At 39.1% G+C, this 72,089-nt stretch overlaps 1 protein-coding gene across 1 annotated transcript; it reads left to right on the top strand.

Annotated features, from left to right (window-relative positions):
* Positions 1 to 27,138: 27,138 nt before the first annotated feature.
* LOC128141068 (sciellin-like) lies at positions 27,139 to 70,914 on the top strand. The gene is made up of 9 exons (XM_052785627.1): positions 27,139 to 27,339; positions 50,350 to 50,664; positions 58,269 to 58,342; positions 61,033 to 61,150; positions 61,795 to 61,857; positions 62,167 to 62,238; positions 67,699 to 67,767; positions 69,590 to 69,655; positions 70,854 to 70,914. The coding sequence occupies exons 3-9, from the start codon at positions 58,300 to 58,302 to the stop codon at positions 70,912 to 70,914; spliced, it is 492 nt and encodes a 163-aa protein (XP_052641587.1). The 5' UTR covers positions 27,139 to 27,339; positions 50,350 to 50,664; positions 58,269 to 58,299.
* Positions 70,915 to 72,089: the final 1,175 nt, after the last annotated feature.

The following is a 72,089-nucleotide window of genomic DNA, read 5'->3' as shown; positions in this document are numbered from 1 at the left end:
ACGCATTCATTAAAGTGAGGGGCAGAGAGCACTAAAGCAGTCAAACAACAGACTTGCCTTCAAGTCCTTTGTGTCTGCCGGAGAGGAAGAGGGACACTCAGAACTGCTGTTTTTCCTTTCAAAAGACAGATTGTGCACGCTGTTCTTTTTGCATTTCAGTCTTTCATTAGGGAACAATAAAAGATACAGCACTTCCTTCTATAAGGCTTGTTTGCACAGGAAAATTCACTAGTGCATTTATAGTAGCATATAATCAGACCAGTGTAACAACCCATTGCTAATACTGTTATGCCGGAATAGTTACACCATACATTTCTCCATTTTAGACAGCACCTTTGTTCTGAAAGTAAGATCACATGACAGGTGCCTACACTGCTATGCCTACAGAAGTCCTCACTGCCCAGGATTATCTCCTGTGATGTAGTTTAAGTGTCCTCCTGTATACTGCTTGGTGCTTTCATGAAGAAATACTCAATTTTATATTTACGCAAAGAGCTCCAACAATCTGTGAGATCTCCTGTAGATGGGCTTATCACAGGCACCCACAATGCCTCCTGTCAATATGATTCAGGGATTAATCCCCATCCAACAGGGAATTTGGAGTTGCATGTGCCCACCACATAATGTGGGTAATTATATGGTCAGCCTTGACCTCTCTCCACTGTGATGCTTGTTAGCCCTTTGCTCTCTTATCTTCAAAGCCACCGCTTCCCTTCTGGCTAAGGACCAGAACTAACTCAAACCTTTTTGGCAGTGCAGACAATTTTTGTGGAGAAGCAGGTTTCTAGGAAGCTGGTAGGATCCCACAAGGGTAAGATAGGGTGGGGAAGATCTGTAGGGCTCTAAGGCCAATAGATACCAAGAAAAAAGGGATCTGCTGTGAAAAGGCAGGACTCCCTCATTCCTCTCCAAGGCCACTGCTCCCTTTTAGACCTTTCTCATTCCTGTGGTGATCTGGACAACCATTTTGCTTACTGCTTTTCACCCTCCAGAGTTTCTCAAATTGTAGAAAAGAGCAAAAGAGGCAAGGCTACCCCACTGAAGAAGGAAAGGAGGTAAAGCACAGCAAAGCCAGAGCTACACCATGTAGCTGTAAATGGTCCTCTATACATTTCCTCCTCAGGAGGAAGAGAAGGCTGTATGGGCAGAGACATGCTTTTTCAGGCTAAACCACCCCATCACCAACTCAGAAACAGGCAAAACAGTCCATCTTGCCTTAAAACAGCTGCAGGATAATATATAGGAGAGCCAGTCCCAGAAACTACTTCAAACCAGAGGGCAAGAACTCCAAATGAAATGGTAAAAAAAAGAAAAAGGAAAAAAAGAAGAACAGCACCTTATCTGACCCTTATTTATCTTCCCTGCTCAGTCATTTTCTCTGTATAATTTTTTTCCTCCTAATCTGCAAAGCCAACAAAATCTCTCCAAAGCAAGCTTCACACCTGCCATCCCCAGGACTCTCCCCTCTACCAGCTGCTTTTAATTGTCAGGTTGCGCACAGGTGGAAGAGGAAATTAGAACCATCATTAACCATTTCTGGGCTGTTTCCCTATCGGACATGTATACCTCATCATATAAGCCTACATGTAAAATTTTTTATTATTTTCAACGTTACAGTAACTAGGTTAAAAACAATAAGCTGGCACACCCAATGCTGCTTTCCAACATGATGTCCCAGCCCTGTAATTCTGACAAAAGGCAGGGTGAGGGGTATAATGAAACAGTTTAAATTCTCCTTAAATAGGAGAGGAAATAAAACTAGCCATTTTTTGTCTTGCCTTTTCTGTAGTAAACAACAGAGCAAATGTTCTTATAACCTAAATGGGAATATAAGATGAGTGCAGTATCATAGCAACAGAGGTTTGTATCAATATTTGAATGATTATGAACATCCTTGTTAAGTGCATAGTATATTGATATTTAATAAAGAAAACCTAGTAAATTAATGCTATAAAAGTAAGCTGTCAAAACTGTGGATCTTAGATTCCTTACTATCGGTATTTATTTAACACTGCAAGAGTGAATTCTGATTCCCAGGCATCTTTTTTAATGGCAGAAGACAGATCATGAGAAAAGGAATAGTAAGTCCTGCCACACTGGGAACAAAAACCCTCAGATGTTTTTGGAAAGGACTTTGTGCTTCACAATTTTCAAATCAATGTGCAAATTAACCTTTTTCAGAAATTAGTTTTCATGTTTACTGTTCAAACAGAGTGAATTGTCAACAAGAGTGTCACATGAAAAGCTTGTTTTATTGACGTTAAAGGCAAGAATACCATCTTCTATAGAATTTGGTCTGTATTGGTCCAGAACAGGGGTTCTGTGGTAGGCTGGACTGGATTTTCTTTTTTAGATGATTTCTTGCACCAAGTTACTTAGGTCTATTGTGTCCAAGTTCTTAAATATTGTGTGTTGTAACCAAGCAACATGACTAACATTTTGAAAAGCACCTAGCTAGCTTCCTACACCAGGGCTAGATTCACATAAAAATGTGCTGTTACAGTATGTGCCTTGCAAGGACATTGCTGCCTAGTGAAATCCCTCTGGAGCAGCATGGGATGAGAGTACCATGCACACCAGGAGAGGTATTTATGTGTATATGTGTTTGTGTGTGCATGTACATGTGCATGCGTGTGTAGAATAAGGGCTTATGAATGGGGAGCATAAAACCCCGGCAAGTCAAATAAAGAGCTACTACAGCTGGTCAGTAAGAAATATGGGGGGGAAAGGCATCTTAAAAAAGACGGTAATTTAACCCTGGGTTACGTGAAGTACTTGCATTAAACTAGGATCCAGAATGATGAATGTAATTTGACACCAGGCTTCATTCGTGTGCTGTCTGCCACTCCCTGTCACATTTTAATTGCTTTATTCAAGATAGAAAATATTCAGCAGGAAGGATTGAGGGTATTCCCTCTTCCCAGGACAACCTTCTTCCTGTCTAAAAAATGGAAATGGTTTTGAGGAATGTGAAGAATGCAACCGAAATCACCTAACATGGCTTCATTACCCTCCAGCTATATTTTAAGAAACAGGAATGACTTTTGAGACATGCTTTTAATTTGTAGGAATCAGTAAACACTTCCCGGTGATGAATTCTGACTGGAGAGAGGCACTTGCTTCAGCTGTGACCAAGCCTCTCCTTGTCTGGCTGGAAGAACAGCCAAACAAGGGTATTGTTCTCCTTCAACGGGTAGTTTGGAGGAAGAAAAAGCATCCCCATTCTTTTGCCGCAGTAACTGCATCAGTTTTTCCTAAAACTCCATGAAAACTGGTACTCTGACAACATCACACTAGGTAGGGCTTGACAGCATGCCCATGGTTAGCTCGTGAGCACTTATGTAGGAAGGGAATCACACCACTTGATCCCATTTCGGGGCTGAGTGCCAGTCTCTAAGTTCTAGTCTCTCTGAATATGTCCGTTTTGTGAAGTACCAGTTGCTGGTTTTGGGGATTTATTGCTGACCTTGGGGTCAAATGGCATGGACTGACTGAAATCCATGCTGCTTAGGGTTAGCTCTCTCTATGGCAAAATGGTTTTCGCTAAATCCATCCAAAATAGAGACAGGGAGTAGCCACTGCTTAGGCAATGTGGACAGCTAGGGTCTAGTGGTTAGAAGGATTTAACAGGATTTTAGTTCTTCAGTCTTTTTAAAATATAGCACTGAGGCTTCTAAAGTGCTTTGAAAATTGTATAGCTTCCCCTAACAGAGGAAAGGCTTTAAATAAGGCTTTACAGTTCTGAATTTTTTTTTGAGCTACAGTGTTTTGATCTGATTCTAAACTAAAACATATTGATTTTTCTAACGATGTGGGACAAAGTCATCTAATATGCTCCTTTATAAAAGCTCTGACAAATATAGAGAAAACCTAGAGAAAGATAATAGAAAGGTTAAATAGGATATGCATGGAATGTCTTAATTTCGCTACAAGCTGGGCTAATTAGCTCTAATTCCTTTTAACAAAAGGGATGATACATAAAGCAATATTCAAGCTCTTGTCTCTTATCCTCTCCTTGCTTTAACGCTGGTATTACTCTATTGCCTTTCTCCCCTGATTTCGATAGGTATAAGAGAAGGAACAGGCTGTTTCATTTTAAGGAGGGAATCATTGAAATCAGAACTCTCCTCTGGCACTGTAAATCAGTGCAGCCCAGGAAAGACAACTGCTTCCCTGAACTGGTTTCTGGAGGTACCTGAGGATGTTATGCCACTCGGAAACAGCTTGTCTGCACCACAACGTTACTTCTTTTGGAGAAATGGACATGTTCATTTTCACTGAACATGAAAACTTGACATGTTGCAGTCAAGTTTTTTTTTCCTGTAACAACCCCCTCCCTCCAAATGCTATTGCAGAGGCAGCTTTTTCTTTAAATTAAAGTCAGAGTTTCAGAGCGCCCTTCTATTTTGTAATAGCAATGGAATATGGCCTGTAGTCCTCTGTGATTGAAAAATATATGCTTTCAGTTGAAAAGATGCATTTTTTTTATCCTTGGTCTCTCTTCCCAGACACTTTGAAGTCTGAGAAATGATGCAGCAGATGCTCAGCTGAAAACTAGAAGATATATAATGATTTAAGTGTCAGCTGCCTAGTATTTACTGTTCTTTTAGTTCACTATGATAGAAGACTGCAGCTGTGCAAATTAAAAAAGAAATCTTAAAAAGGTCATATTTTTCATTACGTCTTTTTTCCTGATAGGTTTGTTTATTTTCAAAATGATATATTCTTTGTCAATTAATTTCAATATATATTCTATTAAATTCTTTTTACATGTTAATTTTGTTGTTGCCAGTAGCAACTACAAAAGGAGTAAACAAACAGCCAGTGTATTCCATGCTTGTTTTCCAGTTGTTACTGTGTCATGGGCAAAGCACTTGGGAGGATTAATTTATTGTCATAATTTTCCTCTGTTAAATTAAGGGATCATTGGTTCTGTTCCTGGGGTCTACTGAGGCTGTCATGAAGACATAAGGGCTGATGGGCTATATTCTAGCTTGTCTCCGCATGGGAATTTTGGAATGAGGTGGGTTTTTGTAGTTGACTACATCACCTATGTACCTGCTCAGCAATCACCTGTATTGTTAACCATTGGCCATTAGCTATTGCTTAGGAATGTTTTAAAAATAAAAATCCTGGACATCATTAGTATGTGGGTTTTCTTGAAACTTGCCCTTTCTTATAAGGAGTCATATATAAAAGAGTAAAAAATAAATATTTTGGCTGGACTACAGCTAATGGTCTGTATGCTGTATAAGGGAAGCTTCCTATATTGTTATGCACTTTGATGTTTGCATTTTCTTTTAATTTGTTCTCTGAAAACTGCTATAATCTATACACCAATTTAGCTTCAGTGTCACAACTCAGTCCTATAGCTCAAAAGAGAAAGTCCGAGGAATGATGATTTATAAAGCTGAAAATTCATGAATGTTCACCAAAAAAAATTCTTCCTAGCTGTTGCACTTGCTGCTTTCCTGTTTTAGATTCTGTTTTAGGGTACAATCTAACCTCTATGCAATAAAGAGACTATTTTTCCTTCTCAATCCACCTTTTCAAATTTTAGGCACAAACTCCACTCCAGAAATGAGCAGCCCAACAATATTTTTTGCTAGTATCAGAAAAGACAATGCCTGAAGTGATTACAAAGATAAACAAGGGAGCTTTGGAGAGATGGCTAACATAAAAATTACACTCTATGAAAATGACTGAAGATATTGAAGGGGGGAATACTTAAGACTAAGAAACCAGTGACCTCTAAAACAAAAGTTTCAGCTCCAATTCTATTGAAAACACATGCAAGTCATCATGATTTTTCTGTAGGCTACAAAGAAGGCTTAGGTTTCAGTTTGTTACTTTGTGGATAAAAGTCACCCCTCCATGTATAAATAATCAAATGTTTTAAGAAAGGTGAAATGTTTCATAATATTTTGGTCCTCTCTTGAGGCACTCTCATATCCTCCAAGTGCAGACTGATTTTTCCCTCCTTTTTTCTGCCCAATACTATGATGTTTTATCCATTGGATGGATAAGAGATTATGTTGCTGTGATGGCTAATTGCTTGTAGTCAAGGATACAAATATCACAGTGGAGCTGGATGAGTTAAATTTAACAGGTGTGTAACTGACTGGCATGTACAGGATAAGCACTTTTTATTAGGTACTTCTCAGTGCCACTCAGTTCACAGTGTGCTCCACAAATATTGGCAAGGAAATATGTCATGTGCCAGGGAATGAGTAATAGAGATTTGTGTGAATTATGGATGCCAGAGAATGTCTAATTATAGCTCATGAAAGACCAAACAATAGGGTTAAAAAACAATAGAAACATCCTCTCAAAGCAAAGGTGGATTAATGAGTCTTGGAGACAATTGACGATACAGATAGTCACTGAAATTCCTATGTGGCCAAGAACCCATGGGTAAGGAACTGGCCTAGATCTGTGGAAAAGAGGGTCTGGTCATGACAGAGTGCAGGATGAAATGAACTTCACTTGTGCAAAAGGCATTGCAGCATCTTAAATATAAAACTCTGTGTTAAGCTAGGTTGGAAGCAGGGAAGGAGCAGCTTTTCCCTAACTAAAAATAATAAATCTGACTTGTACTTCCAACATACAAAATAAGGCAGCAGATGGAGTTGCTAGGAGACAGAAGGCAAAGAACAAGAGCATGAATGTGCTCTAGTGTCTCTACACAATAGCAAAGAGTATACGAAACAAGCCAGAGCTACAGATCTCACCATCAGCTATTACTATTACGAGTGATGAAATTTAGTCTTTGTGCTAACCAGGTAAATGGTAAATCTGAACAATTTTAATAAGAGGATCTATGAGAATGATATTATGTGATATTTAATGCCATGCTGTGGGTGATCTTTGTAATCACAGAATTACAGTATAGTTCAGATGGGAAGGACCTCGGGAGGTCTCTAGTCCAACCTCCTGCTCAAAGCATGACCAGCTCTGAGGTCAGACCAGGATGCTCAGGGCTTTATCCAGTCATCTCCCTTGTGAATGGAGATGGCATAACCTCTCTGGACAACCTGCTCCACTGCCTGACTACCCTCATGGGGAGGAAGGGTTTTCCTCATATCCTGCCTGAACCACTCTTGTATCAATTTATGCCTGCTGCCCCTCATCCTCCCACCACGCACCACTGTGAAACTCCTGGCTCCATCTCCTTGCTGACATCCCTGTAGGTACTGGGGACTGCTGTCAGGTTCCCCCAGAGCCATCTCTTCTCCAGGCTGAACAAGCCCCAGTCCCTCAGCCTATCTTCATGGGGCAAGTGGTCCAGCCCCAACCATCACGGTGGCCCTTGCTAAACTTGTCCCTATTTATTGATGCCTCTTGTACTGAGGGCCAAAAACTGGACACAGTATTATTCAGGTGGTGTAACAAATGCTGGCTGTTCTCCTGTGAATACAGCTCCAGATGCTGTTGGCCATCTTTGGCATCTTTTGCCAAGGTGCACTGCTGGCTCGTGTGTAGCTCACAACTGTAACACTAATGACTAGTTTTGAACCCTCCAATACAGAAGGTCATCAATAGCTTGCTGTCACTCCAGGGCTTTTACATTTTATTACAGTTGGCTAAACGATGTAAGAGAAAGGAGATGGTGAAAGGTGGAAAGAATAGTAGGGTCATGTGCAGTACTGATTAAATGTGAAGTGAAAGTAAAGCCTGGCTGGGAAGTTGTCTTGGAAAAGATAAAATGAATGAGAAATGAGAGAAGTTTCAGTAGACTTTGACTATAGCACACTAGGAGTAAGAAAGATTTAGTAACAACATAATTTTCTTGTGGGAGAATCTCAGGTAATTTGACCACCACTGGATAACAAACCATCATGGATGGACTTCGTAAGATGGATTAGAAAGCAATTTTAGACTATAGATATTAAAATATCCATTGAATGCTTAAGCTCTTCATCTGCTTCTTTATGATAGTGCTAATGAGTGAAAAAAATGAAAAAAAGTTGTATCCAGTTATAGCAAAATACTTATATTTAATAATATAAGAAGAAAAGAGTTTACCAACTATAATATTAGAAGGCTATCACATTTTCAGTCAGGTATGTCTGCAGAACAAAGAAATATGGTGAGCAATATGTAAGTAAGTCAGAGAATTAATTTGTTCTATGAGTGGAGAAAAATACTGCCAATTAAAAAAAACCCACAAGCAATTTCTCTGGAAGACAGCACAAGGCATGTGATTGGAAGAGTTCTTCATTAAATCTGAGATCTGGGACTACAATGTAAAATGGCAAGCACAACCAAAGAAGTTTAGAGAGAGCTGTTCAGAGTTTTGAGGCAGAGGTAAGGACTGCCTCAAAGCCTCCAAATAACCCCCCCAAATTTACAAATACTGTAAAAGCAGGAAGGGCTCATAAATTTGGGTTAAATTAAAAGGCCAAAAGGGTAAGCTATCTCATTAACAAAATCAGAAAAGATTACTTTTCAGTAAAAAATAAAGATGTAAGACATTTTGAAAATCATTTCAATTAATTCTGTTTTAACCTCCATTACTAATTGAAATAGTATGTAGAAAAAATTATGCAGATAAAAGAAAGTAGAAGAAAAGTATTGCACACAGTGAGTTTACATTACACTAATGATTCAAGAAAAAGTTTGCTGGAACAAATTACTGGGTGAAAGGAAGAAAGTGGCATAGTTCGCATGTGGATTCTAAGAAACTATTTGCATAATTATCCATTATTATTTTAAATATTTATTCCAAACACAGTTTGTGATAAATTCTGTCACATAGTTTGAAAATGTCATAAAACTATAGAGAGTACCAGTTTTGAGCAATGTATTGAACTTAGATGATGTCTACTAGTCTTCTGTAAAGTTCAGTGTTATCATCTAATCATAGTTGTTAATGACCTCAAAAAAACCCCCAACCAACCCTTGAACAATGTGTTTGTGTTCTTATGAGATAGGGTGTTGCAGGTAATCACAGAGCTGACATAAAGAAGAGCAAAATACAATTAGAAATAAGAGTATATAAAAATAACAAAATTGTTTCAGATCCCAGCAAATGCAGGCAATAAGGCATTTGGACAAAACCACAAAGAGCACAGAAAATAGAAACAGGCATTGGGGTGAAAGTGGACAATGAATTAGGGAGGAGTCACCAAACAAGTAGGCTATGCAGTGCAGGAATCTGTACACAGCATGAAGCCCTGGGGCAATGCTGGTTAACCAAACCTGATCTACAGCATTCAACACAAGGCATCTCAGTGATTAAAATAAAAACAAAACCAAAAAAGCAAAAAAGCAAGTAAGCAAAGTAAGCAGGGCATTCAGTGCATGACCAGCTGATACTAGTTCTCAGGCTAAGACTTAAGAGGAAATGAGCTTCAAATAAGCTTCAGTAGTTGGCATCGCCAGACTTCTCTCAGTTGCAGATTCTCTGGGGTTGGCTTGTGCACAACCTCTGTCCGTAAAGATCCAGCGGGGAAAGGATGACTGTGTCTGTGCTGGTACCACCACCTGTTCCAGGGATGAATTCCTAGTTCTCCAACCAGTGAATTGTGTCCTACAACTTGCTGTGCTCCCCCTTGAGCAGCCTGGCCCTATCTGTAGCACTTGGATATCACCAGTGCAGCACTATCCCTTGCAGCCACTTACTCACAGGTGTCTCTAACACTGGTGTGTTTGTGCGTGATGCCAAGGGTGTGTTTGCATAAGGAGTTATGCATTATGACAGCTCACCGCCTGGTAGGATGGTTCGAAGGCTAGGCCAGGTGGAGGTGGTGAGAGTTGGCTTGCTTCCACCCATAATGCTTATTGGAGCAGGCCCTGAGATGGTTTTATCATTGAGACAGTTCCAGGTTTTAGCTGGGCGGATACCAACTTGTTCTACCCCGTGAAGGATCCAGCATGTGCACACGAGCAATAGGAGCAAGCCCAACTGACAGCTCAGATGTACCCAGAACTTGTTTGCCAGATACTAACTCACTCTTACCACCTGGCAAGCCTTCAAAGTGAAAACAGGCACATTTCATGTACTAAAGCAAGTGTTCACAGTCTTTGTTGCAATACTGGAAACCTTCTTTCTGCTAATTTTCAGGTTTCCTCATCCAAAGGACCATAAATATTTACATTTTCCCATGTACCTATGGAATGCAAATATGTAAACACCAAACTTGTGGAGAAATCATTTAATAAGATTCAGACCCAGGACATGCCTATTTAACATCAGTATAAAAACAAATATCTATTAATATTCTTTAACTTACTATCCACTGGCATTATAACTATGCTCTAAAAGGCAGAATTTCTAGGATGAAATTAGATAAGGAAAAAAATGAACCGAGTGGTGAGAACACTTTGCAGTGTCAGCATGCACTGTGGCTTGGACAAGTTCCCCAAGTGCCCACCAGAAGGTTCATCAATGTAGATGTGAGGGGCAGAACAAGGCTCTGGACCTTCTTTGTGCCTCAGCTGGAGGAAATCTAGGAGGGAGCGGAAAGCAAAGGACGTACCAAAAACATCCCTCTGTGCACTGCTGTTCAGGAGTTCCTTGATGCCTTTGCAGCTGTGCAAAGGTCTCTACCCAGTCAACTGAGGTGTTGTAGGTTTTACATTGCTTTCCTAAGGGTAATAGTGGTTCTGCATTGAGCAAACATTTGAAGCAAGACTGACTAGTACTTCATGATATGACACCACCAGGCCAAGTACATTATCTGACTGGTACAGCAAGTGGTCTTTTAATCTTTTTGTGCCTTGCTTGTTTTTGTAAAGCCTTTTTTATTATTTATTTTCTCTCTGCAGAATCACAAATCTCAAAGATAGTCCCATGAAATTTAAAAAAAAAAGTCAGTGCCAGGCCTTTCTTGTCACTGTGGTCTTATTTGTATTACCACATATTTCAGCTACCTCATTAATCTACCTGATTATAATTCTGAAATTCTCACTAGCTCCACTGTGGGATATCTGATGACTTATTTAGGCTTCCTTGTCATTCTGAACTTTGCAAGTGAATTGCTCTTCAGGAATGTCACTTAATTGGCAGGCTTGGGTCATCTGACTGGTCAGAGTTTACCTCTTCAAACAAGTCCTTACAATTAATTTTTATAAGATGAAGTCTTGCTGATAACTTCTTTAATTTTTCCAAAAATCTGGCCAAAATGCAGCTCTCTGTTTAGTAAGGCAATAACTTTTGGAATCTTCAATTCAAAACTGGTAATACACCAAGAACATCATGATTCAACCATTGAGAAACTATTTTCTAAGAAAGTCCTCTTCCCACCCATAAGAATTTAAAGAACAATGAAAAATGAGGTGTTAGCAGCATATTTCTGTAACCTTGCTTGCAACCTATCACTTTTAATGTCACATATCAGTGAATATTTTTTATTCATTCATGCTTTGTCTTTCAGCTAAAGACTATAATAATGATAAAGAAAATAGTACATTTTTTAAAATGCCATTGTAGTTTGTAAGCAGAATGGGTTCCTGACTCACATCTATGTATAAATGTAAATTATTATATTTGAAATAAGGAAAAGAACAAAACACAGTCCTTCCAGCAGCCTGAAATGTTAGTTTATGTACCAGGGAGGGAGATAGAGAAAATTCTGCAGTGATACAGAATTGAGTGATAGAATCCAGTGGGGTACTAGATCTGATAAAAACTAAGGCACCTATTCATCCCATTTCCCTTTGGCCTCTTATGAGTACCTAAATTAGGAACCAAGTGCTGCCAGCAATCTAATCAGTAGTGGGAGAAAAGTTAGCATGCCCTGCAGTCCTGTATCCCTAATTGCCCAGATAGGGAAGAGCTGCTAGAGCACATGGTGGTTCCCTTCTGGCTTCTGCACTTGTATCTCATTCATCTGCAGACCAAGGCAGACAGTCACTTAGGTGTCTTGCTTGTCTTAGAGATGGGGTGTGTGAGGTTGGGCATAGACCTAAGTGTGGGAACTCTAATGGATTCCCAGGGGCATCTCCAGATAGTAATTCAGATTAGAGACACTCCCTAGAGCTGAGTCTCTTAATAGACTACCAAAAACCTCTAGGCACATCAGTTAAATGCCCAGAGACATAAGATGAATCCAGGTCTTAGGTACCCAGACATGAAGACAACAAAATACTTGCATTTCAGGCACACTGCTGGATTTAATGTTACATGCGTAGTCTATCTAAACAGTGAAATGCCTCAGTATGGGATCCAGTGTAGTCAGTGGTCTGAGCAGGGAGCAGACAGCAGAGACACTGCTGGCATAGAAGTAAGTCTGAAGTCCCCCCATGTGGGGCATATGCTCTCTGAAATAAGTGATCCACCACTAAGATTCACCTCCTGAAGACAGACTTTTTTCCTTCAGGGTGGACACACTCTCCATTTTAAAGGTTGAAATCATAACATGGAGGTGTTCCCTTTGCTTTTTTATCATTTCAGCACATGCCCAAGCACTGAGAAACTGAGGTTCAGATCCCACCTCTGCTTTAGGTCTGAGGGAGTCAGAGGTCAAACCCACCTTCTCCACCTCCTAGATAAATCCTTTCACTACCAGGCTACTCTGGGTTCAGATGCTCCTTCCTCCCGTTTTTGGAGCTGTGCCACTGTGCAGTGCTGCCAGTTGTTCATTTCTCTGCATGACTCACAGCCCAATGGTTAGGTTCCCTTTTCAGAGATGGGATATATGGATTTGAGTCTCCATCAAGCTCAGGAGGGAGGTGGAACTATGTCCGAGGTCCTGGTGAGTGCCCTAATTTTTATATAATTTGACACAGAGTGGGTAACTGCAGCACCATCTTTGTCTTTGGAGGGTACATGAAGAAAAATTACAAGGTTCAGTTGCGATTTTTATGGAACCTCACTTTATTGCAGTTAGTCTAATTTTCAGATCAAGTATTGGTCTGGGACCTTTGGGGAGGTGAAGAAGATGAAAGGTATCAGGTTATAGCTGGTGTGACACTTGGGATATGTATGGAAGGTCAACCCATACAAAGGACGTTAAAACCAAACAAAAAGGTGACTGGCGAGTCTGCATGACTTTGGGGGTAGAAGGCAGTCAAGCAGAAGATTTGGTGTTGCAGTGTTGGGTACAGAGGCACGCAGCCTGTCACAATATTGCTTCTACCCCAGCCCCTTTTAGGTAGAAAGAAAACTGATTAATTCTGAAGGATGTGTCTCTGTTCATCTTTTGCTTCACATACACATCTATGGTGTATCTGTGGTACTTGGCACCTTGTAGTCTGCCATCATTCCACGCCTTGGCTTCCTGTGGTATGAAATCATTAGTTGATTTAGACTTGTCAGGATTAGCTCTGCTCCGGGTGCAGTGGGAAGGCGTCCCTGTAGAGCCAAGTTCAAAAGCAGTGCTGCCACCAAGACAGCAGGTGGTATGTCAAGTGGCACTGGCAACTTAGGACATAGATTTTTCTCTACTCTGACCATCTTAAACCCGCATTCAAGATATCGCTATCAGAGTGACCATTTCTTGTGACTCCTGCTGGAAACAAAAATTGCTTAGGGGCACCTACATTCCCTAAATATGTCTGTTCTATATAATGTCGTTATGAGTTGTTATATGGGTGTGGCTTTTTAATCAAGATGTTGTGAGGAGGTAATGGGTGAAGCAATTATTTCATATGGCAGTAAGAAATGCTTTAAGATCTTTTATCTTTCATTAGAATCTAGTGTGTTATTTATTAGTGCAAATGCCATTGCAGAACAGGTTTGTACAGGAAATGAAGAAACTTCAGTAAAAGTAGATGTAGGATAAAATCAACATTCAATTTAGCTCACTCTATTTCAGGAAAATGTCCACATCAGTTTTGGCTCAGAGACATGCAAAATGTTTTCTCTTTGGGGGCTTAAATCAACACCTAGCTGAAATAGTTGTTAATATGCTTTAGTGATTCAGTGTGTACCAAAACTAAATTTATCTTCTAATTAAAGGAGAGAAACAGTCAAAACCTAGCATTTCATCTATCTTAATGAATTCCTAAAGAAGGGGCAGTGTTTAATAGCCTCTTTTGACTTAGTTGTGGTAAGAATGATAGAGGGAAGGAATTTAAAACTAATGAGTCTAAATATGTTTTTTCTTCATTCACAAGTGCAGTTGAAATAATCCTTATTTGTTTGAAAGTAATTTTGAAGGGAATAGAAACAGGTTTTTAACCTGGCCAATTGGATAATCTCAAAAAGGTGTAATGATATAAAATTACCACTCCCTGCTCAGAGAAAAAGCAACTATTAAAATTTGCCAGCCTGACTGCTTGGGATTTCATTTGACTTCTTACTGCAGCTTCAGAGGAGGTGAACCTTTCCAGCAAATTCAAGTTATTAAAGGGTTTATTTTTGCTACTGAACTTGATGGTCAACTTTGTCTACAGATCGCAAATCCATTTTAAAGGATTTTGAAGAGTGGTGATAGAGTAGATGTGCATTTGCTCCTTTCCATTCTGCTCCATTAGTCCTTGATACATCACAATAGTTTGTCTAAAAAATTGGCAAATTTGGGGGAGTTTCCTCAGCATTTTGAATTTATAACAAAAGCCCATGACTTGGAAAGCCCACCTCAGCTTGCTATAATACAAACATCTCCTAAAGCCATGGAAAATACTTGACCAAAATACAACGGAACACAAAACAATCTTGAATCTTGAAAATTTTGAAAACATCTGCAAACACTGTTGGATAAAAAAAATCCTTGGACTTTTAAATGTCAAAAATGCACTGGGGGGGCCTGTTTCCCCTCTCTCCTCAGAAGAGCACATCCATTCACTCCACCTGCTTTCATCCCTACTCGAATCAACATGGGCTCTTACCAACCTACAGGATATAAACTGTTTTTTCCTCTCTAAGTCTCCTGGCCCTTGCACAAGTGTTATTAATGTTAGGAGTCATACTGATTTCATCCAGTTCCTAGCAGTAAATGTAACAGGTTTTGCCTCATCAACACACAAGGGCTACCCCTGTACTTGTAAATTCAGCAGTGCCAGGATCCATGCTCCGATCCTCTGGCCAGCTGGCACGGACTAGTCTTGTTTGTACTACTGAAGTCTCATACACAAGCTTGCTATGTTCAAGCTACCTATTGGGAAATAGTCTCCGGCCTTTTCTAACTCTAGATCTATGCTGAGGGTTTGTTTGGGAACTTGCTAGCTGGTCAGGGCCAACCATACCAGGGCCTGTTTTAGCTGTTTAACAGTAGAGATGGCAAAATAGCAGCGTCAGGGTCTGTCTGTCAGTTTGCCAATATAGACATAATCAGTGGATTTCTTTCTAAGGATGTTCCCAGGTTTCCTTCTGGATCTACAGTCTCCTCTGGAGCTGGTGGGACACCTCCAAGTGAGGAATCTTCATCTGTCCCCTCCCAGCCCAGGCAGCGGCAGAACAAGTGAGGGGGGGACCCCTCAGAAAGCAGTTCTTCAGTCTCCTTCTCCTGTCTGTGGGAAAGGGAGAGAAGTCTGGGTTTTGTTGTATAGGGACAGTGGTGCTCCTTTTTTACAGACAGTGGTTTTATTGTCTGCCCTTTTTGGAAAATCAAAAATTTCTCAGGGGTCAGAGTTTTATGGAGGAGAGTGAAAATTTTTATTCAGCAGGGAAAACAATACTGCAGAGAGGTTCATTTTTAGAAGATTCATTTCAACTAGCACCTTTGAAAATCTGGCAAAATCTTATGTGATTACAAGTAAGAGATACTATTTCTTTTATTTCAGAAAGAGCAGATTAACAGCCCAATCTTTCCAATCCAATGCAAAGAAGTCCTTAAGAGAGCTGAGGCAGCAGTTTATCTCAGCCCCATGCAAACCTGACTCTCCTTTGCAATTTATTCCTGTAAACTGACAGCCACAAGCTCCAAATCATGAAGCTGAAATGTAAAAAAAAAATCTTTTTACTGTAATAAGGAATAGCTTACATAATATTAAGCTTCCAAGCTTTCTATTTCTAGTTTTATCATGGCCTTTTTTTTTTTTTTTTAAGATTTTGTCACACAGTAAGAAGGGCAGAGGCATGACCTTGCATCTTGTCATGAGGTATGTAAGTCAGCTGAGTCCTAGTGTGAATAAAGAAAACAAAGCATTTCTAGTTCACCCCAAACACTTCTTTTAATTGTATTTCATTTAATTCATCATGGGCCTGTCAGATTTGAGGCAACAGAATAAACACTTTCAGATATGCTGTTGGCTCCAAGCCAACTGAAACAATTTTTAGTTCTGTTTGTTTGCTACAGAATATTTTCCTTTATGTTGTTATGCTGAACTGAGACTTGGCAATGTTTTCCATTGGAATGTAACACTGCAGTGTCAGGTCAAAAGGGAAAATGCCAGTCAGTGTTTCCCAGTGGTTATACACATGTAACGTTATGTCCTTTCAATGAACTCAGCCTTTATTCCTGAGAAAGAACTGTTATTTTAGCTTCCATCACTGCAGATATCAGTCATAAACATATGCAGCTTTTTATAAGTCTTATGTTCAATAGTCAAAGAAAAATAACTATTAAACTTGTCATAAAATATTATCAATTTTAACTTTCCAGAACCAATCTTCCTTTTTCTTCCTCCCTTCCTTCCTTCTTCCCTTCTTCTGTCCGCCTGTCCTCTCATATTGGATTTTTTCAGGGGATGGGCAGAGGGAGAGGGGTATAATAGCAAGGCCTAGACCTCGGACCAGATTTATAGTAAGCTTTGGCAGTGATTGCCTGTATAACTGGTTCAGGTAAAGCCCTCTCATATCTTTTGTTTCTAAAACAGAGCAAATAATTCTTACCTTTTTCTGTAAAATCTTTAAAGAGTATCTGTATAAAAATCTGTTGTTATCTATCTCTGCTAGAATGCCCCCAAGTAGTGTTTAGAAGCTTTCAGAGAATGAGAGGATAGCATTAATTCATTCTTTGATTTATTTTGAATCTCAGCCTTTTGAATGGCAGGAATGCAATGCCCATTACCTTGGAGACAGACACATCCGCAGATCTGTTGAAGTTAAGTAACAGAGTACTGCTTGCACAAGCTGTAATTTAAAGGTTGAAAAATCTTGCATCATCCCTGAAATATAAACCCACAGATGCTCAGTTTCCCAACACTGCATTTTACAAAGCTCTGGGCCAACTCCTTAAAAGTCATTACACAGTCCTCTTTAGTCCTTTGGAAGGGAAATTATCTAATTCAATGTATCTATTTTATTTCAATATGAATTGGTCTGAATAAAGACAAATTAAAAACTCAGAATGTAACTCTTGTTCTGATTACTGAAGTGGTAGTGTCAGTGGGAGAGGAATCTTCTTCATTACAAAATAATTTCCCTCTCACACATCTTTGTCTAAGCACATTTTTAAGCACTTTGCTCTTACCTAGTGTTGTATTACCACAGGCCTCTGCCTGCAATAGCCTGTGGGTTTATACCAGACATGAGATTTAGGACTCTAAACCCTTGCAATAATTGTGAGGTTTTTAATTCTTTCTGAATTGTTCTTTAAATCCTATCAGAGAGAAAGGTCCAGCTATGAAATTGAGTCACACATCTCAATTCTTGATACACGATCTTGATATGATTACACTTGGAGTTCAAACTCCCAAGTAATTTTTCTTGTGAGCGAAATAAATTTGCTGTAACAATTCCATTAACCACAAATAGAGGAGGGTTGATTATTGTTTTTATCATGTTACAATATTATGTATATACCAAGCAAAATCACAAGTGAGTTTCAGCAAAGTGCAATGCACTTGGAATGAGCAGGTATGGTTCAGTAGATAGCCCTTTATACACATTAGCTCAGTTCCTACAAGCAATAGATCTGTATTAGCATGGCAATGGCCCAGACTGATTATTCCTACGTCTGAGGAAGGGCTAATTACCATAAATGTAGTGTTACATTGACACTGTTATATAGCATTTAGTCTAAAACAAACGGAAATATCTTTACGCAGTGATGCATTTCAGATATACACGTACCGAGATATACCCAGCCAGATAGAGGCTAATTGCTCATCTCCAAAAGTGTGATGTTGGTTAACCTCTGTATTTATCCCAGGTTCCAGCTCCTCATAGTGGTTCCTTCAGCAGGATGGGGGATACAGCTGCGAAGCAGTTCAGGCTGGAGTCCACACTATACTGAATGACACAGGCCTGTCTATACCCCCATCCACGCAAGCCAGGGACCTTCAGTCTCCGGTGGGGGTAAGGAAGACAGATCAACCATGTCCATCCAGCTTCACAAAAAGCTGTCCTTGGTTTGGAAGGTTCCTGGAGCAAACACTGATTTCTCCATGACTTGGCCATTTTTATTTTCCCTCCTCTGCCCAAGGTAAACAATCAATTTTTTATTCAGGTACCAAAGTGAGGTGGCTGGTTAGAAATACCCTGACTGCTGAACAACTTGCAAATGTGTCCTGGTTTCAGCCCAGCCGGTAACAAAGCACCACGAATCCATACGCTCACTCCTCCCCCCGGGCCCCCGTGGGATGAGGAGAAATATAAAGAAAAGCTCAGGGGTCGAGACAAGGACAGGGAGGGATCACTCACCACTTATGGTCACAGACAAAACAGACTTAACTTGGGAAAAAAATAAATTAATTCAATTTACTACCAGTCAAGTCAGAGCAGGATGAGTAAAACCCAAACCTTAGCACACCTTCCCCCCAGCCCTCCCGCCTTCCCAGCTCAGCCCCACTCCCGGTTCTTTCTCCCTCCTCCCCCCGGCGGCGCAGGGGGACGGGGAATGGCGGTTGGGGTCAGTCCGTCATACCTTGTCTCTGCCGCTCCTTCCTCCTCAGGGGGAGGAGGACTCCGCACCCCTCCCCTGCTCCGCCGGGGGGTCCCTCCCGCGGGAGACAGTCCTCCACGAACTGCTCCAGCGTGGGTCCTTCCCACAGGCTGCAGTTCCTCACAAACTGCCCCAGCGCGGGTCCCTCCCGCAGGCCGCAGTCCTTCAGTGCCAGGCTGCCCCAGCACGGGCTTTCCCAGGGAGCGGCGGCCATCTTGGGGGGCATCCACCCCCTGCTGCGGCGTGGGCTCCTCTCTCCCCGGGCTGCAGGTGGGCATCTGCTCCCCCGCTCCCCTCCGTGGGCTGGGGGGGACAGCCTGCCGCCTGGTCTCCCCACGGGCTGCAGGGGCATCAGGGGCATCCCCTCCTTCCTCCCTGCCCTCGGGATCTGCACAGGGGTTCCTCTCCCATCCCGATCCCCCGACTCCCGGCAGGTTTCCCCTCTGGAATCTGTTCTCCCAGAGGCGCTACCGCCGTCGCTGACGGGCTCGGCCTGGGCCAGAGGCGGGTCCGGCTCCCAGCCGGGGAAGCTTCCAGCAGCTTCCAGCAGGAGCCGGCCCTGCGGACCCTCCCCCGCTACCAAAACCCCGCCACACAGACCCAAAGCAAAATGAAATGCAAATAACTTTTATTTTAATAGCAAAGGCTAGGCCTCTGCTTTCTGAAATTTAGCTTAGAACTGGAAATCAGCTTCTCCTTTACTACATTTTGCAGTGAAGTCATAATTGTGTGTTTGACATTAGTCTGTTGCCATGGATAGTTAGAATCAGGGTAGGATGTGATGACATTAAAAGGTCACTTCAATCTCTAATGGCTATGGTTCTGGGAATGACTAATGGCATTGTACTGCTACAAATGTAGAGCTGGAACAACGTGACGAACTGTAACTGACTCTTGTTTAAGCATAAATATCTCTGAGATTTAGAAGAAAGGGTGACAAAACCATATTAAAAGGTGAATGAGTTTATTTTTCATTTTGTTCTTTTTTTTTGAGTGAGATTGCTTGTATGGCCATTGGATGGGGTCATTTCACATGCAAAAAAATATAGCTTAGCAAAGTGGGTGTATCAATGAATGTTATTTCTGGTTTAAATCTATGATTGTATTTAAACTATCATCCCTAGATAATACTTTACAGGGGAATGACTTCAACCAATAATCATGACTAGTTTTGTTTTCCTAGAAATATTTCAGGACTGTCTTTAAGGTGTGACTCTTCTTGTCTGGTCATAGGAAATAAGGGATAATGTTTATTTTCAGAAGTACATATCTGAAGTGTGTAACTGAAACCATGGAGTTTGTGCGTGGTTTGGGACAGTTGGGTTTGATCTGTCAGAAGAGCGTGACTAAGTCATTCTGAATTGTTAACACAGCCCCGATGGCTATGTCAGAAACTCTTTAGGGGATGGGAAAGAGATGGAGCACAGATTTCTACTAGAGCAAAAACTGTTCAAACAAAAAGAAGCCCAGAGTATGTCAATCGTGAAGGCTGTTTTTTAGAATTTCTGTGTAGCTCTAATATAAACTTTTTATTTACTCATGCAGTTTGACAGGAAAGTAAAAAAATATAAAGCCTTCCCTCCTTCCTTCCCTCCTTCCTTCCCTCCTTCCTTCCATCATACACTGAATTTTAAAAGTGAATGCATTCTATAGTCTGTCTTGCTATTAAGCTGGCTATTTTAACACTTAGCTGTACCCATGTTCTAGTCATAGTATGTTTATTCATCAACCAGTGTTGCCACATATGTGTTGCTTTATATTTCACTTTTACATGTAGAGGAGTTCATTGCACACTTTGCATTCTTGAGAACTGTTTGTAGAAGATTTCCTTTGTTTGCAAATGGACGTCTAGACCAAGCTGCTATTCACTGCTGCTGTGAAATGGTGGTATCTCCATCTCCCTTTAAACAATACTCACAGCTTCGTGATAGGTCTAAACAGCTCTTTGCTTTAATGAAAACCTTTAATTAACTTTTAATTAAACCTTTTGAAAACCTTTTGGCAGCAAAGGCAGATTTTGCAGTGTGGTTACAGCTCTAATGGGACTTTTTTCCTGACAGCTGGGAAGAGGGTGACGTTGCCTTTATTTTCCCAGTTCTGCAAACAGTGGGAACTCTTCAGTCCGTTTTCCACCTTCCCTGCTGTTAGCAAGTAGCTTGACACCTGCTATGGGCACTGCCTCCTGAGAAGAAGTTTAGGTATGCCATAGTGTTCCTTCTGTCCATCCTGTGCTGGTTTTGGCTGGGAGAGAGTTAATTTCCTTCATAGTAGCTAGTATGAGGCTATGTTTTGGATTTGTGCTGAAAACAGTGTTGATAACACAGGGATGTTTTCGTTACTGCTGAGCTGGGCTTACACAGAGCCAAGGCCTTTTCTGCTTCTCACCCCACCCCACCAGCGAGGAGGCTGGGGAGGCACAAGAAGTTGGGAGGGGACACAGTCGGGACAGCTGACCCCAACTGACCCAAGGGATATTCCAGACCATATGACGTCATGCTCAGTATATAAAGCTGGGGGAAGAAGAAGGAAGGGGGGATGTTCAGAGGGACAGCATTTGTCTTCCCAAGTAACCGTTACACGTGATGGAGCTCTGCTTTCCTGGAGATGGATGAACACCTGCCTGCCCATGGGAAGTGGTGAATGAATTCCTTGTTTTGCTTTGCTTGTGCACGCAGCTTTTGCTTTACCTATTAAACTGTATTTGTCTCAATCCATGAGGTTTCTCACTTTTACCCTTCAGATTCTCTCCCCCATCCCACTGGCCGGGGAGTGAGTGAGCGGCTGCGTGGTGCTAGTAGCTGGTTGGGGTTAAACCACGACACCATCCTCACAGCTTCTTCTTTATAAAGTAGTGAAATCCTTCTGTTTCTAAAGGAGGACTGCAAGTTACTTGAGAATGTCCTTTGAAAACAGTAAATAATCAAACATGAATTTGCATTTTGTTTCTAAAGCTCCTGTTTTGCATTCATTCATGAATGGAGATTCACCATTGTCAGCTCCACTAAAGAGTGGAAGTAATGCATCTCACAGTTAACAGACTTGCCCAGGTGATGATGGAAGATCAGAATAAAAATTTGTGTCTTCTCCTGCCCAATCATTTGCATTAATCATGCATATCCCCTCCTGATTATGAGTATGTATGTGGCCATTCTCAGGGGCAGCTGCACTTTGCCTGCAGCAGGAGAATAAACAAAGGGAGGGTAAATCCTTTCTTTAATCTTAAGTGCAGAGATCATTTTTTCTCCAATAATAAGAAGCTTTCTTCTGAGGGTGCACAACTGCACCATTGGAGCATCTGTCTTGTGTCTTGGCACATGCTACAAATGATCAAAGCAGCAGCTTTTGTTTAAAGCAATAGAAAAACAGGGTGGCAGAACATCCAGGGTTGGATATAGCACCACAAAGCAAGGAAGAAACACAAGAGCCAAACTGTATAAAATGTTTTTTCAGCAGTTTGCCAGTGCACAAAATAACAAGGTAGATCAAGGACAGAGCTCTGAAATAGTTTATTCAACAGACATTCTCCCCATTTTTGTTCTCCCACAAATTCCTCCTATAGATTTTGTGCATGTAGATCTTTTTCAGCATCCGTTTCTCAGTTCTGTAGATAATCGGTCCAACCATCAAAATAATGTTGCGATTTCCCATGACAGTGAGAAACAGGGGTTTTTTACCAACATTTTTCTTTGCTTGCTAGGCAAATTTAAACTCCATTATTAAATGAGCAATTAATAAACCTAGGCACTCTGTTCATAAGTAACAATTCTCAAAATGAAACAGATTCTATTCATACTAGTTCTACTTTAATACAAACATAACATTGAATCAAACAGTAACTTTTTCATAGTATTTCTATAACTGATAAATCCACTTCATACAGTCAAACAGTACAGAGGAGACAAACATTCTCAATCCACAACAAATCATTGAAATACATATTTTTAGGCACCTGGTTCTTTTCAGGAACTTGAGGTCTAAAGTATTGCTTGTGAGTATTCATCAGTATCAGTAATCTTCACATGATTTATTAATGCCTTGCTAAAAAGCTCTGATGTAACTGTCCAGCGCTGTTTTCTTTTTTCTATAGGGAGAAGAAAATCCCAAGCACTGTCATCATCAGCTGGCTTGTGTCCAATAAGTCCAAATTAATTTAAGCAGCCAAGAACTGGGCGTTAACTTCTCTCATATGTCAGGAGAGTAGGTAATAAAATAAAACCAATCAGTCAAACGGTAGCAGCTCTTTACTCCGTAATAGTGGGAGGAGAGGGTGAGATCACCGGTTCTGCAAAGCTGAAGTGACCAGCTGACTTCTTTGTCTGCTAGCCTGCATGCTCTCCACTAGCAAAGCAAGAGAGGAGACATTTCTCCCTGCTACTTTGTGAATAAGCAGCTTTCACATATAGCCACTGCGCACAATGAAGCTAAGTGACTTGGTGACAGTCCTCCTGAAGACAGTTTATGCCTCCATAATTTTATTTCTTCTTACATCACACCTGTGGAAAGAAACAGCTTAGTTAATGAGAAGAGTGATGCATAGCTTTAATTCTCATGGTTATGAATATGAGCAAGGCCCCTGAGAATACTGGAAGTAATTACGTTATATTCCCTTCTGTTTTAGCTACAGGGGCTGGCTTTGTTCACAGCAGATGTTACAAGAATTTCTTGCCATCTTTAAGACTGGCACTTGCCCTTTTTGGCTTGGAATGATTTCGGATGTGTTATTTCAGTTCTGAAGAACGGGTGCAAGGATTTATTGCTGAGCTACCTTCCCACAAGAAACAATCCCACTTCCTGAAGTAAAATTTTCCAGTTTTTCTATTAATGTATTAAAGTACCACATATCCATACTGCATTGTAATGGACTACTTGATTTTGTCATTTCTTCATTCAAGACTGAAAGCAGTCTATTTCAATTTATATATAGTATGCGTGCCTATAATTTGAGTTTAGTCGTCTTTAGAGTCATAGGAGACACAGTACAGTAGGTTAACACAAAACACTATGAACTGAAAGCATTCTTAAGATACAGGTCACACGCTTCTGTATATTGTGCATAGGAAGGCAAGATTTCATTTTTCATGTGCCAAATAGGCTTCTATTTAAAACATAGCTATAAGAAGATGCATTATCAGTCAAAATCCAACTTGTTTTTAGATTGTTGTTTTATACAATGAAAGAGAAGTTGTGCCTACTTGTAACTGAAAGTCTGTTGTGATTTCCTCAGTACTTTGAGGAAACATCAGTCGATAAGACTTCTTCAATGGTTCCCTTCATCCCAGCTGGAAAGGAAATTATTTTTAAGTATCTCCAGTTAGAAACTGCACAGGAGTGCTTAATACACTGTAGTTATTCTGAATTAAGATTAAAATGCTGCTTGATAGCTGCTGGCTTTTTTTAGTAGCAATTACTCTGAGTGCATGATAATACTTGTTAGTGACTGCGTGTGCTTTAAGCTTTCCACTCTTTGATATGTTCTTGAACTTCTGCCATTTTGCAAGGGGCACTGGATCAAAGGTTTTGTTGGGGTGACAGAGGACTGACATTATAAAATTAATGTGTCCTGAATTACTATCCAAGAATCACAGACTTGCAAGCAGTGTACGTTTTGTAGAATTACAGTCATCGCTAACTGACATTAAACAGACACTGTTGTCTTATTAAAATGCTGTTAAAACTGCTGCTTAATCATTCACTATGATTTTATGATCAGGTATGCTAAATATTGTAAGATTTTGTTAGTTATGAACTAGTTCGATAGGAAATTATTGTGTCAACCTGGTATATAAATGTACAAGTAGTATTTTCAGTACTGCCCACTAAGTATTGGAAGATACTGGTTTATTTGGTTGGATAATATCGTTATAGTTTATGCTCTCCAAGACTCACTTATAATAATATCATTCAGTCCATTGGTCTATTTAAATAACCTAAAAGATATTTGATGTGGAGACTGGATTAAATACAAGTAGTTAGTATGTTCATGCATGTGTACATCTGTGTATACAGAGCTCATAATGAATTACTTTCAGTACCTTTTAGTTATGAAGATGAGGACCAGCATCCAAAAGCTAAGCAAACCATACAGATAAACTACTTTTGGCTTTAGATAAGGCTTGTACTTCTAAAAGTATCTTACAAGCAGCAGCTCTGCATCTAACATGCTTATGTTTTAATCAAGGGCTGTCAAACTTTTTGACAACTAAAGGAGAGATTACTTTATAGCTGTTTACTTGAAGATCCGATGGCAAATAAATTTTAGAGTGTTAAAGGATGATGGAAAATGATCTGAGGACAATTTGAGAATTCTTCCATGGCCTGCCAGTTTGATGGCCTAATTTGAGTAATGAGCAAATTTTGTTATGCCCTGCATACAGATTCTGCAAGTAACTGTGTTACAGATGCAGCATTGCTGCAAAGATCCAGTTTTCTATTATCTATCTCTGATAAAGCAGAATGTATACTGCACTGTCTGATAAATTATAATATTATCCACTTTATCTGAAAAAATATGTTCTAATACAAACAAAATTCAGAGCAGTTCAATGGCCTTTACAGGATGTCAGAGTAAAGATCAAAGTGTTCTCTTTCATGATTGTGATTCTACAATATTATAGGGACAAAAAAATGCAGATTCATTAGTGGATAAGTGTAGTGGTTTAACGCCAGCCAGCAACTAAGCACCACATAGCCGCTCACTCACTTGCCCCCCACCCAGTGGGATGGGGGAGAGAATCAGAAGGAAGAAGTAAAAACTCATGGGTTGAGATAAGGACAGTTTAATAGAACAGAAAGGAAGAAATGAATAATGATAATAATAATAAAATTACAATAATAATAATAATAAAAGGATTGGAATATACAAATGATGCACAATGCAATTGCTCACCACTTGCCAACCGATCAATGCCCAGTTAGTTCCCAAGCAGCAATCCCCCCCAAGGCCAACTCCCCCCAGTTTATATACTGGACATGACATCACATGGTATGGAATACCCCTTTGGCCAGTTTGGGTCAGCTGCCCTGACTGTATCCCCTCCCAACTTCTTGTGCCCCTCCAGCCTTCTCACTGGCTGGGCATGAGAAGCTGAAAAATCCTTGACTTAGTCTAAGCACTACTTAGCAACAAATGAAAACATCAGTGTGTTATCAACATTCTTCTCATACTGAACCCAAATCATAGCACTATACCAGCTACTAGGACGACAATTAACTCTATCCCAGCCAAAGAAGCAGGTGATATAAGTAACCACTCACAGAGAAATCCTGACTTCACTGGAGTCAGTCTTCTTATTTCTTTAATTCCATGTCTTATTTCTCCTTGAATTTTCTTAACAATTTGAAAACTCTGTTTATGTCTGTTTGTTCAGTTTATTGGAGATAGCAGGATTAGGTAGAGTCTGCAAAGAATATGGTTGTATACGTCTTTTTCTGCCTATGACCATCTTATTTCTATACATTTGAAACACAAATGTCCTCTGTTGCAAAAGCACAGTTCCAGTTTGTCTATTGAATATATTCCTTTAACATTTTATATATGCAATTCCATTCTTACAGCAGCAATTAGTAGCTTCAGTGAATGAATACAGAATCCGGCTGGTCACCTGCATAAAAACCAGTCTGTCTGCAGAAGATATTCTACACTGCCAAGACTTGTAATGTGTGATATTAACCCAGGAAAGCAAATTACTATCCCCATGATGTGCAGCACGAGGACATGCTCCGAAGAGCTCAGCTGAATGACTCTTGCTGCAATGCAGCTGTTCACCTGGAAAAAAATTTAGTATGTAAAGATTTCAGATTATGCTATTAGCTGGAATTTAACTTGACCAAACCAAACTAGAATATAAAGGCAGCCTGTTTGAGGAAACAGTGGAAACAGGACAGGGAAATTTGTCGTGAGGGGTTTTCTGGTAGAGGAAACTGGCTGGAAGCAAAGATGGGAGAAGATGCAAAGAAGTGGCCAGAAGAGTAAGATGGAGAGGAAGAAAGTGGGGTCTGTGGGAAGCCTTCTCCAAAGTGGTCTGCAATATCTTGGAGCAATGCTGTTATTCTGTTTAGATCGATGGGATTTTGCTCTTGGCTTTAGAGCAGCCAGGATCTCACTCTTGATGCTTATCACTCATGCTTGACCTTGCAGGCAAGGAAGTCATTGCAATTTAGAGTGCCTCAAAAAATAACCTCTGTCACATGCCTATTGGGCTCAGTATGAAGACAGTCTTTATGTGTCAGAAAGGCAGATATATTTATTGCATCTAAAGATCATCAGATTTCTGTATCAGATCACTTTGTTTACAGAGCAGGAGGAAAGCTGGGCATGTCTGGATTTATCCCACGTGTTGACTCACAACTATCCTATTCAAAGCCAAAACCACTCCTAGTAACATTTTCAGCCACCAGCAGCAACTGCCAACCAGCAGGAGTAAATAACAGCAGAGGCAAACTTTCAGTCTGCTTTAACCTGAAACTTGAATCTTGGTGGAAGAGGGATTTTAGCTGTAGGAAGTAGTAACTGGAGGCACATTAGGGGTCCTCTATTCAGTAGTCAATAAATCAACGACTTTATAAGCAGTGGAAGTTTTTGCATCTGGAAAGCTCTCCCGAGCTATACTCTTCAGTGCCAAAATTGGTAAGTCCATGTTATAGCAATAAGCTTACTTGTGGAACTTGGAAATGGGGATTAATTTGAAATTAAAAAAAAAAAAAAAGGAACATTTGTGTTTGACTTTCAGTGTTTTCCATATAACCTCCACTTAATTTACAAGTAGTGTTTCCCCTGCACTCCTGCCATGTGTAATCTGGGCTCTGATTGTCCTGAAAAGTTCTTTTTTCTTCTCATTTCAGCACTAATATGTGACTTCTTTAAGTTAGCATCAGGAAACTCTTCAGTCATGTAGCTAGACTGTACTAAAAAAGTCCCATTGATATAAAATCCAGTTCCTACATACTTAGCAGAGTTGGAATAATAGGACAAATCAAAGACATGCCAGTATCTTCTGAGACTGTTTCAAGCAGAGGTGGTACTGAATGTACACAAGAACCTGGTTTCTTAAAGATGTGTTGCCATTCTGCATTTAACAATTGCTATATTTTATTTGGGAGTTCATTATCTTTCAATAGTTAAGTGAAGAATGACTGACTGTTTTATTGTACTGCAAGGAGATTTCCATGCTATTTAACATGTGCCTTCTCCTCTAAAAGATGACCTTAAGGATAAGGATTGGGATGACCTTCTTGTGAGAGACGAAGAACTAAGTTAGACACTACTTGTTCTACAGAGGTTTGGGGGGTGGGGTGGTTTTTTTTTTTTAAATTTTCAAAAAGCCTTTAGGAAATCCACAGTATCTCACTGGTAGTTTAATTCAATGGTGACTGGCACTGAATTCCTCAAAACCCTTCCAAAACAGAGGTTTTTCCTTTATAATTGCATTTATATCTTGCCCTATCTAAGCTTCCTTGCACCCATCACACACAAACTTTCTTCAGGAATGAAGACAGTAGGTCTTATGCACCTACCTGATACTTGGTCTTTCAGTTTAGCTTAGCATTTGTTTCTACAGAGTTTAGAAAATGTGCTCAAAATCGTGTAATCTACCATACTGAATTGAAATACTTAGTGGATAGAAGGTTATATTTACTTGGATAGGGAACAATAGTCTTAGTTACTCCCCAGGCTTCAACAGGTTTCAAGTTCAGTTAAGATTTTGACTTGCATTCCACCAGTATGAATACTTGCTCTGGCATCTGACTAAATTACCTCAGGCAGTTGAAATCTGCTTCAAACAGTTTGTAAAACTGGCCTGTGGTACTAGTATCTGCACTCTTGTTGTGTTAAAAGGTGGGCAAAGAGGCAGAACTTGGGTAAACATGCAGAATGAAATAGAACAAGTTGTTGGTGATCACCAATGTTTTAATTAAAAAACTTAGAAGAATTTGGAAGAAGTGAAAATATTGCAGGAAACCTCATGGTTTCTTATGTATTCATTCTGGATACAAGCAGGTAACCAATCACAAATGAAACAGCATGTCATGAACTCTGAATAAAACTAGAGATGTCCCTTGCTACTATACCAGCTTCTTCAACCAGACCTGTCAAGCTCTGCAGACAGTACTGAGAGGGGTGATGGATGACTAGGTCAGTCTCTTTTGGGGCTGCATAAATCATGACTGTATCCTTTCAAATGGATGGTCTTACACGAAGATTGATCATTTCTTGGAAGTGAGATGGGAATGCCTGGATGTCCCATCCTGACCACGCATGCAGCATTGGTGTTGTACAGCTCAGTTCTGCTTTGTGGTTTCCAATGAAGTGCTACATCATTCCTCCTTATTTCTGTGGGCTTTTGCTGCAGTTGTATTCTGCATATGGATTTTTCTGGAGCCAAGTTTTCCATAAGCAACACAATACCTAAAAGATGGCTATCATCCAAAGCTAAATATCAATTTAAGTTCTCTTTCCTGGGCTGAAAAAAATTAGAACTATAATAAAGAGGCTCCTAGACCTGGCTTATACAAAGGAGTAAAATTAGGGTGACTTTTCTAGCTGTGCTTTTCTTGTCGCATAAGCATGCAGCAAGTGAAAGGAAAGCATTAATTTCTATTTTCACTATTTTATTTGTTTAGAATCTATGACAAGCAAATGGCAGCAGACGAAAACAGCTCAGTCTAAGTATATGTTCAACGTAAACTTTCACAAAACTGCAACAGCAATAGAGGAAAAGTTGCTACATGTCGGATTCAGGTGCTAATTTCCACTGAAATAATTGAACAATCAATAGAAATATATCTGAGTACTCTGAATACATGTATCCCAAATTTTAAAGCAAGTCAGCAAGGAAAGGAAATAAAAAAATCAAGTTTAAGAAGACTAGGGAGAATATTTTCTCTTATTCTTGTCTGCAAGAAATGAGAATGATAGAGTTCCCCAATAAAACGAAGTGGATTTTAGCTGCCATTTGTCCCTTCTCGGATTGTTGGAGAAGGCTCTTCCATTTGTTGTGCTGAAGATTTGGTAACGGGGCTTATTTTCATTGCTCTATTTCCACCTAGTGCTCAAACTGCAAATTGCACTGAATTGTAAGTATGTTCTAGAATCAGTAACTGCAAATCGGTATCACTCTCAGTTTTCAGGGAATCTGCATTACAAATGAGCAAGTAGATAAAGTAAGATTAAATATTTCTTTTATAAAAAGGTGTTTGCACTAGCTCCCAGACTAAAGGCTGTCCTATCTAATATGGTCTTCGGTGCATGATCTGTTCAGAAACAAGAGTATCAGTTATTTGATTTAAATGCTAGAATCCCTCCTGCGGCTATAATTTTTGTGTGAGTTCTGTTGTTAAGACAAATGAACGCATCTGAATAAAAAGGGCCACACCATGGTCATTGAGATGCATGCATTACCCTCACAGGCAAGTGTGTGCTCAGGATGAAGTCTAGAAAGGGGTAGCTAAACCACCTGGAAGTTTTGAGGTGGCCTCATCTGGACAGACTTTCCCCATATATCTCGAGCTATAAAGTACCTTTCACACTTTATAACAACCATAACATTTTAGTAACAGAACTGGAGGATTCAAAAACTCGATTGTGCTGCAGGAAGAAAAAAGGAGAGATTTTGTGCTGAGCTATGAAATGTATTTTTTTTCAGGAGGCTGAGTAGAGCATAGCTAGAAGACACAACTTGTGAATCTACTTTGTGAAATGTAGCAGGAGGCTTATGGACAGATACAAGCATATATAGACAGTACAAGTGATGTTTTAAATCTCTTTCATGTTCTTAGACAAAGTAAATTGCTGTTATACTTTGTGTTATATATGCTTACCAAAGTAAAAAAATACTGGTGTTGCTAATCTCAAACAGCATTTCGTACAACACAAGTTTGGCAATGACTTCAATAGCTATAAGATGTTTTTATGCATACATTTTTGTAGCAAAATCTAGATGCAGCAATTCTGTTTATTTACCTGTTCTTGCAACTAGTGCAAAATAGCCAAATGACTCTTAGGCACACCACAGGCACCATCTGAAAAACACAGGATGGTTATTTCTCCAAGCGTCTGATCTGTAGGGAGATGGAAACTCCTGTCTTCAGAATTTGTAGTTTGGATATTTTCTTTAGGAAAAAGGCTTCAGCTCCAGCTTTTTCCTTGTACTTTCTCTCTGAGCACATGCAAAATATAAATGAGTTAATACCCTGACCAAGAAACTGCAGTGTCCTTCACTCAGGACAGTGTACTAACTGCTGGTTTATTACATAGCAGGCAGCACAGCCATGACCACCTTCTTTTCTTGGATACAAGCAGGGTACCAATCACAAATGAAACAGTATGTCATGAACTATGAATAAAACAAGATAGGTCCCTTGCTACTGCACCAGCTGTGGTCACATTTTATAATAAAGCATCTGCAGCAACTCTGTTTTTTGAAGTGCCCAGCATTGACTGCTGGGTTAGGCAACCCCTGAAAACATGTATTGCACCAAACGCTTTTTAGGTCTTCGTCAGGGGAGTATCACCTCTGGATACCCCTCACCCAGCTTAGATATGAGGTAAACAAGTTGCTTGCTCCGAACCAGGCAGATACCTACACAGAGGCATACATGTATGTGGCTAGAGAACTCCGAATACAATGACCTGCCTGTGGAATTCACATTTTTCTAGAGAAAAGCAAGAAGTAGGCTGAGGTTTTTTAGAGTTACAGCTTTGGATTTAAATTTAAATTTTACAGAACAATTTGTTTAACCTTTCAGAACACTAAGTGCATAGGACTCTATAGGTCAGCAGTTTCCTAGCAGAACTGCCTTGTTAAAATACTGGATTATTTTTACCACTGTGAACATTACTGTGAACTCTGAGCTACAGAGTGGCTCAAGTCTGGACCAGTTTCTATTATCCAACCTTCTTGCTTGAACAGTAGACTCAAATTTTATTTACAGTCAAATTCTCCTTATTTGTGAAATAATCTTAATTGAATAGTGCTTTTAATGGTGAATACATGACGGGGGAAAGTAAACAGCACTATTTTATTGTATTATCTGTTGTTACCTGAAAGCCCTGTTCCTGAAAGAGGGTTTCCTGCACTGAAGCATAGATTTGCTTTGGTTTGAGTCCTAAAATAATCTGGCAGAAGATGTAAACTAGGGAAGAGATTGCTGTGGATGTAGCTCTGCACTACAGAAAGCAGCCTCTGAAGAGGATAGGGTCTGTCTGTGGGGTCTATGGGAAAGTCCCACCCATCTTGGAACAGCTACTCCTGTCTTGGATCATGGTAAGGTCAGGGGCTGTTCTATTCTCTGCAGTTGCCTCATCAGATGAAGACTGCCTGAGTCTTTATATTACTTCAGGCAGAGTGGGACTGAGACAGTGTCCTTCCAAGGGAATGGAAGGCAGGACTTTGTTACAGGAGAAGAAAAGTACTGACAGTATCTAAACCCAACTATAAATTAGTGCAACCAGAATAAATGATTTTTTGAAAGTATGCGAAACCTCAAGATTACCTGATATAATTAAAATCAGTACATTCACCTCTAAGTAATTATTTGTAATAATACGTGTAGTATTTCTTACCCTATCATCCTTCAAGGAACTGCTCTTGGCAAAATAAAAACATATTTCCTTGGAGGATTGTATTTATGTAAATACTTAATAGATTGTGATTAAATTAAATTAGCACTATGTATCCTCTTCAGACTTGTGTATATTGTCCTCTCCTGTGATCTTTGGGCTAATGAGTAGCTGGATGAAAATATTTGGTTTTTGAGAGAGAGTGTGGAAAATTAAATCAATTATTACAGTTAAAAGTGAGGGGGAACCTGACTTTGATATTTGTAACATTTCAATGCCAATATCATATTTTGAATCACTCTTTTCTATTGCAAAGGTTGGTAGAAGGAAGGGCACTTTTGCTTTAAATTCTTTCCATTATAGAGTTATGGACACACTAGATTACACCTACATCCAGGCCAGTAATTTGTTTCTGAGAGAGACCAGAGCCAGATGCCTCAGAGGAAGGTGCAAGGACCTGCAGGCAGAAGTAAGGGCACTGCTTACCCTCTAGCATGGAGATAATAAAGCTGTTCATGCAGCTTGAGCAGCCTCCTGAAGATTCATCTTGTTGTGCCAGAAATAATTAATAAACCTTCACAGATATTTCTGTCTATTGTGCTGAGTGATTCTGAAATACAGCAGAAGCTCTCAAGCCTGATCCTTCCTTGAAGCTTCAGTGTAACAAAATGTAATAGCTGCTGTGACGTGGAGGCACTGCATGGGTCTGGGAGGCAGAGACAGCAATAGCTATGGCAGACCCCAGCCCAAGACCCATAACAATTCATACCTGGACATGCTTAAGCACGTCTACTGAAAATCTCCATCTACTGATAGAAGTAAGCAGATACTTGTATCTGTTACAAGGGAGTAATCTAACCCGTTGCGTTTGGTGCTGTTTTGTGAGCATTTCAGAACCTGCATCTGTCCTTAGTCCCAAGTTTCTCCCTGGATTTATGGGGAGAATTTATAGAGGTCTCAACAAGAACATTTGAGCAGTTCAGGGAAGGTCAGACATAGCCAGAGGATGCAGTGAGGTGTCTGCCACTTACACTGGCATGCAAAGCTCTGAGTCAGGTCATCCCTGCCTGCCTTAAATGATGCATGAAGTCAGAGACCCCTGAATATGGAGTCACCTGAAATTCCCTTTCCCTTTGTGCGGTCGCCTAGGAGTGGTCAATACAAAAATACTGAGGGCAGGGGATGGATGTCTTTCTTACATCTAGCTTGCAGGTGCCTTATTCTGAGCTCTATCCCTCTGCAATCAGAAACAGATGGGCGTCTGCCATTGTTACTTCAAAGTACTGACTAAGGACCACTCCATTAAACACAAATTGAGGAGAAAGTAACACAAGGGACATGTAGCCACCTTGTGTTCAGACACTGTGCATGAGCAGCCCAGGGGCCAGAGCTGGGATGACTCCTGTTTGTATGACATACTGCTCATGACAGCTATAAGAGAAAGCTTGTCATCTGGAACATTAATTTTGTACATGACCATATTTAAGCTCAGTAAACTAATATTTCTTTTTTACAAACATTAAATTTACTCTGGAATTAAAATATATAAAGTAGTCATTAAAGTTTCCTTCATCTGTACACTATCTATGATGTCTGCTTCTACTGTGTGGTCATATATTTGCCTGAATGCATATTCTGTGCCTTGTTGAATAAATCAAAGCTGTTACGTATTTTACCTTTCATAGTACTACTGCTTATGAAACACTGTGCCTGTGTATTCAGATTAGCTTGGATGTTCATCACAGAGCAACACCTTTACTACTTACATAAAACTGCAAGTGATTAAATACTCTTTGACTCAGTAGGAGCATTGCAATAGAATATGCCTCTTTATTACGTTCATCTCCTTTGCTTCTAATACAAATTTATATTTACATTTCAACAGCCTCCTGTATATGAATTTCAGTTTGGGGGCTTATACTATTCTTTCTTTTCGCAAACTTTTTAATAGTCATCTCTGTTGCAACAGAAGAATGAAAATAAATCAGTACATTTTAGTAATTACAATAAATTAATTAGAAGGCAGAAGCTGAGATAGTTTACATGTCATTGACTTTATAATTATAGAGTTGCCAATGTATGGGTGATTACCTCTTTCCTTCTTGTTCATTATTAAACGAAGAGTTCAAGGAAGTCCTTAATCTTTTCTACCTACCATGGTTGTCAGAGACAAGATGCGGCAAGGATGGAAGAAAAAGAGGAAGGAAACAGGTTAGCGCTGTCCCACGAAGAAAAGATGCACCTAATTACAGAGTGAGCATGGACTGCTTTTCAAAGTTATTAATTCTGACTTGATCTTCCCTTTGGGGAAGGAGCAATTTATATAGTATACATACAGCTTGGGGAGAAAAGAAACTGTCATTCATCACAAGAAGAAGGAAGGTCTATGCCTTAGATGGTTGAAGCTGCTAGTGATGTATCCCAGGGCTTAATACTGAGGCCAGTACTGTTCACCATCTTCATTAATGACCTGGACAAAAGAGCAGAGTGCACTTTCAGCAGGTTCACAGATGACACAAAACTGTGCAGACCGGTTGATGTACCAGCTGGCTGTGCAGCCGTTCAGAGGGACCTTGACAAGCCGGAGAACAGGGCAGAGAGGAATCTCATCAACTTCAACAAGGGTAAAGGCAAAGTCTTACATCTGGGGAGGAATAACCCCAGGCATCAGTGCATGCTGGGGGCCCACTGGCTGGAAGGTGGCTTTGCTGAGAAGGTCCTTGGAGTGGAAGATATCCAGGAGGTGGACAACAAGATGACCATGAGCCAGCAATGCACCCTTATGGCAAAAAAAGCCAGCAGCCTCCTGGGCTATGTTAGTAAGAGCATTGCCAGCAGGTCAAGGGGGGGTGATCCTTCTTCTCTTCAGCATTACTGAGACCGCATCTTGAGTACTGTGCCCAGTTCTGGACTACCCAGTACAAGAAAGATACAGATTTACTGGAGCAAGTCCAGCGCAGGGTCACAAAGATGATTAAGGGACAGGAGCACTTTTCATATGAGGAGAGGCTGAGAGAGCTCAGCCTGGAGAAGAGAACTGTCAGGGGGATCTCATCAAGGGAGGGAATGAAGAAGAGGCAGCCAGATTTTTCTCAGTAGTGCCCACTGACAGGAAAAGAGGCAATGGACGCTAATTAAGAATAATTAAATTCCATCTGAACACAAGAAAACACTTCTTTACTGTGGGGGTGGTCAAGCACTGAAACAGGTTGTCCGGAGAGGTTGTGGAGTCTCCATCCCTGCAGATATTCAAAGCCCAACCGGACATCATCCTGGGCAACATACTCTAGCTGATCGTTCTTGAGCAGGGGCATTGGACTACATGATCTTAAGAGGTCCCTTCCAACCTCATAAATTCTGTGATTCTGTGATTCTATGAATTGATCCCATTATTTGATTAAAGTCTGTGTTGTGGGTTAACCCCAGTATGCATCTAAAAAGCACATAGTCACTTGCCTACTCCTCCCATGGTGGAATGCGGGAGAGAATCTGAAGGGTAAAAGTGAGAAACCTCATGGATTGAGACAAATACAGTTTAATAGGTAAAGCAAAAGCTGCGTGCACAAGCAAAGCAAAACAAGGAATTCATTCACCACTTCCCATGGGCAGGCAGGTGTTCATCCATCTCCAGGAAAGCAGAGCTCCATCACGTGTAACAGTTACTTGGGAAGACAAATGCTGTCCCTCTGAACATCCCCCCTTCCTTCTTCTTCCCCCAGCTTTATATACTGAGCATGACATCATACGGTCTGGAATATCCCTTGGGTCAGTTGGGGTCAGCTGTCCCGGCTGTGTCCCCTCCCAACTTCTTGTGCCCCCCCAGCCTCCTCGCTGGCGGGGTGGGGTGAGAAGCAGAAAAGGCCTTGGCTCTGTGTAAGCCCAGCTCAGCAGTAACGAAAACATCCCTGTGTTATCTATCATCAACACTATTTTCAGCACAAATCCAAAACACAGCCCCATGCTAGCTACTGTGAAGGAAATTAACTCGCTCCCAGCCAAAACCAGTACAGTCTGTCTTCAAGGGTAGTGGTGGAGAAACATAAAAAAGTATCTCTTTTTATCTTTTGAGTTGTTGACTACTTTGGAGATCAGATTAATTCCTTAATATGTAAAGTGATAATGATTCCTGGCACTCAAATCCCATCCTCAAGTTTTGCCCTTCCCAGTAGTGACTGAAAGATATCAAAGACCACTAATATGAAAAAAAATGTTGAGATCAGAAAAAGTTCTTCCATACAGAAAAGAAGATGTATGGGTAATAATTGGCAAATTACCCATATTACCCAATTATGTTTTTAATAGCTTTTCCAATATATGTATGTGTAGAGATTTGTGCAAGGTGTGATTTGTAGATGAGGGGAAAGCTAATGCAGTACTTAAGTAACTTAGGACATACTCTGAAAGGCCATAGGTGGTTGCTTCTAAGTGTTGGCAAGTCCTTTCAATTGAAATCCTAGGGAGACTTCTCTTGTATTAAAAAATCTGTAGCTGTTAGGACAGGGAGAATACTCTAGTGAAGGGATGTCACTAGTAACAATAAGACTGAATTTACAGAGAAGTTAAAATATTGATTTTTTGAGGTGTGAACTGTCACTTTGTTTCAGTAGTTGCTAATTAAGATGCTAGCTTTAAGAGCTGTTTTCCTGACTGGCGTAAACCACCTAACAGCACACTACGACTACGGGGTGGTCTTGCCCTACCCTGTGTCTTTCTTTTTTGCTGTATGCTTTGCTTCAGTTCTTTTGATTGTGAGACTTGCAGTGAATAGGATCAGTTTACTGACCTGACTGAGGCAGTCTAAGGGACTGGTGGGAGGACACAGACAAGGGCAGGACAGGGAAAGCAGAACCGTTCCTTTTGGTGGGAATGTGGTAATAGATCGGTTTAAACTGATAATGAAACTGCGCACTTGCTGTTCGCTGCAAAACCTATTGTCAACATCCGTTTACTGGATCACTGCACTGTACAGTTAGATAAGTGACAAAGATACTGATTCATGACAATGTTTGTGGTGTTTTGTGAACGGGTAGTCTCTGCAGTTACACCTGTGACTGTTTAGCAGGCTGACTTTACAAAACACTGAGAAAAATTGTAGTAAGACCTTATAGCTGAACTTGGCCTTCTGCATGAACCTCCGATGGCTGCTTGTTTGTGGCATTTTCTTCAAATCTCTCAGCTCCCTTTTTTGCAGCTGAGCAACCATCCTTCCTCATCCTGCGCCTTTGCCTTTATTTGCTCCTTTTGCAGCATAATTCAGATGTTAATCTGTCCCAATCACAAGCCATGTGGAAGGAATAGTTGACATGCCACACATTGTTCATGACATAGTTCTCATGCAACATCACTGCTCATCCTGTCTCTCTTCATTTGATTGCAGTTTTTCTAAAATGTAAGATTTCTGGGTGTCGTGGTTTAACCCCAGCCAGCAACTAAACACCACGCAGCCGCTCACTCACTCCCCCCCACCCAGTGGGATGGGGGAGAAAATCGGGAGAAGAAGCAAAACCCGTGGGTTGAGATAAGAACGGTTTAATAGAACAGAAAAGAAGAAACTAATAATGATAATGATAACACTAATAAAATGACAACAGCAATAATGAAAGGATTGGAATGTACAAATGATACGCAGTGCAATTGCTCACCACCCGCCGACCGACACCCAGCCAGTCCCCCGAGCGGCGAATCCCTGCCCCCCACTTCCCCGTTTCTGTACTGGATGGGACGTCACATGGTATGGAATACCCCGTTGGCCAGTTTGGGTCAGGTGCCCTGGCTGTGTCCTGTGCCAACTTCTTGTGCCCCTCCAGCTTTCTCACTGGCTGGGCATGAGAAGCTGAAAAATCCTTGACATTAGTCTAAACACTACTGAGCAACAACTGAAAACATCAGTGTTATCAACATTCTTCGCTCTGAACTCAAAACATAGCACTGTACCAGCTACTAGGAAGACAGTTAACTCTATCCCAGCTGAAACCAGGACACTGGGGAAAGAGTTTTTCTATTTTTAATATAAACACTTCTATCATTGCTTAAAAAAAGTAGGAAACGTTAATCTTCATATGCAAGGATACAGTTCTCGAAACCCTTCATCAACACATCTCTGCAGGATTTGCATTGTCAGTATATGAGATCAGACTTATCTTTGACCTTCTAGATCCTTTTCTGCTTGCTTCCATTTTCTCTTTGACATCTTCCTACATCATTTTTATTTCAGCTCCTCTTCAGTTACTTTGCTACCTACTTCCAAATTTCAGTTGCCATCTGCTCTGCTTCTTCCAAACAGTGGCATTTGCAAGTCACATTCCCTCTCTGCTCTTTCCAAGAACTAAGTTTTGGTCTAGCTAACAATGATTTTTGTGTGTGTCATGGTGCTCTCTTATTACCTTTGGAAGGGGGAATTTAAAAGATGTGTTTCCTCAAATAACTAAACATTAGACCTTTTGGTGCTGAATGTTTCTATTATACAGAATGTCAGATAGCACTGTAAGTACTATAGTATAATCATAGAATCATAGAATCATAGAATCATTTAGGTTGGAAAAGACCTTCAAGATCATCGAGTCCAACCATCAACCATGCCCACTAAACCATGTCCTGAAGTGCCTTGTCTACGCACTTTTTGAATACCTCCAGGGATGGTGACTCAACCACTTCCCTGGGCAGCCTGTTGCAATGTCTGACAACCCCTTCAGTAAAGAAATTTTTCCTAATATCCAACATAAACCTGCCTTGCCACAACTTGAGGCCATTTCCTCTTGTCCTATCTCGAGCCACCTGACAGAAGAGACCAGCACCCACCTCACTACAACCCCCTTTCATGGGAGAGATGTAAAATCTAACATATTTACCAGCTGGGGGAAAAAAAGTGATTTAAGAATGTTCCCTAGAGAGGGAGGTTGAATCCTTCCAAACAAAGACTTCAATGTTATTTGCAATAATGGCAGGCTGAAGTTTGTCTATACATTGTGCTCTGCTAATTCTATTCTCCTATACTAAGCAAGGGATTGAAATGGATATTCCAGTCATCCCTTGTGAAATCCATTTAAGAAAGATTAATCTCATTTTCAGTTGGAATTATCCTTAGTTCCAGTAGGATACCCAGGAGAAAATACCCAGTAGTTCTCCAAGGCTCAAAGGCAATGCTGTGTATATAAAAGATTAAAAATTATGTCCATTCTCCCTGTAAAACTTCTGAGAAACAAGAACATTCAGGTTCAAAATCATGTGACTTTTGCCAAGGTTCTTGGAAGCTTGCAGCCCAGACTTTGGGCTGGGGTATTTCAGACCTTAAAGTGGTGGCCCCAGGAATACTAGCAAATAATGTCTGTACCGCTCTGAGTGGAGAAATAGTTTGATGCAAGTGTTCCTTGTCCTCACCTCACTATTTTTACAGAAAACCATAAGATTTTACTGGCTGGACTTGATGGCACGTGAATTCTGCTCTCCAAGGAATGCGAAGAATAGCAGTCCTGGCAGTTTCATTTCTTGACTGATGGCAAAAAAAAAAAAAAAAAAAAGACAGAGAGAGCAACCAGTGTGACACATAACTGTTACACTGGATTTTGTGGTATCACTTAAAGAGAGAGGCAGGGTGCAGCTCAGCTGTTTGTAACCACAGAAACAGAAAATGTTATTTGGAAGGCAGGAGGAAGTACACCAAACCTGCTATGTCTCAAACCTGACAGTGTCTCTTTAAAATGTTCTTAAACCTGTTTAACACACCCCTACTTTTCACCACTCCCTGGGAACATGCACCTCTTATAGCAACTTGTAAATCAAGAAAAACCGAACCCAGCAATTTACTCTCCAGTGTGTGGTGGCTGTTTTCACACACCCAACCTGGCCGTATAACTAGGCTACAACATAGCTCGCTGACTTGGAGCTTTCTGCTTCAACCTAAAATGAGTTTAGCACTATGAGTTTAAAAGTTTCAAATATTCTGGAGCAGAATTGTGTATTTCAAAATGAAAATTAAGAAAAGATAAAGAAATAAAAGGTTGTGATTTAAGCACAGTACTATGGAGGTTCTGCTCACAGGTTCATAGAAGATGCCAAAACTAATTTATACTGGTTTGTCTGCAGCTCAGGGATCTGAACAGAGTGAATACAGTTACCTACAAGTAAAGCAACTAAACCCCAAAATTCAAGCCTTACTGTTGCAATAGCTAGAGGGTTCAAATCCAGAAAGATCTGACATGTTTCTTCTAAAAATAGAAGGAATATTTCTTTTGCACCCATGAATGAAAGGGACAGAACTGTCAGGAAAGCACAATGATTTTTTGTTTTCTCTCTCTCCTCTCGTCTTGCAATTTCTCTGTGGGTCAGGCTCCCACATGGCCAGATTATAGTTTCCTTGTCACACTTTTTGTGTAAGTGGCCACAGTGCAGCAGGGAAGCTGTTTTCTACAATGCATCACAGGACAAGCAGTTTGCTTGAGAATGAGCCAAATTTTGATGTAGTATAGATGCAGTACTGCTGAGGCTGCAGAATGAGCTTTCTGACTGGAATTTTGGCCAGACACAAAGAAAAAAAAATCTGCATGCTTTTTTCCTCTTCCTTTTAATTTGGCAAGAAGTCATTGCCTTCTGCAAGAGCAAAAATTTTATTTGAAATCCTTCCATTACATGGGATTCATCTGACATGTTTAGGTGTTTACAGTGTAGATGCCTACATCTGACTTGTCATTTTAGGCTCCCTTTCAAGACAGTGGAGAGAAATAGTAATTTCTAGAGCCCAATGCTCTGACCTACTTTAGTCATCTACATTAGAGTGAGATTACATTAGGGGTGTCTTGAGTGACAAATGTAGAGGTAGGAGCCTAGCTTTTGATGTTAAATAGGGCCTGTGATGGAAAGTCTCGCCCAGCTCTGAGGAAGCAAGTGTTTGAAAATAGCTGTCACTAGTTTGGCTTCTCCTTTAATTGAGTAGAATTCAGGTTATTTACTTAGACATTAATTGGCATTTAGTTTTCTCAGGCTAATAGCCTGCATGAGGATCCAGAGCAGCCCACGCTTGAAATTACTGGGTTCTTCACCCTATGCTCCTATAGCACTGTGGCAGGATCTGGAACTTCAGGAACTGATCTGGGACTCCATGATTACATCCAGATAATTATAATAATTCTGTTCTGACTCTCTCCCTTGTAATATCACCCAAATTATTTTAAAATCATCCTGTTTTAAAGCCCAGCTTTGTTTTCATTGCACTTAACAGCAGCAACAAAAACAAATGAAAAACCTGCAGCTCAATTCTTCATGTATTGAACATTAAAACTCCTGTAAAAGATTGTTTCTGCCAACATTCTTTCCAAAGTACTCAGAGTTTTGAAAACAATTATTCAAAAGAATATAATTTACTCAGAATAAAAGGGAAGGAGAAGTTGATATTTAAAATGTACTAACTTACTCACCATTGTAATAGTCTATTGGCCATTTTATATCAAAGGACAAGTGTTTTGTAAAGGCAAGAAGAAAGCCCAGTTGTTTCATCAGCTTAGCCCATGAAGCCCTACTTGCAGATATATTAATTTAAGAAAGGTATTCTCCTTTCTTTCACATAGTTCTGTTTGTGATTGAAATCTACACCTGAAATTTATTCCTTGGAATATTCTTGGAAATGCTATTAATCCTTCTACTTCTGTGGATAAGGGAGGACAATGAGACAGCTGAATTCTTCTCCAGAGAAGCTGGGAGGGGAACGTGGAGGGAAGATGCCACTTCTGTGATACCATTTTCTATTTTCTTCCTGCAGATGACCTACATTTCAACACATATCATGAATCTGCCTTGCTATTTTACCTGTTATTTGAACAGATGAGCAATTTTATTTGACTGCAAAGGTATTTATGAGTAAGGAAAGGGTCTTAAACGTGTGCTAACAAAACACAGTGCTCTCCATATTTGCATATATACATACTCTCCACATTTGTCATGTAACTAGAGTAGAAATTCAGTCTGAAGAAACTAAAATGACAATGCTGAATGACTCTCAGCTGAGGGGCTGAATGACAGCCCGTTCACTAAGAAGACTGGCTTATTTTGATACCTAAAGCATCAACATTCTACAAAAATTTGGTATCATCTTGATTGTATTGCTAATTGTTTACATCAACATCAAAGAATTGGGAAATAATTTTAATGCAATTTTAGTTATGTGCCTTATACAAATTTTGACCATAGGGGCATAACATAGGAGTGGCAGTCCTTGGTCAGCCTAAAGGTCTGTTTAGCCCAATATTCTGTCTCCAACAGTGGCCAAACACAGATGCTCAGGGAAGAGTGGAAGAACAGGGGAAGCATGTGAGTTGCTTTCCCTAAGTGTCCTTACGGTCTCTATCAGTTTGCATGTTAGGGTCTTAGCTAAATGTAGTTTCTGTTTACCTAGTAACCATTAATGGATTTCTCTTCCACAAGCTTGTCTTGTTTCTCATTGAACTGTTTTATGTATGGGTACAGCCACACGCATATATAAGTATTTATGCACATACATGCACACACACACACAAACACAAGTACAGATATACACATGTATAAATAAACTGTTGCATTTCATAAAATATTGGAAACACGGCTTCCTGCAGCAAGACCGCTTACAGACATATTGTAGGAAGAAACACCTCTTTTTCTTTCTTTTTTTTTTTCTTTCTATTAGCTTAATTTTGATGCCAAATAGCTCTTGTATTGGGGGAGAATTAAAATACACCCTTGCCATACTGTTTGTGATTTTTTTAGACCACTTACATCTCCTTTCAGACAACTCTTCACCACACTAAAAGGGTCTTAGCTGATGCATTTGTTCCTTGTATGGAGAAGTAATTTTGTCTCTTTGATCATCTTTTTTTGTCCTTCTCTGAACCCTTTTAAGTTCAACTCCATTCTTTCTGATTTGCATTTATGGCTTTTGTCTTATTTCTGCAGTTACTGATTTTGGAACACATTTTCTAACAACTCTTCTACAGGAAGCCATTCTGTGCTAACTGTACCACAGCCAGCATCTTCCAGGAATGGGAAAAAACCTACCTTTCTTCCATGCTTATATTCAGCTTTGATGTGGATAGAGAACAGGATCACAATCTGTTACATTTGGCTGGCATGCATAGCAGTTATGTGTGCTGATAATACTAGTGTGGAACCCACCTGTCAAATGAAGATTTCATTGAATAGGTGGGATATTGGTTCACTGGGTTTTTTTGATTGGTGTAAAATTTCCATATAGGTTTTCAAAGGACAATCAAGTTCTCAATCAACTAATTTAAACCAAATAGTAAAAGAAAGAATCATCATTACAAGAGAAAAAGCTGCTTAGCCCTAGCAGATAATCCCAATGCAATACCAGGACAAGGAGGGGAAACCCAATCTATCAGATAAGTGTAATTTAAAGTTCCTCACATGGATATTTTATGGGGCAGATACATCTCCTTATCTGCACCATAAAAAGAACAGCCTGGAGGGGTTGTCTCCTATGTATTTGCAGTGCTCATGACCAAATAATTGCTATAAGAATATTTCAGATAGGGAGCAGGAAGAAACTTTCCTCCCCTTCTTATCTTCTAACATCTTCTAACAAGATGGCTTTCTCTGAGAGCAGCACTGTTCGTTCTTTCCCACACCTCTCTCTCAGTGGGGATTTTTAGGGGATGGGGATATTATAAAGTCTTTCTTAATCTTTAATGAAAAAAGGACATCTAGTTGTAATTCTCACACTCCCACTACTATTGGTCAGAACCTGATTTTCATTTCTTTAGTCAGCCATATGAATGTTCTTTGTTAATTCAGATGATGGTAACACATTAACAAATAAGCTATTTATCAATAACAAAAGCTACAAAACTGGTTATGGCCATTCAGCTGGTACCACCACACAGGTGTCATTTGACCTAGCCAGATTTTCAGCACAATTTTCCTTAGATAACTGATTTTATCAGTAACTCTTTGTGTTCTTTAGCTAAGGTAGTAATGGCAGTGGTGCAAGATCAAGATACACAAGTTTAGCATGCTATGGACTAGACTTTCAGGGACTTCTGCAAGATATTTCACTCATTTGCAGAGTAGAGAGGTATTCAAATTGTGGGAAAATCAGGCCTACTAACATTGAAAGTTGTGTATCTCCATGAAATGTGCTGGCACCTGCTATGATTAGCATTTTTCTATGCCAAGCAATTTTAAAGGAAAACAGAAGACACTGCTCAGCCATTTTCTGTGGCAACTAGAAGCAGTGAAAAGGTTTAGACATTTTGCATACTATTTAAAGCAATTTTTTCTTCCTTCTTTAGTTTATGAACTTTGCCACACCTTTTGGGAGAACAATGGGCTGCCAAATACATCTGCATTGTCACTAGGGTTTTCTTGGCATTTAAAAAATGCGTATGAAAAAGATCTGACAGTGCTCCTTCCTGTACACAGGAAGGTGTGGTTAAACAACCAGACTGCATACCTTGCTTTAACCAGCTGAAAGGTCTTCCCCAGGAACGGCAACCTGCAATAGCAATAGGAAATGTAAGCTGGGTGGGCAAAAGTTAATCCATAAAACACAACATTATCCCTGGTGCATTCTGGTGTTTCATATCAGACTTACTGAAATGTACTCACTTTAACGGTAACATAATCTAGTGAAAGTGGCTTTAAGTTGTTCTGCCTCTGCACAACAACAGTTGCTATATGATATTACAAAATTACTCTTCTCTCTACCTATTTTAATCACCCAAGTGATAAAATTCTGAAAAATACAACATAAAAAGAAAAGGGAGAATTCCATATATAATATCTACACATTCATTTAGACAGTGGTAAGACCAATATCTGTATGTCATAGCAAAAGGTCTGTAGCGCTATTCTCTCTCCAGTGAATATTTAAATTTCAGGGAGGTAGAAAAACTGTGGTAATTGTGTTCCCTCCTATGAAAAATATCTTATAACTCAGTGGTTAAGGTAGTCTGCTGGTAAAAATGGGCTGCTGTCAAAAGGAAGAATGATTTGAACTTGGGTTTAGCCATAGGCTAAGTGACTTTTCCGGTTGGTAGGCTGTTGCTTTCTCATCCTGTTCTTTGACAGGGTTAGGCATGCTTGGAGATGAGCCTTACATGTGGAGGAGGCAGAGGAATGCTGACTTTCTGAGCACCAAGGGGGGAACAAAGTTGTTAAAAAGGACCCCAGGTGCTTGGCACTGCCAGTAGTTGCCCTTTGCAAGCCTGCCCAGGACATTGCTTATCTACCTGTAAAACCCACATCTTAGTATAAGCTAGGATGTCCATGGAGAAAGGGGGTTTCCATCTCACAATAGATCAGTAGTTTATTTTATTTTGAGATGTCTGTCTAAGAACAGGAGGACCAGAATCTTCAGGGGAAAGTTACAGAAATCCCATGAGAGTCTAATGATAGAATAACATGCCCATGGAAAAAAATCACGCTCCTTATTTCTCCCTCTTCTCTCTGTTGCAGTCATGAACACTGCTGAGATTCACACAACTGTTTCTAGCCTGGTTCTGAGTCATGCATACCTCTTGGTAAGGGTGTACCCATAGGCAATACGTTCCCTTGGTTAATTATTTTGACCAGGGGTGAAAAGTACCTCTGTACATAGAGGTAGCACAAGTGCCAAGCATCCCCTTATTTTATGTAGGGTTGGACTGGGAATTAAGGGAGGAACAGTCCTTGTGTTAGTCACCTTCAAGAGGAAGGTGTCACCCTATGCATGAGCACCACTTGCTTCTCTATGATAAGTAGTGTTATATTTGCTGCACTGGGTTCGTTTTTCCCTAGATGACCCTTCCCCTTTTGACTGTTAGAACTGCTGCCTACGTATACAGGTGATCTTAGACCAAGCTTAAGCAAGAAAAATGTATGGGTGGCACAGATGTGCAACCCACCTCCCAGATGAAGGTTACATTAACTAGCTGTGTCTGCCTGCTAAATGCTGCCTGGCAGCTGGCCATCATCCACTGCCGACACTTATCTATATGTTTTAGAGTGTTTAGTTTTAGTCATCTTTTGACACGAGTTATGTTGAACACAATTCACTTCGGAAAAATCAAGTCCAATGAGTAGTTAACACTAGTAGTAACAGTGTACTACTAGAGTAGTAACACTAGTTAACCGAGTAGGGGTAGGACATGGGCTTGAGCAATATCCTTTGTTTGTCCTTACCATTATCATGCACACTCCTTGATATAGTTTTGTTCCTGCCAATTAGCTATCTCTGAAAAAAACCTTGGGCATGGATCTCTAGTACAAGCCCCACGCTGCTTCAATAGGAGCATGGATGAGGCCACACAGTTCTTTTCGGAAAGCAAGTTTAGCCATTTAGATACAAACCATGTTGTGCCACTTGTCCTCAGGCCAGAGACTGGGCTTTGGTATGTTTTACTTAATAGGATAAATGTAGCTGGTTTATCTGTGTCTTGAAACTAAAAAATTTGAACAGCACTTGCTAGAATGTCTTTAAATCTTTTGGACACACCAGTAATAATAATAGCATCTTATAACCCAGAACACAATAGTTTACTAATCCTATTTGGAAAGTCTGAAGTATTAAAGGACTTTTCTTTTGGAGGACTGCGTGTATGAAAAAAATGTATTCAGTAGTGTATTCCTCCCTTTTTGGGAGGAGTCACAGAATGGTATTTGTCCAAAAAGTTGCCTACTGAGTCATTGCTCATGCCCATCTCTGTCTTTTAGATCTACCTAAAAGCTCAATAGATCAAGGCTACATTATGCTATTTTCATATGACGGCCATCCTATAAATGTTAATAAGGATGTGGAGTTAGAAAAATATCTTGCGGTATGTTTTCTACTTAAAAATGGAAACTCAACAAAAATTGACAAGAAAATCATGTAGAGAAAATGCATCTTACTAGCCATCAAGGAACATAGACTTTGTAGAAAAGTATAAACTAAAGCTAAGTACACAGAACACAACCATCTTGTTCAGAGAGAGGTGGGAATTGGGAAGTACAATAATTTTTTGCCACTGTAGTGTGCTACATGCATTTGACTTTAATAACACTGAGTAAGCCATTCAAGTTTAAATGATGGCATTTGTGAACTAGTTATGTTCACTTGCCTGCCAGTGCTACTCCATTTTAAAAGTCAACATGCCCTACTGGCAGTTTCTTATGAGGCATTTTAAGAATTCTTTGGATGGCAAATAAGCCTAAGCCTCCATTGTTGATGAGGTATTTAAAATGAGCTTGCTAGAAATGGCCTCCAAAATATGCTAGCAGCCTAAGCAGCAAGACATAGTGACCTCTGATTACTAATCAGCAATATGTCCCTATTGCTTGTTATTGATAAATTAAAAAGAGGAGTTAATGTTGGGAGAAATTCTAAGACATTTCTCATTTTCTTTCATAAATCATGTCAGGCCACGCACTCTGCTGATGTAAATCAAGCTATCAGAATGATTTTGGTGGAGTTATATCCCATTATATCAGCCGAGGATGTGACCATTTATGTTTGTATCTATTTTTCAGAGAAGTTCCTCTTTTTTCTTGCAAGAATGGCAAGCGAAAGCAGAGTATTTACCTAACTCCCAACAAGCAGATTACATAGACATTATGGTGATAGGTAGATGTGAAATTAGTTACTGACATCACCAAAACACTTTACTGTTTGAACTAAAAGAAATTCTTTCAACTCTGATAAATCAATAGTAAAGCATAGCCCAATGTGGTGAACTAGTAAATTAGGTAAATTACATCCTTTGATTATAAGTCATTGGTGGACAATACAGAGGCATATACGTGCTTGTATTTTTTACATTGTTCTTTTTTGACATTGCTGAAAAATCTGTGTCCAGAATGCTATCTCTTTGTGCTACAACTGGGGAATTTTCTTGCGAGCAAGAAAGGAAATAAGGGAGACATAATTCAAATTCTGATATAGTCTGAGCAATTAAATTTCACTGTATCTGTATTTCTGTCCCTCCTTCAACTAAATAAGGACCTTAAACTAGAGAATGAAAACAAAACTGTTCTCTAAACCTGACTGAAGAACAGTTCACACAATCTGGGGATGACTGGATTTGTGGTACAATTTATTTGCTATATTGAGATCCAGAAGCAAAGTTTGAGTTCCTCTGAATTTCTGAAAGCTGAATTTCTTCAGAGTACGGGAAGCTTGTTCATGGAAAATAGTTATGGGTCACTTTCACGGTACGTTTATGCTGAAAATGTTCAATTCCTGATACATGGCACTGCATCATATATTGTTTATAAACCAGGTACGATACTTGTATGTGATTACCATAGAGAAAATCAGACAGAATGATTAGCAGTAAGTCAGATTTTCTTTAATCTGAAAAAAATGTTGCGGTTTTTTTTTAAATTATTTTTTCCAGCTTTGAAAAATTAAGTAATCAGCATAGCTAACATAAAAAATTCACCATCCATTGAATTTACTGGTTGTTGCAGGTCAGTCAATAAAAGATAGCTGGTCTGCTTTATTCTCAAGCTAAGGTCAGTACCATTGCTGGAATTTCTTATATGTATGTATTTTCCTGTAGAGGGTCTATTCCGTCGTGCCAGCCGCTAAAGAGTTAGCAAGGACTGTCTTAGAATAAGCCTCTGGCTTATTTTAGGTAGCTGAACTGGCTTGCTGTGGCCCATAGTTTCTTCTCTGTGTTAAAAGATTATAAATACAGGAAAATATCAATTTAATTTCTCCAGACTGTATTAGTTGCACCTCTATTTGTGTTTCTCAAATGTTTTGGCTAAAGAAGGAAGCACTGTGAGACAAGTTAAGCTTATCTCTGATTTACAAGCAGAACTCTTCTGGTTGAATGTAAAATTATAAAAAATTAATATAATCTAGCACCTGGATTGTGAGTGAAAAATGCTTCAAAACAAAAAGATATTCCTAGTCTCAAGTGTTGTTATTATAAATCAAAGCTATATGTCCATTTCAACTCAAAGCGTATGTAGATTTTTTTTTAAGCTAATTCCCATTGTGCATTGCTTATGAGGAAAGACATTTGTTTCATTTGGGAGGCATGTGTGTTAAAATTGTAAAATCATAATATGTCTGTAAGGAGATTAATTTGTAAAATTTTCTTCTTGATTGTAAAAAGATAAACATATAGCACGGTGTACCTGAATATGCCAGGACTGCTATAAGTATTTTTCACTTTCAGAAACCCAGAAGATGAGATGTACAAAGTTCAGAAAGGTTTGCTTGTTTGTATTCATTAATTCTGAAACTTGTGGTAGTTAGTAGTTTATACTTGGTAATTTCCTGTCTGCTGCTCTGCTTCATCAGCTGTATTTCATCAGATATAACCAATGTTTAGACAATAACTTCATGCTACTAAGCACCAAGCCTATGAAGAGGCAACCATCAGCAAAAATAAGGACTAGAAATATGACTAAGGAGACATTTACTAAGTTAATTTGTGTCAGAGTTGCACTTTTTTGTGTTGAAAGAAATTCTTAATTTTCAAAAAAAACAGTAGGACTAAAGGTTACTCAGAATCTTGTATAACCACATCTTACGTATTTCATTACAAAAGCTCTACAAATATAAAATAAGTGTGGGCTTGTATAAGATACTTTAAAAACAGACTCTGTATCTTAAACAGAGCCATAGAGTTGTATACAGCATTCCTATAAGGAAGTTTATGTTCCTTGCTACTGTATTTAATAGTAAGAAAAAGTTCTTAGCCTACAGAGAAATGTGTTGCAGCCATTGTAAAAGAAAAAAAAGTAATGAAGGCAGTCTCTTCTCTCCTTTCTGTTTATTATTGGCTGTACTGAAGGAGAATGCAAATATGCACAGATAAGAGGGACTTTCAACAAGATCTCTCATGGGAGGGTTTTCCCCCACAGATCTTTTGCCTCTGCCCACATACTCAGAAAGCGCAAATACTTAATGCATATCAGATTGCAGTGTGTGTTCCCCACGTAACATTTTTGCAGAATTTTCCTTTGATGAAATATGGTGTTTCTTCATGTTCACCTGTGTAAATACCTGAAACCCTCTAGCTGAGAGGCAGCCCTATATCTCTGCAATGTATTTTTCTGTGGAAAATCCAAATGAGCATAGCATATTTTTTTCCAAATAGTAATTGATTGGTTTTCTGTTTCAAGGTCTGTAAAAGCATTCCATTTTGTGAAACCCAGCCCTACTGCACTTGAAAAGTACAGCAAGTATAGAAGTATAACAACTCACCGGTACTTTTAATTGATCTGGTATTTCTACAAGGTGCCACCCTTTTCCACACCTCCTACCTCCTCCTGAGGTGACTCAGCCTCTGAAGGAGAAGCCTCTTGACTTTTCAGACAGCTGGATGGGGAACAACAGTTCCGCTCTCTGTTTGCTTTGATTGTACCTCACTTCCAGATATCTCCAGGTTGACTTACGACACTGAGCCACACTAGGACACTAACTTCTACCATACCTAGGTAAGGGCATTTACTTTTCTGTTTTTATATACTATGTATCAAAAGTCCTACATTTTCAGATGTTCTGTGATTTCTTAGTGTCTAACTGAGGATCCCACTTCAAAGGATCTGATTTTCAAGAAGTGTGAAGAACTTGACTATGAAAATTCAGCTCTAAAAGTGTCTCAGTTTAGGTGTTCAAATTCCCTGGACCTTTCTGAAATGTTCTCTTGGCCATACTATCTTAATTACTTCATTACATACATTATATTGTTAATTGTAATGTATTTCAGTGCTATTTCTCTCATGACAAACTCACTGTTCAGACCACTTTTCCCAAATGGCTGTTTTAATGTCATTTTTGCTCTTTGGTTTGCTTTACTGTTTCTTTATTCTTTCCTGGGAATTTTTATCTAAAATTAAAAACTCATTTACTTGTATTTGCTTCAAGTGTATGATTTTGAAAAAAATTTAGCCACAGTATACTTTTTAAGAACAAGCTACTTGTGAAGTATCCAGAAATCATTTCCACCCTTGCTAAAGGTATAGCAAAAATACCTATTCTTTGTATCTGTTTTGATACAATGACTTATCTGCACCATGAATGGAACCCATGTATAAACAGGAAGCATTCTTCATTAAAAATATAGCAAAGTGAAAGTAACGAGTTGAAAAAAAAATCTAAAATTATCGCCCCCCCTTCTACACTCTATTAAAAAAAGCATGCCATTTAAAAACGATTGTATAGTTCTAACTTGAAAACACATACAGATTTGGGTTCTGACTTAGCAGCTGATTTTACATTAGTGACAGTTCCAAAGCTTAATTTCTTTCAAAACAGAATCTCCTCCACCCACGTCCTGAAAAACCAGTTTTGAGAGCTCTTTCTGCTACAAATAGATGAATGATCTCTGTTGTACATTCACGTGTTCTCTAGTCCTACCTTGCCTGTTCCAACCTTGCCTGTTTTCTCTTTTACACACATACACATGTTATTCCTGTTCTCTGTGAGGGTTGTTATCAATTCTGTGGCCTAAACTGTATAGTAAAATACTTATTTAAACAGAATGTGTTATTTCCAGAAGTTTACAAATGTATTATATGGCTATCGCTCTGATGTGTAACTCTTGAAAAAAAATTCACTCTAGGAACATGTTTTTGTTGTTCTTTAATGTCTGTAAAATAAATATAGTTATTTTTACATGTAGTTTTCAGAAAAAGGACAAAAAGACTAATTGCCAAATAAAGAGAATCATGTTACTTATAATTTTGATATACAGGATACCCAAGTGTTTATTTGTTAAGCTCTGAGTACACACTTGGTACTGTGCTGAATTAGCAGCACCATTGTTCTTTTACTTTATGTCCTGACCTACAGTCTTGAGCTACAACAGTGGATGCTGGTGACAATTTTGAATGGGAGAAAAAGTGCAGCATCAGTTATACATACAGATCTGTACCTGACAGAGTGGGCCTTTAAGGCTGTTTAGGAGATTGTATGCTTGACTGAAATAGCAAGTTTAGAAATGTGAAGGATGGTACAGCTTTGAGTGGGTCTAAATGGTGATTTGAAAAACAGCCTTTACCTGCTATGATGAAGTGAAGCCATGTTTAGAAATACAAATTATTATAGTTGAAGTATAGGTAGCCAGATCTGACATACCAGTCACAGCAATTCTGATATTTGAGGGGAGAAATGATGGATATAGAAAACAGCAAAATTGGTATTAACTTCCAAACCAGAAAGATTTCATGTCACACAATTCTGGACATCTATCTAGAAGAACAACTGTAATGATGTGTCTCCCCAGTGCCTTATCTCTAAGGCTTGGAGATCTTTATCTTGTATCAAGTCAGAATTACTTTAGTCAGTTGCTTGCTCACACATCTAGGTCTTACTATATTCAAGAGAAATGATGGAGAAAACAACAAAGTTTGCTGACCTGACGTAAAAGTCATTAACTAAGGCAAAGAAATACTGTGGTGTGCTTTGAAACTGATTAAGTAGGATCAAATGCACTTTTGTTTAAAATGTCATATTCTCCACATTCATCTCATAAATGAAAGATAAGCCATGTCTTATAGAATTAACATTAACAGTTCCAATGGCAAAAAAAGAAACAAAAAGTAAAGCTGAAGTAAGCCTTCATTTTATTCTCTCACCAACAGTTATTCTATCCAAAATTTCTCCTGGACTGCAGTGAAAGCAAGCAAATGGGTTAAAACAGAAAGGATGTGGAAAATCAATTTCCTAACCTTTTATTAGATTTCTAATAGAATAATTCTAAAATTTTGAGCTTTGAGTACTCGCAAGACACTGAATGTTCAGCTTACTTCAGAGCAGAATAGTCCTTCAAGAAGATGAAATTTTGGTGGAAAGTTTCATATTTGGGATTAAGAAAGAACAAAGTGTATATTTATTTTCTTTTTCATATGACAGATATTAAACATTTTTGAAAAGCTGGAACTTTAAGGATGCATTGCAAACAGTAGTCAGCAAGCTGTGGCTGTGTAGAGCCATGTATAAGAAACCTGTTTGTTCCAGCTGGCTTTTATGTGGACATGCCAAACACAGTGGCTTCTCTACAATCCAGGCTGCTTCGGCAATGCAGCATGAGAATTTGGAAGCAGGAAAATTCTGAAACTTTTCTGTTTTAAACTAGTTGTTTATCTACAACTTTTTGTACCACCCAGTTCATTAATAATAGTAGGAAGTTTGATATTTTAGGCGTTCACATTTGGCAATGCTTTGGTATAAAAACAAATGTTTTGACTTTTAAGAGAAGAAGGTGTACCTCCCTCAACACTCCTTCAACATCTACTGTACCGAATTACTTATTATACGGTGTGATGATATGTGGTACCTCTAAGCTGTGGAAAGAAATAGTAAAAGCAAAATACATATAAATTGAATATTTATAAATAAGGTCTTAATCACTGTCATAGCTAGAAGCCAAAGAACAAAGACTTTTTTGGTTGTAACTAGTTCAGTTTGATGTGGAAAACATGATTCTTACAGGAAATGTTTGTATTATTCTTATGTATTTTTTTAAATACGGCAATGCATATATGTGAAAGTTAATTACATAGAAAGCTACAGCCAAGAACAGAAGGAAGGCAAGAGGACTCTGTGTTGGAAGAATGGGTGTGTTCAGACCAGCTGAAAACTAGAAGGTCTAGCTTTGAGAATTTAAGGCAGGCCTGAGACCTTCTGCTGACCAGTCACTGCAGGATGTGGAAAGGAGATGTAGAAGTGTGAATATGGCTATTTGTGATAAAAACGGAATTGGAGACCTGTGCTGCTTTCTGAATAACTGGCTACCAGCTTGGAGAAGCATTTGACTTTCCCTGAAGTCATGTCTGAAGCTTTTTCTGTTTTTTTTCAGGATTGTATTTGGATTTCCCCAAAAATGGGGGAGGGACTGAATCCAGGATTGGCATGTCTTAAAACTCTTTGGGAACTGCTCATTGGACTGGCTGGGGCAGTTTTAATTTTCTTTTAAAGTTTTCTGATGCTGTTTTTAAATTCAAATTACACTGGAGCTGCATTCCTGTTTGGTTTTGTTTTGCATTCCAGCTGAGTTGTTTTGCTTCAGTGGTTGAGATCTTATTAAGAATGCCTAAACATAATTTACTACGATACTATACTATAGAAGCCCATAACTTCTCTTTCTCACAATTTCATTTACAAAGTTAAAAACTTTTTTTTTATCTCCCTTGAACTATGGGCTGAAGATAAGCAGTTCACTGACCTGTGTGAATAATGTGATGGTTCCAGATCTTTATGAGCTGAAGTTTTTAAACTAATGTGATCCTCACAATCTTCTGTCCATTCCCCTTTCCACACGCACAGACACAAACACACTTAGTTCACAATAGTAAAGACCAAGAAAAAAATGCTTTGATGAATTGTATTCTGCCTCTTTACGCAAGATTCTTTTCATTTCTAAGATCCTGAATTTTAAATCTTACTCTGATGATTCTTGATTGTCTGTGCAAGAGATTAAAGTAGGATTTTCTTTTTTAATTTGCATTTTAAATTTTAATTGATTAATCTTTGATATACAACTTGAAAGTTTGGAAGCAAGAAGTAAACTTTGAGGACAATATGGCAGTATTCTGTAAGACTAAAATGCTTGGGTTTAAAATTTCAGAATACCTGGCACATTTTCAGTGCCGACTGTGAAAGGGAGTGTGCCTGTTTCTTACATTCATTTATGCATACTACTTTCAGGCTGGGAGACTAGGTAGTATTTTATTCTGGATGCTGTACACATATGCAACAGAAATATTGTTTTGCCCTAAAAACATTAAAAAATGAATATAGGAAAGAGAAAAAACACAGTTTTAATTAAATGATGGAGGATGAAAGAAACACACTTGCTGGACTTTCTTTTGTCGTGCATGGATACAAGAGGGAGTTGCAAACCTGCTTTCCAGTTGCTTTTCAGGGTGTCAGTGTCATTAATGCATTTGTAGTTATTCTGTAGATTTTAAAGACAAGGCTCAAAATGTATGGATTTTTTGCTTTGGTGATAATTTATATTTCAGAACACGTCTGAAGCATTCTTATTTATTTTAAACAAAGGTGTATGATACTTCCTTGCCAGTTATGTGAGAAATTTCAGTTTCCATCATGAATCTATGGAAAGGAAGGGTATAGTATAACATGACAGTTTCCTGTCATTAGTGAGAAATATTTAAATCGCAAAATAAGTATTTTAACAAGATAGTCTAAGCCTTAGAATGACCACATTTGGTTTAATTTCCAAAAAAAAAAGGCTCCATTTTCAAAGTTTTATGATTCACTTCCATTAGGAAATGGCTTTAAAAGTCTTTATTAGAAAATAAATCCAAGTTCCTTCAATACAAACTACAGCTTCTTCTCCCGATGAAGAAATGCAAGCACTCAATGCTTGTGAAATATACTGAAACGTCAAACTTCCTATTATCCCGGGACTGACTGAAATAAAAACCTCAGATGTCCAGCTGTTGCTATGCTGAAAACATAAAAAAATCAGAGTCCTCTCTATGATTTTGTGACAGTTCAGGAAAACTCATAGCAAGATTGGTTATTATCTAACACCGATTGCTTGATAACCTACCTGAACAGTATCTAGGAAGTTCAGTGCATATCTGCTTAAAACTTTATATCAGTAATTTGAAAGCCATTTTGTAACTTATTGCAAAATAAATAAGGCTCACCACAGCCCTGAGCATATTTTTATTGGGTGGGAACCAAATCCAGCAGTCACATGTTTTCTACACACGCTGTGCCAATGCATGCTTGGTACCAACAACTAAGGTTAAAAGAAAGGAGTGTGGGTCAGAGCCTTCCAATCAACATGCCAGAATTTTAAACGCTTATAAACATCTGCAATTTCACAACTGGGTAAGATATATGTGGACTTTTGGACTTCAATATTATTTTTGTATTTATATCTTTGTAAAAAGATCTGTATTTGTTTACATCCAGATTTTAGGTTCCTGCTTTCTTTTCTTGGTAATCATAAGCTTGTTTAGTAATTGGCAGTAAAAACACAGAAAAGAAAAATCTGCTCTAAGGACAATTTTGGCATCCACTAGTTTTATATGTTTTATTGTCAGTATTACTTTTAGTATTTTTGCTAAGCTTTTGCCAAAATTCAACATCTTCTTTGCCTGCCATCAGTAAAGAAACAGCCACAGGCTCTCAATCCACTCTATCTTAGGTGAGTGAGCAATGCACTCTACATCTGCAAAAAACCCAGGACAACTCTGTCACCCAGAGAACCAGGAATGTTTCTAAATTTTAATGACAGCTTCTGTCACAAAAACTGTTTTCCGGTGCTTCTGTAAATTTTAGCAGCCTGACCAGTGGAGCTGGCTGGGAGCTTTCCAGCTTAACACTGTTTTCTTGGAAGCTGCTGCTTTTCAAAAAGGAATCCATTTGCTAAAGAGGGTCGGTTTTGTCCACACTCTTAAGTCAAAGTTAGGATTGTTGGTTTTTTTTTCACTTAAGGGGGAATTTTTTGTTGTTGAAATGTCATTATGTTCTGCTTGATGCTTCCTCTAGGAAAGCTGATATTCAAAATCCAGTTTCAAAGCATAACATGAAATCTTTAGTGGCTCAACTCCCAGATAATTATTATTTTTTTTAAATCAGCAGTCTTGGAGGCTCATTTTTTCACCTGATTTGAGATAAGGGAAGAAGCCAGTGACTGGAAAACTGCTGCAGGGCAGAAGGACCGCCTCTGTCCTGGACCCCCGCGTTAGCTGCAGGCCACTGAAGCTGAGACCCGTCAGCGGGGCTGGGTGAGCCCACGTGCGCTCGAGGCGCCGCTCTGAGCCACAGGCTGATACCATCTTCCCATTAGGCTAATCACCTCGCCCCATTCTTCATTACTCTGTCTTGCCCTCCGAAGGCTCTCACCACCCAACAAGTTCTCAGAGAAGGAGCTCCCAACAAGGAGAAAGAGGAACAGTGTGATAGGCAGAGGCACAGGGCAAGGATACTGTTTTGGATTTGTGTGGTGGAGTTTTTGGTAGCGCAGGGCCGGCTGCTGCTGGAAGCTGCTGGAAGCTTCCCCGGCTGGGAGCCGGACCCGCCTCTGGCCCAGGCTGAGCCCGTCAGCGACGGCGGTAGTGCCTCTGGGAGAACAGATTCCAGAGGGGAAACCTGCCGGGAGTCGGGGGATCGGGATGGGAGAGGAACCCCTGTGCAGATCCCGAGGGCAGGGAGGAAGGAGGGGATGCCCCTGCAGCCCGTGGGGAGACCAGGCGGCAGGCTGTCCCCCCCAGCCCACGGAGGGGAGCGGGGGAACGGAGGCCCCCCAAGATGGCCGACACTCCATGGGAAAGCCCGTGCTGGAGCAGCCTGGGACTGAAGGACTGCGGCCCGTGGGAGGGACTCACATTGGAGAAGTTCGTGGAGGACTGTCTCCCGTGGGAGGGACCCACATTGGAGAAGTTCATGGAGGACTGTCTCCCGCGGGAGGGACCCCATGCTGGAGCAGGGGAGGAGTGCGGAGTCCTCCCCCTGAGGATGAAGGAGTGGCAGAGACAATGTGTGGAGAACTGACCCCAACCCCCATTCCCCGTCCCCCTGCGCCGCTGGGGGGAGGAGGGAGAGAGAACCGGGAGTGGGGCTGAGCCGGGAAGGAGGGAGGGCTGGGGGGAAGGTGTGCTAAGGTTTGGTTTTACTCCTCATTATCCATGTTTTGATTTGATTTGTAGTAAATTAAATTGATTTTGTTTTTTCCCCAAGTTGAGTCTGTCTTTTGACCGTGACCATAAGTTGTGAGTGATCCCTCCCTGTCCTTGTCTCGACCCATGAACTTTTCTTTATATTTTCTCTGCATCCCATCGGGGCTGGAGGGGAGGAGTGAGTGAGTGGATTCATGGTGCTTTGTTACCGGCTGGGCTTAAACCATGACAGATACACATAGTCATCACCAGGGAGGGAAAAGCCACTGCCATGCCTGAGCACGTTCGAAGAGGGCTGCAGCTAGCACTAAGTCGTTTTACCCTATCAGACTAAACTTGTGAGAGGAGGCGATCAAAGTGGCAAACGAACTTAAACTTTGGGGCTGATTCCTAATCTCACTGCCAACTCTCTCTTCTCTTTTTTTCATGTTTTCTTTTAGATTCCCACAGAAGGACACCCCACTGAACAAAATGTCAGCTTTCAGCGTAAGGAAACAGTCTCCTCATCAAAGCGGTAACATTGAATCTCCTTCATTTTCTGCTCTCAGGGCACTTAGAGGTTGAGGCACGGCCTCCCTCATTTCTAAGCATCGCCATGCCCATCACACAGCTCCCTCAGAGGGCACGCCACCACTCTTTGGCAGTGACAGGCTAGTTATTAGATTCACAGTAGGACCTGCTTCAGCTGCAAAGCTAGCAGTGTTGTGCATAAGCTTTTGCTGGCAGAGATTCAGGCCAAACCACCACATTGGGCAGTGTAGTGTGGTGTGGGGGAGCCAGGCTGTGTGGTGCAAGATGGCGGTTCCCTCTGCTGAGGCCTGTGGTTGCTGTGGCAACCTCACAGGAGCATGGTGACTGGGAAGGCAGTGGGCAGACAGAGCCTCCATCAGTCTCAGCACTGTCTCTTTGACTCGCTCAGGGGAAATGAGGAGAAATTGAGGAAAATTAGAATGGGGGGAGGGGAGAGAAAAGCTATTTAATAATTGTCAGATGGGATTTTTTGTTCCTCTGGAGGGATGAAATTTGAGGAGGGCTGGAGTTTGCTTTCTATGCAGAGAAATGACCAGAGCCAAACTGGAAACACGATGAAACTTTCCATTTCCCCAGAATGTACAAAATACTTTGAAAGACTGAAGTGTTTTGAGGCACGTGAGGACCTGGTTTGGGTAGGATGTGCCAGGCCTAAGTACACCAAAATGGGTACAGCCATGGTGGGGAACAGCTTGGCCTACCGTGTTAAGGACATAAAATTTTTATTGCCAAAATAAGAAGGGGATAAGCTCCATCTGCCTGTGCTCATGTGACCTGAACTGTTGTATCAGATCTATATTTAATTTTGTAATTGAAACTGGGAGACAATTCATTAGACCAGAAATGAGTACTCTTCAGCAAACTCAAGGCCTCATGCATTAGCAAATTGCTTGTGATGTTTCTTGAAAAGAAAACACAATATATATTCCTTGGCTACTGCCTTTATAGGAGATTTCCCAAAATCTTGTTTGCACTAAGCAATTAAGAAAGCCATGATTTCTGTGCAATCCAAGTGATTTTTGGGTAGGTGATAACAGTTTTCCTACAATGCTATTGGAAAAAAGCCAATGTTGCACATGCAAGGTTAATTTTAGTAGCTGGATATGTACTGAGTACTTCTTGAATATACATGTATTTAAAAAATCAGTCTTGGCAATTGTCACTTAAAATAAATATTTTGCTGCTTTATTATGATTTAGTCTTCCACTCACTGTAGCTATTTGTCATTTTTCATGTTACTGCTACAGCTGAAGTTCTTGTATTAAAAGCAGGAACTACATTTTCTTATAAATCGCAGCAGAATGAGAAAACACAGCTCTGACAAATGATGTAATACTGACTGTATGTGTTTTCTGTGAAGTGTGGTCTTTCTATACACAGTCTTTACGGTCAGATGTCCTTACTGAACTCCAAATAGTGACGTCTCCTGAAATCTGGTGGTGTTGAACTCCTTTTGCATGGATGGTCAGAAAGTGAGGAATTTATGGAGAAAATCATTAAGGTCTCTAAAGGAAAACCCGAGAAACTCAGTATTCTTCATCAGTCAGTTTTTTGATTAATTGAATGCCATTGACAAAGATTTTGCATATTTAATTTTTCACCTTCTCTTGTCTGAGAAAGTTTGGGGCAAATATCACAATTAAAAAATGGAGTTTCTATTTGGGCTTAACTTCTAGTCTTGCATTTTAAAGGGGAATGTTAAACTGGCACAACAATATTCCACCTCACCTCAAACAGGATGATGATATGAAACTTAGGTGGGAACAGAAAGAACTGAGAATACTCGACAATAGTCATTGAATATTTTTGCTTGCTTCTGGGCCAAACTCCTCATAAAGGGAAACCAAAGGAGATAAACATCAGCTTTCTAATACAGTGAGGAACATATATTCTCACAAATCAAGTGAACATCATATTGTTAGTTCCTCAATATACTAAATATCAGAGTTGTTGGGCTAAGATATTTTAAGTTGTTTTCATAAGTAAATAAGGCTTCCATGTTCACCCAGTGTGTGAGTGTGCATGTCTGTCTGTCCCTCCCAATAACCTTTGAAACCATACACCAATTTTAGTTAAATTTGATGTAAAGTTATAGATCTTAAAGGTATTGTTTTTATTAAAAGTTCAGTAAAACTAGGTAGCTGGTTAGAAAAGAGACTGTTCATTCAGCCACTGAGGAAAAAGCTTCAGAGAGAGTCTGACCCTTTTGAGAAACCTGAAAATCCACACATGTTGGGCTGGATATAGGTGGAAGACCATGTGATCATCTCAAGATTAGCTTTTGTTTGAAATTTGCATCCTGTCACACATCTGCGAATACAAAAAATCACAGACAACACCCCAGGAAACAGGATTAATTCCTGGAATTACTGTTGTATGTATATTTCATAATTCCTTTATCAGATCTGTGATATTTGTTTACATTAAAAATATATGAAGCTGTTTCATATTAAGGGTGAAACTGAATTTAGCTTGGTAAAGTGGGCTTCTGCAGTCCCTTGAAAGGATTAAGCTACAAATATTTCAAGGAAACGGTCTGCACCAAACAGGAGTGATAGCTGAAGATTCAATCTGTGCTAAACTTCTACATATTTCAGCCTTTCTAATAGTACTTTAAGTTTCCAAAGTTATCCCATACATTCATTTTCAAGACATGTTTCTCTGCATTTGCAGATAATAAGAGCCCCTCTGTTGCAATTAAAAGCAGACAACAGGCTACTCATGATATTAATAAACGACGGACCCTTTTGCAAGATAACAGCTGGATAAAGAAGAGGCCTGAAGAGGAAAGGTAAGAAAGATATGAAATACATTTCTTCCGTATGCCATGTACATTTTCATGGAGGGTCTACTTTTTCATGAATGGTATCAACCAGAATTACATGAATTTAATCAAATAACTATTATTTGCTTATCTTGATGAGGTATTGATTGCCTTTTGGAAATATTAGTTTGCTGGACTTTCACTAATTATGTTTTTCATTGGGACTTTTGAGCACTGAGCATTTAATGAGATGTCTGGCTTCTGCTCTACAAGAAAAATTGCACATTTCATATACTTAGGTTGCAACAATATGATCTGAATTTTTCTTTTCTACAAGCATGCAGATTATAAGTCTTGGCAAGTTCTTTTAAGGAGCTTAAGTCAGAATCAGTTGAAATTTACTGTAATGCAAACTAGGACTTGTATTATAGTAGAAAGTCTATCTTGAGACAAGGCCCTCATTATATGGTTCATGAACAGCATGTAGGAAGAGCTAATTCTTACTCCAACATGTCTGGAGTCATCTAATGCAGAGATATGTAGCTGGTGTGGTTATGGTGGCAGTGGACAGCTATGAAATCTGATAGAGGACAGAAATCTTTCACCAAGAAACAATTTTCTATTTTTAATATTAAAATTTTAACTAACCACTCTCTTTCTTTTGCTTGAAGTGCTGATGAAAACTATGGAAGGGCTGTGCTTAATCAGTACAAATCCCAAGACAGCCTACACAGGTACAGTGGAGTATGTGAACACCTTTCTAATGATGTTGCCAAAGAAAACTGAGTATCCTTTTAGTATATCCTGTTTATAGCAAGAGATTGCTTTGTTCAGTTTCAGTCTATACATGTTTACACTGTAAATCTGACTTTGAAGTCAAGAATTAAGTTGATCATTGCAATGGATGCAGGGTTGGATCTGTTGACACCTGGGTGGTCTGAAATCCTATATGATACCTTAATTTGAGATTTATATAATGTTTTATTGGTGATGAGTTGTTTAATAAAAAGTGACCAAAATGGCATTTCTAACATTTTTTATAGCAGTAGCACAAATGAAAAGGAAGATCAGAAAGCTGTACTTGGGCGATACAGGTCTGATACTACCTTGGACAGGTAGGACTTTTTTCTGTATGTATTTCTCATACCTGTGAGAGGTCTTAAAAATGAAAGCATGAATGAAAACAGTGGGGTTTTATAATTTTGTTGTTTATTAAGTGTCTAAGTAGAAGACTGAATGATTTTTGCATGAATTATCAATGAGACAAATGGAAATGTGATTTGAGAAAAGGTTCTTTTGACATCTTGCTCTGCTTTTTCTGTATCAATTTCTGTGTATTCTTGTCCTCATAAATGTATCTCTGCACAGATAACCACTCCTTCAAAATTTTCTGCTTTTTAAACTGTAAATCAAAGTCCTATCTCCAATAGTTAAGCACAACACGGGTAAACCCCTAGTTCTTTGCAAATCCTTGCTGCCACTTCCTACCATGATCAGTACAAATATCAGAATCATATGCTTGTCATACAGGTCCTTAATTTGAATGTCCTCTTCAGCCTTGACCTCTGTTAAGACATGCCCATGCTTGTGTTTGCAGATTGTTTCCATGTTGCATCTTCAAAATTCAGCCCTCATTAACATCTGGTATCCACAACGTGCTGAGGCTATGAATACCAGCATTTAAATGCACACTGTGGAAAAAGTGCACTTGTTTGCTTGGATCTTAGCACTGTGTTATTATTTTGTTTGATGATCCTTCTGTTGTAAGAAATGATGAAAAATTGTTACGTAAAATTTACCTTCTCCATATAAGTCTGGAACAGAACAGGCTACAGAGCTATGTGAAATCACCCATCTGTCAATTCTTCTGCAAGCCAGTGAATACTGCTGTATTTGTAGACCAATCACAAGGAAGCCATTCTATAACTTCAATTTACCTATTGCTCTTCTCTGTATCTTTTCTATTTCCATAGCAGTCTTTTTGATCTGGGGGTCCAAATCTCCATGCAGGTATTTAAGATGGGTGCACACCTTGTATAGATAGAGTATAACAGCGGCTTCTGGTTCACTTGCTATTCCTTCCCTCATACTTCATAATACTGAATTTGCTCTTTTGAGTACTGCTGAGAATTGAGCTTTGATTTTCATAACATTACCTATATAATTCCAAGACCTGTTTCCTGAGTAATAATAGCTGGTTCAGACATCACTTGATTTTCTTGGCAGGCATTACTTTGCATCTAAGAAAAGTGAATGTCATCTGCCATTTTAGAAATCTGATATGTTAGCAGACAACTTCTGAAAGCCTTGCCAGTCGGCATTCGCTTTGACTACGATGAGTTAATGTCATTGGCAAGCAACATAATCTCATTCTCCTCCTTTTCCAGATAATTTGTGAACATAAGGAAAAACACAGGTCTTGTACAGATCCCTCCTTCTGAAAAATTGTTGTTTATTCCAAACCTTTGTTTCCTGCTTTTCAAGCAGTTATTTATGCACGAAAGGACCTTCTCTATTGCCACATAGGAGATCAGTTTATTTAAGAGCCCTTAAAGCAAATTTCTGTGAAGCTCTGGAAATTCAAGTAGAATATATCAGATGTCACTCTTATCCACATACTCATTGACTTCAAAACAATTTTTAAGACTTGATCTCCATGCATAGAAGCCCTGATTACTAATTTAGAAGTCATAGGACAACTCCATTTTCTACAGTGTCGCTGAACAGCATTGTCCTTTTGTACTCTATCTGTGCCTTTTTGCTTTATGCTGACATATTAAGATGTCTGAATTATTTTAGGTTGTAAGCTGACTGTCTTTTGTTTTCATATACACAAATATCTAATATGTAAAGGGTTCTTAACATGCAACAGATGACAGAGAATACAAAGAAAGGATTATAGGTGTGAATATACACTTTTGATAACTAATGCAGAATATGTCCATAAATGGAGTGAATAATGATGGTTCTACCATGAAATGATTACAATGAGGAAGCTGCGGTCAAGTTGTTTATTTTTCCTCAGTGATCACTGGTCTTCTCAAAACTGTGCAATATAGCCATTCCAGGATTAATGTGTGCACGCCCATTGCCAGCAGGCACTTCTGTAAGGGATGACCACGTGTTCTGCATATCCTCAAACTTGCAACCTAAGGCATAAAAGGGTGTGGTGGTGTATTTTCTCTTAGCACCTTTTTGTAGCCTGCAGACAAATTTGGTACTCCTGCTTCCTCTGTGAAGGATGTTCTCCACCAGGTACAATTCCCTTATTTTCTTATAAATTATTTCTGGCAAGCATAACCGTAGTACAGAAGTCTCCAAGCTTAGAACAGACCAGTTTGCAGAACAGCTATATTGCTTAGTTGCCTCTGTGAAAAAGAAGCATTCATTGTTTTTTCCTGTTCAAAACTAAAAGGCAGAGTTGAAAATGGAGCATGTTCCTGGAATACAGTCTAAAGGACTGCTCCTAGTAGACAATTCTTGAGAAGAATTACCTTGGTATTGGAGATCTCTGAGCTGTTTACAGAATTATTGTAAGTCATTTTGTCTGTATGGAAAATAATTTTTGTCTGGCTAAGACACTGTATAAAACGGTAGTCTTCTATCCTGCAAAAGGTCTTTAGGAGTTATCTGTTTTCAAGCTAGATATTGGAACATCTTTCCACAATTCTGCGTTGCATCTCTTCCGGCCATGACTGTAATATTCCAAAAGCCAAGGATTTAAAGAATCTGGATCTATCTGGATGAATGTCTCTTCAATAGCTACTTTTCAAAATGGCAAAATAGTCATTGAATTCTAATTTAAAAAAAAAAATCCAAAATAAAATGTTTGAAGAGTATAGGAGTAATTTTGAGTTCTTCACTGCATGTGTAAATGCGACAGTGAAAACATATCTAAAAGCCATATTAAGTACAGCTTTTTGCTTCCTGGATACTGCCATATCCATGTTCAAAGAAAGCATTGTTTGATATGAATTTTGCCTAACCCAATATCTATAAAATCTGAACATCAGTTTCAGTATTAAGGACCTAGGAGAGATGTTGCAGATGATTACATGCAATTGCACCATTGGCTGCAAGCACAAGAAAATACCAAACACTGCTGTTGTTAACAGAAATCCATAGCTTGATGGCAGTAGGTGCACATGTACTTGTATTGGCATGTAGATCTACACATCATAACTCAGACAACAATTTCATTGTGCAGATGATCACAGACAGCCTTTCTGGATGGGAGGAAGAATTTTATTTATCCTTTTATTTCTCTCTTATTATTAGCAACTAACTAAATATTTCACAAAAGATGGGAGAAAACTTAAAAATCAGATAGTGATGATGAAAATTACATTGCTATTTTTCCACGTACTAAATGCTACTAAGTCCAGAATAGCTTCCAGGAGGAATAAATCCTAACTGCATTTATAGCAACTAGATCTGAAGAGATGGGACTGAAGCAAACAAGACACTTCCATTGTCCGCTTTATTAATAATCAAATCCTTTGGAATGGTAGAAATAATTAGAAAAGGAACTGAGAGCAATCCAGAAACCACTGTTCAGTTGTGGTATGAACCTGTTTTGCACATCTTGAACACTGCATGCAGCATTTCACTTATGTGAAGAAACTACAATAGAACCAGAAAAAAATAAAGAGGACGGTGAGAAATAGTGATCACAGGGAGGGAGTAGCTTTCATATGTGGAATGTCTGAAGAGACAAAGATTCCTCAGCTTGGAATGATATAGGGAATGTGAGTAAGGAAGGAATATTTTCTGTTTGTTCCACTGTAAGAATGAGGAGATAGCCTACAAAATGTTTAAGTAATGATTTAAAGAAAAAGAAAGAGAGAAAGAAAAAGAAAGAAAGAAAAGGAAAGAAAGAAAGAAAGAAAGAAAGAAAGAAAGAAAGAAAGAAAGAAGGAAAGAAAGAAAGAAGAACATTTGTTTTTCCCTTAACACATGTATTAATTGTAGGAGTCACCACCACAGGATATTGTGGAGGCCAGAAATTTAAATTGGTTCAGAAAAACATTGGATGGATAAATGGAACGTTGATCCAAAGGTGTCTGTTGGAGACAGCATTCTGGGTGCAAACAGAGGATATTCTTCAACCACTGCTAAACAGAAGCTGAAAAGTTCTACAAGGAGAAGTTAACTTTATACTTACCTTTCTTCTTTCACTTTTTTCAAAGCTTCTGCTACATTGGGCAGCAGTGGAGTAGGGTGCCAGATGGACCCTTGAAATCTTTAAAATGAGCAAATACAGAACTACTTAGAGTGTTGTGCTGAAATTTTGAAAATACGAATAGAAACGTGAAAGAAATGCTGATTCATTGGATAGTTGTGAACTAGCAGAAATGCTCGTGTTTGCACCCGCAGTGATGCTAGCAAGTTCCGTGAGACCTCTAGCGATCTTCCGCGTAACTGTAACTGCCGCTCACCGTGGCAAGCTGCCCGTGACGTGAGATAGTTTTTTGCACAATTAAATTTATGATTTGAGAAAGGCAAAAAGGCACAGAGCACATGGTGGTGCAGATTGTGTCCCAGAGCTCTCTTGAAGGCTTTTCATTAAATACAACAGTATTCTGTGATACTTGGCTTAAGGCAGTATACAAAATGTTTTGTACATTACATTAGATTAATAGTTCTAGGATTAATTGTTTTGGATCTATAGCTTCAGTTTATAGATGGGAATAGATAACTAAAATTAAGTAATTTCTATATGTAAATAAGTTGTAGCTCAAAATGTGTTGCAGCTGTTTTAGCCAAATATTTAAGATAACCCCCTCAACCTAGTACTTGTAATCTATTTCAATGTATGTCACTTTACATTTGAGCTTTTCAGAGTCCCCCTGTTCTTATTAAAGGATATTCCATATATGGGAAGAAAGTTGAAATAAAATAAGTACTTAAACTGTTTCAACTATAGTAGCTACAATGTGCTTTCTGTGAAAATTCAGAAGGGTTTTAAGCAACAACTAGAATTCATAAAGGGCTTGAAAATCGTGTGGTTGTTTCTTGGTGTAAATTTCATGGCTTAATAAAATCAATTCCAGCACAAATAATCTAACTTCTTTGATAGATGTTATTCCTGTAGTCACTACCATGCTTTATCTGGGATCTTACACCAGGGTATTTTCAAATCACATTGATCTCTAAAAGCTGTAAAGAAAATGAGATTGTTCCATCTCTCAAGGGATGGTGAGGGAGAGGGAAAGGGGGTAGTTTATGTACTGCTTGACTGAACATTGCTTTCTTTCTAGTATTCTGATCTAATTCAAAGGAATTGTAATAAATGAACTGTTAACAACACTGAGGCTTGATACAATATATCAATTAGAGTTTGAACACAACCTTTTAAAACAGTTTTTTTCAGTGAGCTACTTAGACACTTCAGATATTAATGCACTAATGATATATTAATACAGCTTCTGTTCTATACCTATTTTGATACTGGGGAATTTTTAATCTGTACACAGGGCAAAGTGATACTCCATCTTTTAACTTCACTGAAAGTGGGGTTTTTTTTAAAAAATATCTAGAGTGTGTATTATAAATAATTTCTGTGTTTCTGACAGAATTCCAGCCAGAAGTGATATTGATAAAATAAATAAGTCCCCAACTCTGAATAATAAGCAAAGCAACAGGTATGAGTTTTGAGAACTTTATCATCTAAGTATTATGTATTATAATTTATCTTGTATCATTTATCATACATTATCATCTAAGTATTATATATTATCATAGCTTTTGATTACATGTACATACCAAGAATATATAGAGAAATGATTTGTATGGCATATGGCTAATAGTAGGCTTCATTTCACCACCTGAGATCTGGAGTGCAGACATCTATATCTAGGTTATCATAGACTTTTTATAGCCAGTGAGGAGAAAAAGGGTCTTTTGGTGGACAGTTCATCTGATGTCACTCAGATATTTTCTTTAGAATAAGAGGAACTTTCCTTAAAAATGCCTATTTCTCCACATAGATTAAGAGAGACACCAGCTCAGATTACACATTTACTCAGCATAGCAATTATTTAAGAAACTCTGTATTTTAAATACAAAAAAGAAAGAATGAGAGTGTTTTGAAAACAGTTCAGTGCGGGTATATTCTAGAGCTCTACATTTCTCTGCATGAATTATACCAAATACAGTATGTATTTCTGTGGAAAGACTACATGAAAAAATTCTAATGAAGGTTTTCAGTGGAAAATGCCATTGAACATTGCCAATGGAAAACTTGAGTACCAAAACATACAAAATACTATTTTGGTAGACAGGCTGATTTTTCCGGTGGAAAGCTTTTCTTTTGTCGGAAGATCAGTCTTTTGTTTAAAACAGGTCGAAACTAATTTTAAATTTAAAATAAGTTAGCACAAAATTTTTGATGTTATTAAAAAAGTCGTTATGATTCAGAGATGGCCACTTCATATATGTAATATGACTACACAACACTGAAAGTTTATTTTCTAAAGAACTTACAGCTCTTACCTAATTGAAATTTTTATTTCAAAAATGAAAGTCAGAAGAGCTCAGCCACCATACTTATAAATGTAAAGGGACAAATATATCGCTTTGTGCCTTCATCAGTGTCAGTAGTGTTCTATCAGTAACAAATTACACTGAGTATAGTTGCTAGTGAAGACTGAGCACAGCAATTAAATGTCATCTTGCAAAGTGTTGAGATATTACTCTGAAGAGCAAATGAGTATCTCTGGCATTTAAAGTTCAAGTTAGGTCATTTTTTAAATTATGGTTTTGCACCATTATGTTGTAAATCATGATGATGATGACACATGAAATATCATATAAATTGGATTTTATGTTATTTTGTCTGGAGATGATTTTTTAATAGACCTGCCACAAATTCTGAAGTGGGACTTAAGTGAGACTTAAACAGTATATACCTTTTCCTGCTAGAGAGCAATAAAATGATTTGTAGAGCTCTGTTCAGTTATTCTCATTACATTAAGAATTGCACAGGACAAGACAATGACTTTTTGATAAACTTTATGAGAAAAATCACTGGCTTGGAACTCATATAGTTAGGAGTATGAGGAATACTGGCTCCTTTTACAGGTATATCATAAAATAGAGCAGCATTGACATAATTGAATAAGAAACATAAAACTTAAAGTATGAAAAATAAGGATATTAATATTTTAGTGGTTGAAGACTGAAGTGTAGGTACAGAAGTCAAGATTTTAAGAAGTCAGAAATCACTTTTTATATCAGGTAAAAACACATCTGTTCTCTAAGCATCAGAATCTCTTAAGGTGTCAAATCTTGTATCCTTTTAGGTATTTCCAAAATTTCAGTTGGCATATATAAACATAGTCATACCATTTACCATACACAGTTGGTTCATTCTGACAGTAGAAATATGATTTCTTATAACTGTTTTTTTAATTTAAAATTATACATTTATTGAAGGTTAATTAATTAAGTATATTTCCTTAACAGACAGTCTTGGACTCCTAATGCAGCATCCACAGACACTGCTGCAACTTCTCCAATCAAGAAAAAAAGGTATTCATTACCATCATTGCTTGGTTGCCAGAGGACATACAGCACTATTAAACCTCAGTAATGTATTACAATTACCTAAAAAAAATTACCAACTTTCTCCCCTAGCATGCTCTAACTCCTCAGCAAGCTTCAATAAATAAACTTTAGCATGTTCTGGCTTTTTCCATGGGAGTACTGCGTTGCAAGTTTGTCTCTGTAGAGCCAGTTTTGTGAGCCCGGTGGACATACCACAACAGATGCTATAGCGTATGCCTTTTTAGTGTCTAAGTTTAAAGCATTATAGCTCACTGTAATTGCTACCAGTTGAAATCTCTGATGCCGAATTTGACTCTGTGCTGTTGCAGTACATATGAACCACAGAGTTTGCTGCATAATACACAGCTAGCTTTAAAAATCTGGATTTCAGATAGTATTGTCTGAGCAAGACTAAAAACAGGGTGTAGAACAAAAAAACTACATTTTTAATTTAAAATTTACTGCTGGTGATAGCCATATTTTTATGCATCCTTCCCAGCTGCAAATTCTGTCCGTTTGTGATTTTTCTCTTCCATATTTCATGCATAAAAATCTTGATCAGTAGAATTATGAAAGTAGAAATTAAAATGTCATCATTTTCATACTAACAACACTGCTTGTTCACTGGAAGTTTATGGTGTTTTCAGCCCAGTAGTTCTCTTCAGGCTCTTTGTAGATGTGAAAGGCCATCACTGAATTGCACTGTTTATGGTGCAATTGCTTTTTCCTCACAAACAATTGCTGGATTGATAGTTTTGAGGGGAAAAAAACGACCAAAAAAAAAGAACTGAAAGTGCTTGTTATGTTTATGTGACCTCTAATACCAGCCTGAATGTGTTTCTTGGGTTGATACTTGACACCCTTTCCTTTGTGCATTCTCTCTGGTTGTCCTTCCCATGAATGATCCATTTATTTGTACCATTCAGGTTGCAGAAAAGACCACCTAGAGTCAGAGAACACATTTTTCACAACAGTAATTAAAATTATTATTTTCAATTCCATTCAGTTGTCTGGAAAAAAAAAGGTCTAAAAAGTATCTGCATGCAGTATTTCAAAACACTAATAATTTAAGAGAAGTTCCAGGTATTTCTACACCACTTCTGACATTCTAGCATTCATAGTATGCTGTTCAACTGCACAGCATTAAGCTAATACTAAAAAATGTATTTGTTAACACTGACAGGCAATCTTGGATGCCTCCCCCGGTTTCGAGTAGTAAGACCACAACAGAAACTAAACAGTAAGTACTGATGATTGCTAGTTATTTCCTAATTCTTGGCTAAAGCTGATTCTGGGAGTGAGCCAACAGGGCAATTCTTTGAGGGACTGAGTTTGATGAGTGAGATGGCATGGGAAGAGAAAGCATCCCATACCTAAATACTTGTTTGGGCTCTTAGCAGCTTGATGCCCAGCATTGACTGAGGTCTGGGTATATGAAGTGCCAGTGACTTGAGGTTACATAAGTCCTCCCAAAATTTTTCTACAATACTTGTATGCTTTCTTCATGGTTTTGCTTTGGACTGGTCCAGTTAGCTCTCCACAAGACAAATCTGCTATAGAGCGACTAGCCGTTAAGGGCAGGAATCTATTGGTGCCATTTGGTCTGACAGCCAGGGCTAACCCTGGGCCCTTTTGGTTAAGTGTGGACAAAACCTCAAGATCTGCTTAGTCAGCTCTCAGTATGGTGCCCAAGAAATAGTTTAGAAGAAAAGCTCAGGCTAAAGTTACTTGCAGTTGAATGTTTAATGTTTATTTCTAAACTTGTGGTTGCTTTCTGGCAGACCAGAAAGAGAACAGAGAACATTTCTTAAGCTCTCATCTGAAAACAGAATATGGATGGTTTAAAATATTCATGAATGAACTTTTGTGATATTCTTTGCTTAGGCCCCCTATTGGCTGCATCATGGCCTTGTGCTTCCCTAGTTTTAATCTGGGAAACTTCCAACATGAGTCTCATGCATATCAGTGATGAAAATTAAATGAAACAGAAATGAACGGATACATTGTCGTGTTAGGTATAATACCTTGGTAGACCATTGCCTAGGGAGTTTATGACATCTCTGTCAGTGGAAGACTTTAAGATGAATCCTTAAAACCAAGTTTAGCAATTATTTTTAATCTTATTCTGTGTTTACTACTGTCCATCTGTTTGGCCAAGATTCAAAAAGTCACTCACCACCCAGCAGAAAGATAGCTCCTAGATGCTAAAGTTTATTTTGTTTTAAGTCAATGCTTGCTAGGTATTTTTAATATGTCAACTGTGATGAATTTATCTGGCTTCATTTCAATGTCTCACTATAATCATGGTAATTTTGAAAGCATAGGATAGGATGCATCCTCTATATGGTATCTGCCCAGCTTCCAACAAAAACCTGGGATTCCTGTGTCCTTCTCAACACTAATTATCCAGTTACTCCTC

The sequence above is a fragment of the Harpia harpyja genome, chromosome 4 (assembly GCF_026419915.1).
Source record: "Harpia harpyja isolate bHarHar1 chromosome 4, bHarHar1 primary haplotype, whole genome shotgun sequence".
NCBI classification, from domain to species: domain Eukaryota; kingdom Metazoa; phylum Chordata; class Aves; order Accipitriformes; family Accipitridae; genus Harpia; species Harpia harpyja.
The sequence above is the reverse complement of the archived record's forward strand: the minus strand, read 5'-3'. Positions and strand labels throughout refer to the sequence as shown.

Bases quoted from the DNA above. Each gene is read 5' to 3' on its own strand.
- LOC128141068 (XM_052785627.1), top strand. From the start codon at position 58,300: ATGTCAGCTTTCAGCGTAAGGAAACAGTCTCCTCATCAAAGCG. The intron at 61,858-62,166 runs GTACAGTGGAGT...CATTTTTTATAG, and splicing joins TCCCAAGACAGCCTACACAG to CAGTAGCACAAATGAAAAGG. The intron at 67,768-69,589 runs GTATGAGTTTTG...TTTCCTTAACAG, and splicing joins AATAATAAGCAAAGCAACAG to ACAGTCTTGGACTCCTAATG.